Source organism: Taudactylus pleione, unplaced genomic scaffold (genome assembly GCF_031769625.1).
Source record: "Taudactylus pleione unplaced genomic scaffold, aTauple2 ptg000093l, whole genome shotgun sequence".
NCBI lineage: Eukaryota > Metazoa > Chordata > Amphibia > Anura > Myobatrachidae > Taudactylus > Taudactylus pleione.
This window is the reverse complement of record NW_028284495.1, coordinates 17,888,877-17,960,965: the sequence shown is the minus strand read 5'-3', so window position 1 is coordinate 17,960,965 and position 72,089 is coordinate 17,888,877.

The window sequence follows — 72,089 nt, the reverse complement described above, 5'->3', positions numbered from 1 at the left end:
CTTCCCTTCCCTGCTCCAAACTATACATATTAAGATATTTTAATCTTTCCTGGTAAGTTTTGTGATGTAGCCCATGTACAATTTTATTGCCCTTCTTTATACAGTCTTTAATGTATTTAAATCATTCTGGAGATGTGGCCTCCAGAACTAAACACAGTATTCTAGATGAGGTCGTACCAATGACCTATTACTTCAATCTTCCTGCTACTGATTCCTCTCCCTATGCAACCAATCACCTGACTTGCCTTACTAATTACTTTGTTACAATGCTTATCTGCATTTAAGTAACCTGAAATAGTGACTCCTAGATCCCTTTCCTCCTCTGTAGTTTCCATTAGAGTGTCCTTAATGCTATATTTAGCTTTTGGGTTCTTGAGACTCAAGAGCATTATTTTGCATTTTTAGCATTAAACTGCAGTTGACATGTTCTTGACCATTCCTCTAGTCTACCTAGATCCTCCATCATTTGTCTTACTTCTCCTGATGTGTCTACACCATTGCATATTTTTGTGTCATCTGCAAAAAGGCATACTTTCCCTTTAATACCATTTGCAATGTCATATATAATACTTATTTAAAAGCACAGCCTTGACAGAGACTATCAAAATAAAATGTCATCAATATGTATTTGATACAGTACACAGTGTGTACTTCTCTTTCAGAAATGTAGTGGTTTTACCTGATTTCCATTACAAAATTAACAAAGGTAGGGGCAAAAATGGTTCCCATAGCTGTTCTAAAAATTTGTAGATAAAAGATGTCAATGCATTTGAAATATCTGTAAGTTTAAAAACTATAATATCATACATAAAATTATCATGTTCCTTTTAAGATATTATATATTATTATCTCTAGTTAAAAACTGTTTCTAAGCAGGTATTTCCTGGTTAATGATAAAAATACTGTACCAATGGTTGATCATTTGTCCCTTAGAAGGTCAGTATATTTTGGCCATATATAATATGCCACATGGACAATTTTTAAAAAAAAATAAGTAACTGAAAAGCTGGTACAAGTTGTACACTGTTTTAATAGTTTTCTTTTCACCAGTCATTGGATGGTTAAAATATAGTATTTCCCTACACTGATATATTATAGGTGTTCTTTAACCACTTGCCTGGTGTGGTCACATCAGATGTGACCACATAAGGCTGCACTTTCCCTAACAATGTCGCATCTGACGCAAATAGTCAGAAATATTAATCTCAGAGGGAACTCCCAGTCCCTCTGCATCCCTGGATCCTCCCCCTGCCATATCACTGCTAGAAGCAGTGATCGGGCAGCCTGGTACTGGTGGCACCCCCACCCAGAGGATGTGGAGAAGAAGGAGCAGCCACCAGGTAAATAAAACTAAAAGCCTGCTATCCTCAACTCTCTTCCCCCTCCTCGCTGCTGCCACCTACCCCATCGCCACCTTGCTAGAGGCAACCCAGGTGGCACCCACACCTGGTAGCTGCAGAGAAGTAGACCAAAGCCTCCAACGGTCCTAGTCTCTCCCACTTGCTAGTGGAAGGAGCAGCTGCTGGGCATGTAGATAGAAGCAGCTCAGCCCACAAACTCCCCCTTCCATAGCTCACAGCATGTTCTCCTCCCATTCACCCACCAATGTATGCCTGGTGGCTGCAGAGTGGAAGGAGCAGCCACCAGGCAAATAGAGCCAAGCCAGCTGTTTCCTTCTCTCCCCCTCTTAGAGGCTGCCTGGCAGCTGCAGAGGGGATAGAGCAGCCACCAGGCACATAGACATCTGCAGTCCAGCCCTGAATCCCCCCCAATGAAGCCCGCAGCATGCAGTCCTCCCAACCACCCATGTATGCCTGGGGACATATACACAGCAGAGCCCTGGCCATGTGTGTATATATATATATATATACACACACACACTACCGTTCAAAAGTTTGGGGTCACCCAGACAATTTCGTGTTTTACATGAAAACTGACTTTTATTTATCAAATGAGTTGCAAAATGAATAGACCATATAGTCAAGACATTGACAAGGTTAGAAATAATGATTTTTATTTGAAATAATAATTTTGTCCTTCAAACTTTGCTTTTGTCAAAGAATGCTCCTTTTGCAGCAATTACATTATTGCAGACCTTTGGCATTCTAGCTGTTTATTTGTTCAGGTAATCTGAAAAAATTTCACCCCACACTTCCTGAAGCACCTCCCACAAGTTGGATTGGCTTGATGGGAACTTCTTGCATACCATACGGTCAAGCTGCTCCCACAACAGCTCAATGGGGTTGAGATCTGGTGACTGCGCTGGCCACTACATTACAGACAGAATACCAGCTGCCTGCTTCTTCCCTAAATAGTTCTTGAATAATTTGGAGGTGTGCTTTGGGTCATTGTCCTGTTGGAGGAGGAAATTGGCTCCAATCAAGCACTGTCCACAGGGTATGGTATGGCGTTGCAAAATGGAGTGATATCCTTCCTTATTCAAAATCCCTTTTACCTTGTACAAATCTCCCACTTTACCAGCACCAAAGCATCCCCAGACCATCACATTACCTCCACCATGCTTGACAGATGGCGTCAGGCACTCTTCTAGCATCTTTATACTTGTTCTGCATCTCACAAATGTTCTTCTGTATGATCCAAACACCTCAAACTTAGATTCATCTGTCCATAACCCTTTTTTTCAATCTTCCTTTGTCCAATGTCTGTGTTCTTTTGTCCATATTAATCTTTTCCTTTTATTGGTCAGTCTCAGATATTGCTTTTTCTTTGCCACTCTGCCAAGAAGGCCAGCATCCCGGAGTCGCCTCTTCACTGTAGACATTGACACTGGTGTTTTGCGGGTACCATTTAATGAAGCTGCCAGTTGAGTGCTTGTGAGGCATCTATTTCTCAAAGTAGAGACTCTAATGTACTTGTCTTCTTGCACAGTTGTGCACTGGGGCCTCACACTTCTCTTTCTACTCTGGTTAGAGGCTGTTTGTGCTGTTCTCTGAAGGGAGTAGTACACAACGTTGTAGGAAATGTTCAGTTTCTTGGCAATTTCTCGCATGGAATAGCCTTTATTTCTAAGAACAAGAATAGATTGTCGAGTTTCACATGAAAGTTCTCTTTTCATGGCCATTTGGAGAGTATAATCGAGCCCCGCAAATGAGATGCTCCAGATACTCACCTAGCTCAAAGGAAGGCCAGTTTTATAGCTTCTCTAACAAGCAAATCCATTTTCAGCTGTGCTAACATAATTGCACTAGGGTTTTCAAGGGTTTTCTAATCATCCATTAGTCTTCTAACGAACTTAGCAAACAAAATGTACCATTAGAACACTGGAGTGTGGGTTGCTGGAAATGGGCCTCTATACACCTATGTAGACATTCCTTTAAAAACCAGACATTTACAGCTAGTATGGTCATTTACCACATTAACAATGTATAGAGTGTATTTCTGATTAATTTAATGTTATCTTCATTGGAAAAAACAGGGCTTTTCTTTCAAAAATAAGGAAATTTCTAAGTGACCCCAAACTTTTGAACTGTAGTGTGTGTATATATATATATATATATATATATATAATGTGTAGAAAATACCACGGCACTCAGTAGTTTTGCAAAAGTTCAAAAATGTGTATTAAACTCCAACGTTTCAGAGCTAATCGGCCCTTTTCTCAAGGAATACAATCAAAAGAACCGCAGCTGAGGTGACATCATTGACATGGGATGCCCCGGCTGATGGTCCACGTGAGCCGTCGGATGTGACCTTGTACCAGGCCACCCTGGACTGCCAAAGAATGCTGCTGTACTTAAGGTAAGATGCTTCTAATGTTTTTTTTATTGTATTCCTTGAGAAAAGGGCCGATTGGCTCTGAAAACATTGGAGTTTAATACACGTTTTTGAACTTTTGCAAAACTCCTGAGTGCCGTGGTACTTTCTACACATGCATTGTCTTTTGACACCGGAGTGGATGATTTCAATAACAGAATGGCGGATTACTACAACTTTATATATATATATATATATATATATATATATATATATTAGGGATGAGCGGGTTCGGTTCCCTGAGAACCGAACCCACCCGAACTTCGGGGATCCGGGGCGATCCGAGCCCAAGCTCGGATCTCCCTGTCTGCCCCGGATCCCTCTCCCGAGGCAAAACCTCGAGATCTGCTGTCGGATCTCGAGGTTTTGCCTCGAGCGGCCATTTAAAAAAAAATGCCTTTGCCTTTAATGGGCAAAGTGCTGATTGGCTGACAGAGCCGTCTGTCACGGCTCTCAGCCAATCAGCATTATGGTGCTCATTTGCATGTAGCACGGACTCGTGAGATCCATGCTACATGCATCTGTGTGATTGACAGTGACACAGAGCACAGATGGGTCAGTGAGACCCGTCTGTGCTGCTGTGTATTTCAATGACACAGATGCATGCACGGACCAGGAGATCCGTGCTACTTGCATCTGTGTCATTGACACAGAGCACTAACGGGTCCGTGAGACCCGTCTGTGCTGCTGTGGTAAAAAAAAAAAAAAAAAACCTGTGTAAAAAGAGAAAAAAATGGCGTGCCCCCCCCAAAAAAAGAGCAACCAGCCCCGGGCATTAGTGACCCAGTGCTGGGTGTGCTTAAATACAGGGGACAAACGACATAGGGGTCCCCTGTACTTAAACACAACCGGCACTGGGCTAGTCAGAACCAGAGCTGGTTGCCAAAATACGGGGGACAAACGACGTAGGGGTCCCCCGTATTCTGCGCAACCAGCTCTGGGCTCTGATCCGGTCCTGGTTCTGGAAATACAGGGGAAAAAAATGAGTAGGGTTCCCCTGTATGTTCCAGAACCAGCACTGGACTTTTTCTAGCGGGGGGCTGATGCCACAGCCAGGGGAGCCCTTTCACCGGGCCCCCCAGCCGCAGCATCAGCCCTGACCGCTAGTCAGCCCAGGCCGGGGATCCCTGGAGAGCTGGGGACCCCCCCAATAAAGGGGTCACCCTCTCCAGGGCTCCCCAGGCCCATGCTGATAGCCCGGGGCTATCCCCGCCACCCCTGGTGGCGGTGGGTGGCGGGTTGATTGTGTGGTGTGGTGTAAATAAAGAATATCAAACATTGTCTTTACAAGTAGAACTGCAAGTCCCAGCAAGCCTGCCCCGCATGCTGGTACTTGGAGAACCACAAGTACCAGCATGCAGGGCATTAAGGGCCCACTAGTACCTGTAGTTCACCTGTAAAAAATGTTTAAAAAAAACACAGGACACACACACCGTGACAGTATAAGTTTATTAAACATACATACACACACACACACACACATGTACACATACTCACCTATGTAACCCTGTAGCATCGGTCCACTTGTCCGGTAAAGTATCCATAGGGGACCTGTGAAAAAAAACATACTCACCATCTCCTATGCGAGGTTCTGTCCTCTTCGTTCCAAAGTAGGCATCCCCGGACTTGGCAAAAAAAAAAAAAACGAAAACGCGATCCACGAACTTAGTACCGTTCTATAGAACGGTACTTCCCGAATGAGAGCTTAGCGGCGGGGTATCACCATGGAAACCCCACTGCTAAGCGTTCATTGGCTGAGAGAGGCCATCTCCTGTCTCTCTCAGCCAATGAACGGCTCCCTCCATTGTAGTCAATGGTGGGAGCCGCAAGGTTATTAAAGTTTACCCTGCGGTTCCCACCATTGACTACAATGGAGGGAGCCGTTCATTGGCTGAGAGACGGGAGATGACCTCTCTCAGCCAATGAACGCTTAGCAGCGGGGTTTCCATGGTGATACCCCGCCGCTAAGCTCTCATTCGGGAAGTACCGTTCTATAGAACGGTACTAAGTTCGTGGATCGCGTTTTCGTTTTTTTTTTTTGCCAAGTCCGGGGATGCCTACTTTGGAACGAAGAGGACAGAACCTCGCATAGGAGATGGTGAGTATGTTTTTTTTCACAGGTCCTCTAGGGATACTTTACCGGACAAGTGGACCGATGCTACAGGTTACATAGGTGAGTATGTGTACATGTGTGTGTGTGTATGTATGTTTAATAAACTTATACTGTCACGGTGTGTGTGTCCTGTGTTTTTTTAAACATTTTTTTTACAGGTGAACTACAGGTACTAGTGGGCCCTTAATGCCCTGCATGCTGGTACTTGTGGTTCTCCAAGTACCAGCATGCGGGGCAGGCTAGCTGGGACTTGCAGTTCTACTTGTAAAGACAATGTTTGATATTCTTTATTTACACCACACCACACAATCAACCCGCCACCCACCACCACCAGGGGTGGCGGGGATAGCCCCGGGCTATCAGCCTGGGCCTGGGATGCCCTGGAGAGGGTGACCCCTTTATTGGGGGGGTCCCCAGCTCTCCAGGGATCCCCGGCCTGGGCTGACTAGCGGTCAGGGTTGATGCTGCGGCTGGGGGGCCCGGTGAAAGGGCTCCCCTGGCTGTGGCATCAGCCCCCCGCTAGAAAAAGTCCAGTGCTGGTTCTGGAACATACAGGGGAACCCTACTCATTTTTTGTCCCCTATATTTCCAGAACCAGGACCGGATCAGAGCCCAGAGCTGGTTGCGGAGAATACAGGGGACCCCTACGTCGTTTGTCCCCCGTATTTTGGCAACCAGCGCTGGTTCTGACTAGCCCGGTGCTGGTTGTGCTTAAGTACAGGGGACCCCTACGTCGTTTGTCCCCTGTATTTAAGCACACCCAGCACTGGGTTACTAATGCCCGGGGCTGGTTGCTCTTTTTTGGGGGGGTGCACGCCATTTTTTTCTTTTTTTACACAGGTTTTTTTTTTTTTTTTTACCACAGCAGCACAGACGGGTCTCACGGACCTGTCATTGCTCTGTGCCAATCACACAGATGCATGTAGCATGGATCTCCCGGGTTCGTGCTACATGCAAATGGGCACCATAACGCTGATTGGCTTCCTGTCTGCCACTGCAGTGCCACTCCTAGATGGGCCACGTGTTTGTGCCGCCCCCTTGTGTCGCTTAGCATAGTCATCCAGCTTCCTCGGTACAACCTTTTGGCCTAAAAACAATATTGTGAGGTGTGAGGTGTTCAGAATAGAGTGGAAATGAGTGGAAATTAATGTTATTGGGGTTATTAATAGCGTAGGAACAAAAAAAGGCCCATTTATGTGATTTTAGAGTTTTTTTTTATTTTTTAAGAAAAAATCCAGATCCAAAACACAAAACCCAGAACCCAAAACACGGAAGGGTGGTTTTGGCAAAACCAATCCAGATCCAAAACACGAAGAAAGATCCAGATCCAAAACCAAAACACAAAACACGAAAAGTGTCCGGTGCACACCCCTAATATATATATACAGTATGTAGTTATGAGACCAGACCCTTAATCTTAAACAGACTCAGCAGTAAGGCACAACTTGTGACAAGAACCTCTATATACAATATCTGTGAATGGTGATGAGAACAAGCTTAGTAAATACACTTGATAAAATCCCTATGGACAATATTGAACACTTACATAAAGGGTGATAATTCTCACTTGGGGCATACTTATCACAAACCACATCTCAGATTTGGATTGACTGTGATAAATTTGGCCAATCCACTTCACACATTTATCAGTTTTGTAAAGCTCAGAGGTAAACTGCAAGCCTTAATATTCAAAAAACTAGAAAGGATAGCTCTAGTTATATGAAATAATTTATGAAAGCTCTTAACAAACAATAGTATAAAATGCATAGATAAATAAAAAAAGTTGATTATACATAGAAAAATAGTATAATATACTTATATGTTAGGAAATTTACATTGTGAGCTACAATGGGGCAGGGAGTGATATGAATGACATATTTGTTCTGTACAGCACTGCAGAAATTGGTGGCTATGTATACATAGATGATGATGATGATGATAATAATAATATGATAATACATAAAGATACTTGTCATTTCAAACAAATCGCTCAGGAACACATAGGTAGCTATTCTTTTGAAATTTACAAAAATGTAATCAAGCTTCTACTCTGCAGCTTAAATGAAACATCACAGAAGAAGATATTAATCATAAAACCAATTAAAGGCATTTGAGTCTGTGGGGAAAAAAAAAACATGTATTGGGTGCAAAATATAAGAAAACTAAATTTTTAAATAAAAAGTCCAAAATATATTGAGTATATTAAAATCATCCAGTGAATAAAAGCTGCAGAGACTTAGAGACCAAAGAATTCTTTTGCAAACAGGGACAAACAACAACAATTACCGGTGGTTTTAATTTACTATATGGATGTTAAGAATATCTCTCAGAGTGAATTCATTGTAATATTTGTTTAAAGGAAATGGTATTGCACACATAATATATACCAACAATATCATACTGTTCAAAGCATACAATAAAATAGAATTCTCTTTTAAAACATATACTTTAAAAACAATAAAACTCAGAAAGTCCGTAAATCCTATTATATGTCAAAGTACAGGAAAGAGGGGATCAGTGTAGCCAAGGGTTAAGGAATATCAATCCAATTGGCACAGGTGTCACACTTGCGGGACCAATTAGAGAATACAAATCCCCTTAAAGTTTAATTGCAGGTGTAACTGGCCATCAGATAATCCAAAAGCAGGCTTATATGGGTATCCTGTATGAATAGTCCTCAGTTCAAATGCTTTTCATTAAAGGTTCTGGGTCCATCTTTCTTTTCAATGGCTTACTACCAAACTTTCCCATTTAAAAATATGTTTTACAGGGAGGAAAATTTTACCTTGATATGACTCATTCTGGAAACGTAATAATAACTCTAAAACCTAATAAAAACATCACAAATTGTGATAACTGTTTGCCTATATCCCTACTGAATGCAGATAGGAAGCTATGGTATTTTATTACATTTTGGATTACAGACTTAATACACTTTTGACCTTTATTTTTTTACCAGGATCAAGTAGGATTTGTACCCACCAGAAAATCAGAAAATGTTGTATAACACTAGGGATGATATGTATCAAACCTTCAAGTGATATAAAGTGAATACATTGCCCATAGCAGCCAATTAGCTTATAGCTATCATTTTTCAATCACACTCTGTAAAATGACAATTAGAAGCTGATTGGTTGCTATGGGATATCTTCTCCACTTTATCTCTTTCAATAGATTGAAACATTCCCCTACATTTCTACTGCTGGGTACACACTGAACAGATATATCTGCAGATTCAGTGATTTGCAGATATATCAGTAGATATTTGTCATTCATACACACTGAATGGCCATCATCATATTTCAGGCAGCTGTGGTTCCCAATGGTTGGGGGGTGGGTTGGGGGCATATCCGCCCCCTCCCTGCAGCTGCCTCTGCTTGTGTATGGGCAATTATCTGATCACCCATACACACTTGCAGATGGACAGATATATCTGTCCATTGGCTGTGCAGCACAGCTGACGTGATATGTCTGTGAATGACGTCATTCACAGACATATTGCAGGTACACACTGGCAGATGGGCACCAGATATATTGGCCGATCAATATTTTCCAATCAAGTGATACCCAGCTTTAGTCTCATTCACCACATTAACAAAATGAATTTAAGCAATGGACACTGAGAAAGCTTTTGTGTATCTTTTATGTTTATATATTGAAAAAATATGTATTTCAGCTGAAGTTTTTACAAGTTATTTAATCATTGTAGTTTACATTAGTGGTCACAGCAAATGGTCCAAGCTCAGAACTGTTCAAGTTGGGTATTAGCAGTAGGCAATAGTGACCTTCACAAAATATAATAGTTGCACCCCCTGGCGCCCAGATACCTATAGAGCAGCAAAAAATCAAATCAAAAATGGTTCTACCCCTAGAACCGTAATAACATAGGGACTAAATAAAACTTGAAAGATCAATTGCGCTTGTATCTTTTTAAGATATTATGAGTACTTCCCTTTGTAGTATCCAAATTATTCCTTATGTTGTAAATCTTCTCTTACTCAATATTCATACCATGAAAAAACAGAAAAATTATACCACCATCATGGTGTAGTATTTTCTTAAAAATTTATAACATTTATTTTCATATTTTAAGACAAGTGCACACACCATCCAATGTGTAATAAACATATCCAACAATTAAAACAAGATGGGAAATTACCAGAAAACCCTATATATAGGGCATGTAGATGTTAATGATGGAGGTATTCCGGATTACCTCTAACTGCATCTATATTAGGATCCTCTGGAATCACCCACTACTCCAGTAGTTCTGTCACACTAGCAACGCGTTTCGGGAGCTCCTTCTCCCTTCCTCAAGGCAGTGTGACAGACAACATAAATATTCCTCTTTATATACCCTCTATTCTAATTACTTCCAGGTCAAAGGTTTAACTTCACATAAAAAACAATTCTCCTCTTAATTGGATACAATTCACTCTTTATTCTGATTGAATCCACTTAGCTGATATCACTTTCTTATTCATATTAAAATAACCAATAATACATAAACTTAAATGTAATCCCAGCAGAATATTATACACGCGCCTGACCGGAAGTATGTCACGTTCACTTCCGGTTCTCGGCGCGACTTCCCCGTGCTCTTTCTAAGAGATGGGGATATGATCCAGCTTATTTTAACAGTCCGCACAGTCCAAGGGATCATTCTAAAGCAGCGTCCTTATTGTAAATATATCAGCTATGTTCTTTCCCCCATGTACTTCCGGGGATTTGGAACGCAAGCCTCTTCTAATGCCACGCATACATCACTTCCGGTTTCGCTCTTTAAAGCGCAGAGTATTGCTTCTAACCATCTCCTATAGGGTAAATATGTCCACAGCTGCCATATTTGTGTAGTTTATATAGATTATTGATTTTCTTTCGATGTACGTCTTAAATAAACAAATAAAAGAGTGAATTCTAAGTATTAAAATCACATTATATGTATAAGTTAAAAAATAATTTTAAATATTCATAAGAACCATTTTAATTAAAAATCTAAGTTTAACCCAATAGGGGACAAGGTTTTTAATTTAAAAATCCACTTCATTTCTTTCTTAGCTAGCATTGCTTCCTCATTTCTATCTCTCCAAGAACTTCTAATATTGTCAATTGCCATAAACTGTATAATTTCATTAGTAGAGCAGTTATGTTTCTCTTTGAAATGGTTGGATAAGGAGTGTGTGGTAACTCCTTTTTTAATATTTCGAAGGTGTTCACCCAACCTTGTTTTCAAAGCTCTGCTTGTTCTTCCCACATAAAATAGATGACAACTACATTCAATAAAATAAATGATATTGGTAGTATGGCATGTCATAAAATGATTCAGCTTAAATGTTTGATCTCCCACGGTAAACTCTGTGTATTTATTCTCCATTGTTTTTATTTCCTTACATGCCACACAACTACCACATCTAAAAAAACCTTTACTTCTTATGGGGTAAAATATTTAAGTAGACTGTTTTTGATTTTAGCTGTCAGATCTCCCCGCAGTTTTTGATAGGTTACTCCGTCTGTAAGTTGTCTATTGATTTCATTTATATATTTCTCCTTATCCATAATTACGACCCCTCCTCCTTTATCACAGGGTTTAATTATTATTGAATCGTCTTTCTGTAATGCTTTTAATGCATTTTTTTCTTTTCTAGTTAGATTAGTTCATCTAGGATATAATTTTTCAGATTTCTCCAATTTTTCCATGTCTTCTAATACCAACTTTTGAAAACAGACCAATCAAAAACTGCGGGGAGATCCGACAGCTAAAATCAAAAACAGTCTACATAAATTGCTTGAAGAATCATTGAAGGAAAATATTATTACAAAGAAAGAATATGATTTTCTATTGATTGACCAATCCCACCATCCCGACCATTTACGTTCTTCCGAAAGTACATAAGGACATAAAAAATCCACCAGGGAGACCCATCGTATCGGGTGTTAATAGTTTAACAACCAACCTCTCTGAATTTGTAGATATACATCTACAACCATTAGTTAAAAACACCAAATCATATTTAAAGGACACCACTGATACTTTAAGGAAAATCAAAGAAATTAATTTGAAAGAGAATATGATCTTAGGGACAGCAGATGTAACTGCCCTGTATACTAACATACCTCATGAAAAAGGTCTAGAGGCTGTTAGATGGCACTTAGATAAAACGGAGATGGATGAAATTAAGAAAGAATTTTTAATTAAAAGTATCAATTTCATTCTTAAAAATAATTACTTTTACTTTAATGGTGATGACTACATTCAGTCTGTTGGAACGGCGATGGGTACGAAATTCGCTCCCAGTTACGCCAATTTATTTATGGCGTACTGGGAGGAGAACTACATTGAAAAAGAAAGGAATAAAAGTCTAATATTATGGTACCGTTACATAGACGACGTTTTATTAATTTGGGATGGTAAACAGGAGGATCTTACAGTGTACAGTGATAATTTAAATGTTAACGATTTTAATATACATTTTAGTTTCAATTTTAGTCAAACAGCTGTTAATTTTTTAGACCTTACAATATATGTGGAGAAGGATCGGATAGAAACCAAATGCTACAATAAACCCACGGACGCCAATAACTACATTTCAAATCAAAGTGAACATCACCAAAACTGGCTCAAAAGTATTCCAAAGAGCCAGTTTTTGAGGCTGAGGCGAAATTGTAGCAAAAAAGAGGAATATATTGACCAAACATCAAGAATGAAGAAAAGATTTCGCAATAAAGGCTATGATTGTAAGGTTCTAGATAAATTTGAACAAGAGGTTTCAGAGAAAGATCGAGATTCATTAATAAACGTCAATGGCAAAGTGAAATCAAGAAATGAAGATTTTAAATATGCTTTTATTACTGAATATACAGGAAATCATAAGAAAATAGAGACAATTTTTAAAAAACACTGGCATTTGTTGCAGAATGATCCTATTTTAAAGAAAGAAATCCCAAGAAAACCGAAATTTATATATAGAAAAGCATCTAATCTCAAAAACAAACTAACGAGAAGTGCTATAACGACTGAAATATTTCACCCCATAAGAAGTAAAGGACTTTTTAGATTTGGTAGTTGTGTGGCATGTAAGGAAATAAAAACAACGGAGAATAAATACACAGAGTTTACCGTGGGAGATCAAACATTTAAGCTGAATCATTTAATGACATGCCATACCTACCAATATAATTTATTTTATTGAATGTAGTTGTCATCTATTTTATGTGGGAAGAACAAGCAGAGCTTTGAAAACAAGGTTGGGTGAACACCTTCGAAATATTAAAAAAGGAGTTACCACACACTCCTTATCCAACCATTTCAAAGAGAAACATAACTGCTCTACTAATGAAATTATACAGTTTATGGCAATTGACAATATTAGAAGTTCTTGGAGAGATAGAAATGAGGAAGCAATGCTAGCTAAGAAAGAAATGAAGTGGATTTTTAAATTAAAAAACTTGGGCCTGATTCAGACCCACTCGTGAGCGGCTGTCCGCTCGCAAGTGGGTCAATGTTATGGACTGAGCATGTGCACGACGGAGGGAGCTCCGTCGTGCGCATGCGCCAGACGCGACGAGTGAAGGAAAGTCCTTCGCTCGTTGTGTCCGATCAAAGGGGGCGTGCTGTCAATGTTGATTGACAGCACGCCCCCTTTGGTGGGCGTGCCGGGGGCATGCCTCCCTGAAGGGGGCGTTCCCACGGGAACGCCTCCCGTCAGAAGCTGGCCCACTGACATCACTAGTGATGTCAGTGGGAGTGATTTTGGCTCTGATAGAGCCAAAATCACTCCGGAGCTTGCGGTTGAAAACCTCAACCGCAGGCTCCGGCTCGCAAATTCAATGGTCGCGATGGTCTCGATCATTGCGACCATCACAATGCACACTCGTATAGCCTGTGGGTGGTGACCCACAGCTATACGAGCGTCCAGGAGGACGCTCCATGAAAATGGAGCCCGGCCCTCATTCAGAGCGTGCGCTCTGCTCAGAGCGCACGGCTCTGAATGAGGGCCCTTGTCCCCTAATGGGTTAAACTTAGATTTTTAATTAAAATGGTTCTTATGAGTATTTAAAATTATTTTTTAACTTATACATATAATGTGATTTTAATACTTAGAATTCACTCTTTTATTTGTTTATTTTAAGATGTACATCGAAAGAAAATCAATAATCTATATAAACTACACAAATATGGCAGCTGTGGACATATTGACCCTATAGGAGATGGTTAGAAGCAATACTCTGTGCTTTAAAGAGCGAAACCGGAAGTGATGTATGCGTGGCATTAGAAGAGGCTTGCGTTCCAAATCCCCGGAAGTACATGGGGGAAAGAACATAGCTGATATATTTACAATAAGGACGCTGCTTTAGAATGATCCCTTGGACTGTGTGGACTGTTAAAATAAGCTGGATCATATCCCAATCTCTTAGAAAGAGCACGGGGAAATCGCGCAGAGAACCGGAAGTGAACGTGACGTACTTCCGGTCAGGCACGTGTATAATATTCTGCTGGGATTACATTTAAATTTATGTATTATTGGTTATTTTAATATGAATAAGAAAGTGATATCAGCTAAGTGGATTCAATTAGAATATAGAGTGAATTGTATCCAATTAAGAGGAGAATTGTTTTTTTATGTAAAGTTAAACCTTTGACCTGGAAGTAATTAGAATAGAGGGTATATAAAGAGGAATATTTATGTTGTCTGTCACACTGCCTTGAGGAAGGAAGAAGGAGCTCCCGAAACGCGTTGCTAGTGTGACAGAACTACTGGAGTAGTGGGTGATTCCAGAGGATCCTAATATAGATGCAGTTAGAGGTAATCCAGAATACCTCCATCATTAACATCTACATGCCCTATATATAGGGTTTTCTGGTAATTTCCCATCTTGTTTTAATTGTTGGATACGTTTATTACACATTGGATGGTGTGTGCACTTCTTTTAAAATATGAAAATAAATGTTATAAATTTTTAAGAAAATACTACACCATGATGGTGGTATAATTTTTCTGTTTTTTCATGGTATGAATATTGAGCAAGAGAAGATTTACAACATAAGGAAGAATTTAGATACTACAAAGGGAAGTACTCATAATATCTTAAAAAGATACAAGCGCAATTGATCTTTCAAGTTTTATTTAGTCAATAGTGACCTTCAGTCCAGCCTAGTATTGCAATATGTATTTAGCACATACAGTAGCAGCTAACATGAAAACTAAACAGGATATTGAAGTGATCTTCATTGACTCTCAGCAATATGAAATATTGTTTACCAATAACTACACCTTTCTAACTCACATATCTTACTTCCCAAGTGTTCCAGATGCTACCAACTTTAAATCAAATGTTTATCTCCTTAACAACAATATTTATCAAATTTATATTGAGGTTAGAACCTATATTGTCATTGACTGGCCTATGTGATGCCTGCAAATCAATATACACTTTCAATCTAGGACAAAACTAACAACTAACTGAAGCTTGCATATTACTCCCCATTTAGCTATTGAAATATCCGCTAGTTTCTTCGGGAAGTACTGCTAAATTTGCACAGCTGTGATCTAATAAATTAGTTGGAACATTACACACATCATTCAATTTCAATATTTGCAAAATTGGAGCTACATACAATCGCAGCAACACTTAGACACAGTTTTGTGATCCCATTTGAGCTCTCATTCAATTATGGTCAAGAAAGAACAACCTCACCCTCATTAGAACATCAGTAGCATAAATTTTGTACTCTGAGTGGTTTCCTCAGACTATCTGCTACTCCTATTGAAAGGTTGTGAACACTGACAAACAAACAAACATATATCCAAGTGATATTTAAAAACATTTAAATCACTTATTTCCCCTCCCACACCCAACCCACCAGCTACTATTAGTGCCCAAGATCTTGCTTCCTATTTCAAGGACACAATCTGAAACTAAATGTTATGCTTTTACTTAGCCAGCAACCTGCTCAATACCTTCCATGAACCCTCTGTCACATTCTCTTAATTTGATCCCACAAATGAAGAATGTACACTCTTCTCATCTTCCTACTCTGCTACCTTTCCTCTTGATTCTACATCCTCATAAATCAGTAGAGCTCCGTGTTCATCCCAACCTTAACTGAAATCTGTAATATCTCTCTCTACTGGTATCTTGCCATAATATTTCAGACATGCACTGATTACTCCTATTCTGACCCTAAACTCTCTCTCACATTACCATCCCATGTCTCAGCTCCCATGCCCCTGGGTGTAGGAAAAAGGAGTTAAAATATATGTGAAATATTACATGAAAAAAATACAAATATAATATGTAAAAAGCAACTATGTGTATTAAGTGGTGATGCCATGAGGGGGCCCAGCCAGACCAGCCCCGGGGGCCTTACGCCCGAATGCTCACCCCAAATGTAAAATATGCCAATTATAAGGCCTCATGATAAAGGCACATATAAATTTTGTCATATGTAAGGCCTCCTGATAAAGGCACATACATAAATGCATCCACATTATTATCATGGCTTATAATTGGCATATTTTACATTTGGGGTGAACGTTCGGGCGTAAGGCCCCCGGGGCTGGTCTGGCTGGGCCCCCTCATGGCATCACCACTTAATACACATAGTTGCTTTTTACATCACATATTATGTTTGTATTTTTTTCATGTAATATTTCACATATATTTTAACCCCTTTTTCCAACACTCATTAATTAACCTTACACTTCTATACTTTACACTGCACTGTCACTCTTTTTCCATTTTTCATGTGATGCCCTGGGGGGGTCCTGGGCTCGATGTTTTTTTGGGTGCACTGCGCCCCGGACGTGAACCCCCCAATGTTAGGGACTGCTAGTGACAGAGAAGCCGTGACGAGGCCTAGCAGCTTTCCATGTATTTGCAAATGCATGCAACTAATATCTCTGAATTTCTATGACCACATAGTCTTCATATATTGTTGCAAGTACTATTCAGTGTGCTGAGGAACAATAGGGGGTTAAATCCCCCTCCTTTTTCTACATAAGAGACTTGCTTACACCCGCCTCACACACTTTCTTGACATGCACAACTTATTGGACCCACTTTATTTATTTAGACTTTCATTCTCAACACTCCAGAGACATCACTGACCAAGGAAGTGAATAATTTCATCACTGCTAAGTCTAAAAGCAATTATTTATTTCTTATTATTCTGGATCTCTCTGCCATCATTACTCATTTCTTATTATTCTGAATCTCTCTTCTGCATTTGTCACTGATGAGAACTCTCTACTCGTAGAAACACTACAATCTATGGTTCTTCAGGACAAATTCCTCTCCTGGTTCACCTTCTACTTATCAAATCTCTATTTCAGTGTTTGTTTCTTTGGATTGACCTCCTCTTCACTTCCTCTCTCAGTTGAAATACTACAAGGTTCTTTGTTTTTCTCAAACTATACCACATCTCTTGGCAAAACTAATCATCTCTTTAAGATTTCAGTATCATCTGTATGTAGATGATACTCAAATCTACGTATGCTTTCCAGTTTTGTTACCTCTGTATTGGTCCGTGTTACTGAATGTCTCTCTTCTATTCTTTTTTTTATGTTATCTCAACATCAAAAGCCAAAAGCTTAATCTTTCCAAAACAGAATTAATAATATTTCCTTTGGCCAATATTACTTACCAACCTGATATCTTTATCACTATTGACAACAAGACAGTCAACCCTGCTGCACAAGCCAGCTATTTAAGTATCATCATTAGCTTTGAACTGTCTTTTGTTCTCCATATTCAATCTGTTTCCAAAATCATTTTACATACATCTAAAAAACAAATCCAGAATACACCCATATCTTAAAAATGACACTGCAAATAACTTGCACTCATTATCCTCGGCAGTGATTATTCCAATTGTCTCATTACTGGTGTTCCCCTAAACAGACTTTCACTCTTACCATCTGTTTTGAATGCATTTGCAAGGCTGATTTTTCTTTCAAAATGTTAATCTTCTGCTTTTATGCTCTGTCAGAACCTTCATTACTTGTATTTTACAGATTGCAATCTAAAATTCTTCTACAGTATTTACTAATAACCAAACTACTTCAACATATATCTCTTCACTTATCTCAAAATATATATCAGCTCAACACCTTAGCTCTATGCAAGATTTGTATCTCTCATCCACATGCATTAGCTGTTCCTATTTATAGTTATAGGACATTATTTGGACTGCACCTACTCTGTGAAATGCCCTCCCATTCACAACAAAACTTATTTCTAGTCTCCAAACCTTCAAGTGTTCACTGAAAACTTGCCTTTTCAGGCAAGATTGTTAAATTCCAGAACCACCACCCTAGTCTACCTACTGTAGTTATATCCCCTCTATTCATTCCACACATAGCTTTATATATTTTCTCTTTAAACACTTGCACATCCCACTTACCCCAGGCCAACATTTCTGTGTGATAGGATAATACAGTGCACAAAGAACCTCTCCAGTCTGGCTGGACCAAGATGCAATATGTAGCACTTATCCTTGTATATCGTTGCCTATTTCCCTATAGATTTGTAACTTGTGAGCTGGGCCAGCTTATTCCTTTGTCTGTTATTACCCAGTCTTGTTTTATTACTGATTGTTCTAAATTATAAAGTGCAATAGAATATTATGATGCTATATAAGTAAATGTTAATAAAATAATTACAATAATAGTTTTCAATTGTATTCATCAAATGCTCAAATTCATGAATCACATGAAGAGGCATGGGAGAGATATCTAGGGATAACCTTGAATGATAAAGAAAAGTTGATCATTATGCAAATAACTGAAAAAGAATCCTTCAATACTGTTATCTTTGAAAATGCTTTTAATATACAGGTATATTATAAGTGGAGTAAGGTTCTTCCTAGAAACCATAATATTTCCCCCAATCCACAAATCTGTTCTAGTGAAACTGTGGTGAACTTTTCTTCACCTCTGGTAGAATATAGCACACTTAATTAAACAAATGACTGAAATCTGGAGCCTTAGAGATCCCTGATCTTGTTAAATAAATCCTATAAATCTATTATTAAACCCCCTGATAAGAACGTTACATACATGCAGAGCAGCTAAATTTCAGATTGAAAGCACTGGCAAAAATCAGTCCTTCCAGATAGAAATGCAATATTAAATAGAATGTGTTCGGTTTTCAATTGTAATCTTTTATCTCTGTAAGTACAGTACTTCATGTTTGATGCTGAAATATCCAACCTATTTTCAACTTAAATTTCTTCAATAACTCTAATATTTTAGGTAGTGGGATTTGTAGACTATTTTAATATATTCTTTCTTCCACCAAGAAAATATTTCCTGTTCTACTGGCTGCTACACAACCTCAATTATTATAGTTTGTCATTGTCTGCCAGTACAGGAACTCCTGGGCCTAATACTAGGAAATATGATTCCCAGATATTCATTATACTATCATTACAGGCATAAGGAGGTACTACTATTATCCATAAGAAAGAAGAATGTATATGGATCACACAAGACTTGCTCTTGCTTTTTTATTTATATTGAGGAGTGTGAAGGTGTCTGTCAACCATAAAAGAAAGCCATTTATATCAGATTTTCTTTTAGAGGACTAAAGCATCACCTAATCCAATGTCAGATAAACCTTTTGGCAGGTAGGTTGCAGTGATAAGTGGTTTCAGTTTTGCATATCGTAACAGTTGACATACAGTTTTATGAGATTTTCTGGAACCTCAAGATCTTGTCTTGACTGTTTCCTCAACTCTTTCTGTATGATGTTTCTGACAGTAGAAATTCCAGTCTGAAAGCACTTAGATATCTTTTTTTAGCCTTCCCCTGCTTTGCAACAGTCAATTATATTTAATATCTATACTTTCCAGTGCTGATCAGAGGCACCTGTGATTGCTGAGAGTAGAGAGGTTAGAAAGAGGTTAGAAGGGTCAGAGTATTCAGCTCTGGAATTGTCTTCATCTAGCTTATTTTAAAGCTAAAAAAAATATAATTAATTTTTGAAATCTTAAAACAATTAATTAATCAACTCTACATACACCCAGACTTTTGCACATGCCACATTTACTGTTATTATTATCAACAATTTGATAAATTCAGATAATAAATATTAATTGATCAGAAATAACTCAGAAATGAAACCCATATGAAAAAACTATATTCATGCGTATGTTCCATCAGATGTGCTAGGAAATATCAGAACCCTTACTGTCTATGGGTTCCATATAGTCAATGCACAAATTAACAATGAGCACATTTAAACACACTTGTTTTCTTTGTACAGTATATTAAGACCTTATTGTATATTAATTGTGTACTGTGACTTGAGCAACATCTAAACTTTTTAAAATAAAGTTGTGACTTGATGAATACTAATGTATTTTAAGTTTAAATTGTGAACTATTTACTACTTGACATATGATCAAATACAGTATATATATATATATATATATATATATGAAGCCACAAAGAATAAAACAAGAATACAATTTTAAAAACAAATACATAAAAAAAATGTTGGAACCTATTTTAAAAAAACAGAAATAAAATCAGAAAATGTCTACAATAATTTCAACATAATTTTTGATTTGCTCTAGAGCATACTGTAGATGATGGGACCCACGTGAAGGTGTATACCTACAACATATCCCTTTCATATACAATGGCAACACTGGATCATGATTGTTATACCCCTTTCACACTGCCTCTAAACCAATGTTACTGCCAGGTCAACCCAGGTCGTTAGTAAATGGAAAGGCTCTTAGGACCAAATTTCAGGTCAACTGACCTGACGGTCGCAAGCAGGGTTTTACGTGGGTAAGACCTGGGTAAAGCTCAATGGAAACAGTTATCCTGGGTAATCTGACTGGGGATGTGTTTACAGCATACTGTAGGTAGAGGTGCATTTCCAGGCTCTTGGAGATGATGTAATACAGGTACAGTAAGCATCAGCAATAACCCAAGTGTAGCTTGCAGTGTAAATGGGGTTCAAGTAGCTGTGACATGGCTTGGAACCCATGTTCAGTATCCTGGGCTGGTCCCAGGATATTGGTGGAATAACAGTAAACAATACATGTGGCTTCCCATTAAAGCAGACAAGCTGAGAAGGGATCTACTTTCCAACTGCCTCTGTAGTAGGAAAAAATACATGAGAAACTAGTACAGCAATCAAGATAGTTGGCAGAAAAATGTCTAGTATTCAGGGCATCAAGTAGTGCCACTTCTGAAATGAACTGGTGACTGGTTTAATCCATATCAGTGCTCCTTACCTTGCTGACTTTTTGGAGTGATTTTCAGCTTCATTGGTTGGACTGTACCATGCAGATTCTCAGAGTGTCCTTTTTGTCTTGGGAGGTGGTTATTTTCACCTAGTACAGCCTATATGAACACCAAGCCTATTGGCACAAAGACTAAACAGAAGTGGTACTGCCTGTGAATGGCAAATCTCTCTACTGAATTTGCTTGCTGATTGTGAACTTGCAGATATTGAGCATGGTTCTATATGGTCCTACTTACCTAGCCTATGTCCCTTGGAACAGATCCTGCCATGTGGTGCCTGTTGTGGCATGAAGTTAGTCTTTTGTGCGTGAGCCTCTGTTGATGGAAGATCAGCTCCACATGGTTGTGCTTTAGCACCCCCTGTCCTGACTTTGCTGGCTTACCTAAGAGATAAGAAACCCTGAGAGAGGGTGGGGAAGCTTTCGTGAATCCTCTATTGGACATTTTCTTCAGCTCACCCTTAGGGCCTTTCTGGTCCAGTCCCCAGCCCATTGAGTGGCTGTGGCATTCTGGTAGTGGGCTCTGGCAATCGCTGTGCTTCATAGCAAAGGGTTCTATAACAAGACATGCAGGTATCTGTGGCTGTTGCAGGGCTATTGTTGGTGCAGATGACAATATTATCAGGAGGTCTCCAACCAAGTGGACTGCTGATGATCTCTGGGTGTCAGACCCTGCTTGACTAGCCATTACATATTCCCATGAAACATACAGACAACCTCTTTGTCAACTTCCTGCTAACACTGTTTGTTGTCTCTATCTTTTTTCTATTTAACATTTCTGCATCCTTTTTTTTGGACCCCTTTCTTTATCCTGTCATTCTTTTGTGGTATCTTCAAACCTCAGCTTTCCTTGCCCTCATCCATTCCCAGGACCTTTTTACTCTGCCCCTCCCATCTCATTATTCTTTTCTATCTAGCATCCAGTCCTGACCAGCTTCCCCTGTAGCAGTATGAGTGATATGACTTGTCTTCTCATGTTGGTCTACAAGACTGGATACCTGTTTATATTGTTATCCATACCTCTGTGAAAGATTCAAGCCTGGACTGTGTAGAAGACTCATTGTGGACTTTATCCTGGATGGTTAGGTTACCAGTTTGTCATTTAAGTGATACCTGTTGTTTCTTTCATAGTCTGGAGTCCCTAAATGCACCAGTATAACATTTATTAGGATTGGTAGTGTATGGCTAACAGGGGTGTATGTTACCTAATTGTTTGACTCATGTTGTACTGTATACTGCTTCCATTTATCAGGCTGACAGGCTCTTATGCAAATTTACCCCCCTTGTTTTGAGTTTCTATGTTTGAATTTATTTTTGTCAATGTAAGAATATAATTGAGGAGGAATAAGGCTCATAATTCTGCTTTTCACTGCCGCGATATGTTTTACACTTTATAGTGTGGCATTTTCACCCCACATCTGTGGTCTGGGGTATGGATAAATATATCTACAAGTCTGCCTCTTCTAAACTTAATCACACATCACATACTACCAAAGTATGAGGAAAACAGACATATGGCAAGTCTAATCCCCCTTCTCCACCTCCTAATGATAGCCTTGACACTGGCTGTGAGGGCATACATTCTTCTGAGTCTGTAGTGAGGGGGCCTACCTCTGTAATGGAGAAAGCACAGGAGTTATAAAAAATTTTAATGCCCCTTATAGATAAGAAGCTAGACACCCGTTAGACAAATTTTCATGCTGTACTTGCCAAAATAAAGTCAAGGGTGTCAGTTTTAGAGTAGAACACAATTGATGTCGAAGATCAAACCCAAGTCTTGCAAAACACTAAGGGCCTGATTCAGACCCGGTCGCGAATGCTGAGCGCTCGCAAGTGGGTTGATGGTGCCCTAGTGCACATGCGCACGATGGAGGGAGCTCCGTCGTGCGCATGCACGAGACCCGCATAGCGATGGCCAAGCTGTCGCTATGGGTCTCGCACCAAAGGGGGCGTGCTGCCGATGGTGAGTGACAGCACGGCCCCTTTGGTGGGCGTGCCGGGGGGCGTTGCTGCCCAGACGGAGGTGTTCCCATGGGAATGCCTACCATCTGGGGCCGGCCCCACTGACATTACTAGTGATGTCAGTGGGAGTGCTTTGGCTCTGATAGAGCCAAAAGCACTCCTGGGCTTGCAGCAGCGAGACCCTACCGCAGGATCTCGTCGCAAGCCCGATGGTCACGATGGTCTTGACCATCTTTTTGGTCGCTCGCATAAGCTGTGGTCACCCACAGCTATGCGAGCGGCCAGGAGGCTGCTCCAATTTTAGGTAGGAGGGCCCTGATTCAGAGCGAGCGTCTGGCTCTGAATCAGGCCCTAAGTTCTCACACTGATACGGTCCAATTTTTGTTTGCAAAAATAATTACATAAAATCATCATAGCAGGAATAACCTTTACTTCATAGGGGTTCCTGAAAAGATCCTGGTTAAAAGTTGTAAGACTTATTACACTAGAGCGTCCTAGAGTGTTAGACATACCTGTTTGCTCTCTATTACTCTTTGTGGATAGAGTACATCACATTGACAATTATAGACCCACCTCTAACACAAGACCTTGGCTGGATCTTGAAAATTACCTGGATTACCAGGATTGCCAGAACTAGTTGTAGAAGTTACTAAGGTCCTTATCTTTCAAGACTTCTCCTCTTTCATTATACGGAAAAGGAGAGAGCTCTCTGAGGTATGTGAAAAATGTTGTATGAGTGCAATACATGGCTTGCTCTTTTGTATCCTGCAAAACTGTAGTTGCAGGAGAATGACCAAACTCTGTTTTCTACTGACCCTTGGGTGTGAAATAGCATTTTAGCTCAGGTGAGGGGGTCAGCCAATCCCTTAATAGATGATTACTGTGAGCTACTGTAGTGGTACCTATATACTGCTGTAACAATCTTAGGGTGTTGATTTCCTCCTGTCCTTCTGTTCTATTGTGCTTTTGTTTTTTCTTTTTCTCTCTTTTATTTTTTAAGTTACCATATATTCAAGTTTTGTGTGCACTTAACTGAGTTCTTAGTGTCTGCTTTAATGTCTGTAGGTTTTTGATTATTTAAGAAAATGGAGTTTGAAGTATGATGTGTTATTGTTTAGTAAATGTGTACTTAACCACCTATAGAAATTCCACCCAGATTTCACTTTGCTACAGAAATTATGGTATACATAGTGCATCATGGGTAGCAGGTTGCTTAGTAGCGAACTTCCATAAAAATACAAAGAAAAAACCTAGAGCGCTAGTCCAAATAAACTCAATTTATAGCTGCTGTCTCAATAAATCTGTGTATTATACAATTAAACAAGTTTGAAACAAAGTAACAGACAGTGCCTTAATTACTAATGAGTAGGTACAATAAAGATTAGTAATTGACTGATGCACAAGCTTGAATAAGACAACATATACAATGCATGTTATAAAAACATTTGAAACCACAATAAGAGAGCAAGTTTAAAAATAAATATAAAACAGTGCACAAACATTGTAACAATCATACACTCAGAATTAAAGTGTCAGGCTATAGAGGAAATGTCACCAGTTCCTAATTTGGACAGTAAGAGTGTAAATTCTCCATTGTATGCAATGATAAAACAGCTTTACCAGAGTATTTATAATCTTATTAACCCATAATTTGACCATGTGGGTTGTCTTAAGAGCCATCAAAGCAGGGTAGAGGTGATCCAAATGATGTACAGCAAACTGGTAGGTGTCAATTTCAAATGAACCAAGAGTTCATTTGGGACTGACACCTACCAGTTTGCTGTATTAGTTGCTACAATTAAGGTGAAGATGGATCTCCAATCCAGAAGCCGCTGACGGGGTGTAATCAGTTTATTAAATATAAATGTCAAACTACTGGCAAAGATTATGGCAGAGAGGCTCCAGGGTATATTGCCAGATTTGTTGATCCAGCACAGATTAGATTTTGTGCATGACCACCATTTAGTAAGCGCCATAAGAGCCATAACAGAAGTGGTGGTCACTTCTTCTGCAATGTAATGAATGATGTGCTGAGCATATATGCTAGTGTAGGGACCTGCAGAAAAATGGGGTCCCTTGATGCTGGGCTGCAGGCTTAAATGCTTTGATCAAATCATGACAAAATCCCCTTTGTTTTATTTGCTGCACACACATAAATCTGCAGTATTTTATTGTTAGTGCCGATAGCAAAAGTTTTTCTGTTTTGTATGCCTTTATGGCATTAATATTGCCATGCTGCTGGTACCATGTATGACATGGTTAAAACCGAGCGCGGGCATATTTCTTTTCTGCTTTGTTTCAAAATTTTGCCTTGTGCTGTCATGGCAGCTTTCAATAAAGGCTATAAAAGGCCTAGTTGGCTGTGGCTAAAAGCCAGCCTCTGTATAGATGTGTCCTTCTGTATCTAGGAGGTGAGTACATTTAACTGCAATGTAATGATGTGCTGGCCATCTACAGTATGCTAGTGTAGGGACCTGCAGAAAAATGGGGTCCCTTGATGCTGGGCTGCAGCCTTAAATGCTTTGATCAAATCATGACAAAATCCCCTTTGTTTTATTTGCTGCACACACATAAATGTGCAGTATATTATTGTTAGCACCGATAGCAAAAGTGTTTCTTCTGGAATAACTGAAATGCACATTACACCCCACTGCCTGGATACTACCAGGGCATTTGATACCCTGGGTATGTACTCAGGATCCCAGTGGTCTGGGTCCCGACAGTCACAATACTGGCTCTGGAATGCTGACTGTCATCAGAATACCAGTTCCGGAATCCTGATGGTCAGAATCCCGATGTTGTGTATTAGGGTTAGGGACTAGGTTTAGAAGCACAGGGTGGGTTAGGGTTAGGCTGCAGGAGGGGATGATTAGGATTAGGTTGCCAAAGGGGGTGGTTATGGTTAGGCTGCAGGAGGGATGGGTTAGGGTTAGGGGGAGAATTAGGGTAAGAATACTATCAAACATGCGCTGGGATTTTCAGAGTTGGGAACCTGACAGCCGGGATACTGTAAAAAGGGGATTATTGGTAGAGTACGCACTAGTCAATCAGTTATATTATGTTATGGTGATTATCAAATTAATTACAAAAAACCAACATACCGGTCTTAACTAAAATAAATTAAAGTAAGACTTATGCTATAGTTGGTGGTGCTGCCAGATAACATTTGTGAAAGTCACAAATTAAACTGTTTTTGCAAAAGAGCAGAAGAATAAATATAGTCTTACTGGTGCACTCTTGATGAAAAATAAAAAAAAATGGATATGAATATTGAGTATGTAAAATTTAACCTTTAATAAATATCTTTAAAAAGGAATGTATTAACAGATACACTTCTAAATACCCGGGATTACAGGCAAAAAAACTGGTGGTCATACAAATACACACCACAAAAAATTACAGCACAAAATTGATCCATGTTGCGAAAATATTCCAATTTCCCTGTATATGCATAATCAGACAATATATTGTTAAATAGTGAGAAAAATGGATCAAATAAATACCAAGAAAAACTGCACTGTACATATACTGTACCCAATCCCATACTCTGGCTGCACTTTTTAACAAATCTACAGACTCAAACCTTATGATATGTCTCTGGTAATCAATGATTGTGGACCCCTTTAGATATTACATGGAACCTGACAGGGTTGCCGTCTTTCTCCACATTTATTTAATTTGGCAATAGACCCATTGTTCTGAATTTTGCATAATTTATTGCAGTTTTAAGGCGTTTTAAGGCATTCAAATGGGTTAAAAATAAAAAAATGAAACTGGTGGCTTTTGCAGATGACATTCTGTTATAAATAGTGAATCCAAGCAAATTATGCACAATCTTCTATATACTTCACAAACTTGAGGAGGTATTTGGAGCCAGAAAATCACTGGCCATTCTATTGGAAGCTGCTAATTCACCACTTGTAGAGGTTAGAGATATACAGTACCCATCACGTGGGTTTCCAACCACTGTACCTACTTATAGGGGTATTCAATATGGGAGCGAAAACATCGTTTTTGCGTTAATATGCACCTATGACGTCATTATCGCAGGTTTTAGTTTTACACCGTATTCAATTTCAAAGTCTTTTCGCAGGTTCGAAAAGTCTTTGATAAAAAACGGGGATAACTTTTCACCATTGAATAGGTGTCGAAAAAAAGTGCAGAATTGGGGTTTAGGGGTGCAGGCTTAAAAAAAATAGCCTGCACCCCTGGGAATGACATTTAAAAAAGAACTGTGTCAAAAAAAGTAAAAAAAAAAAAAATAGGGACACCCCAAAAAATGTATTTAGAAATTGGGGTAAAAAAAAGGGAAAAAATTGTTTAACAATAGGGAAATAGGTTCAGGGCTATTCTGTAAGTATGCGGCAGGTGTTTTCTAGAATAGATTTATAGCGGCAGGTGCACAATTGCAGAATTTTTAAAAACTTACTTTAGGGACATCAAAATATGCTATTACCCATTTTCATGTAACCCCAAATTTGATGGGACCACTTAAAAAAATGAAAAAAATAACGGAAGTGCTCTTCTGCATCACTTCTTCAATGTCGGGAAAAAACACCTGCTGCAGCTATTTAAATCCCGACTTTCAATTACAGGCTAAAACGGGGGTACCCATAGTGATCCCCCATGTTTTTACAACTTTAGGGGGGTCCTACAATTTTTTAAAGGAAAATTTCATAACTTTACGCAAATCCCACTTCACAGGCTCCCGTTTTCGTTAGTTTCATATTGAATACGGGTATAAGCTGGAGTGCGCCCGATACTTTAACGCAGGTAAAAGCTCCGATATGAAACGTAAACTTCGACAGCGTATATTGAATAGCCCTCTTAGATATCCATAATCACCACTGCCTAGACAGCTTGTATTCTTTAAATTATGTGCATGCTTTTAATGCATTTCTGATGAGCTGGAGGGTTAGAAAAATATGCCACTTTCCTATCTAGGGTGATAAAATTTAATTAAAATGTTCTAATTTCAGAGACTTATGTATCTGCTCCAGGTATTTCTCCCCTTTGTCACTCAACAAGACATACAAACTTATGATGGCATGCTTCAAAAATGTATATGCTGTGGGAAGTGGCCTAAAATCAGTCTTAAAATATTACAGCAGCCAAGATTGAATGGTGAGATTGGTTTTCCTGATATACAGTTGTATAACCATGCTGCCATATTCTGCTATTTATCTGATTAGATTAATGATAGAGACATTTACACAAATTCCTCCCTTGAAAGAGACTTTTTGGACCATGGCAGGCTGATTACATTTATCCACTTGCATGATTAGGAAATATCATCCTTTGTTATGGAGCGCTAGAAAGATTTGGCACATAGTTAGACATAAAATAGGCTGAACTCACATAGGTTGTTGTTTCTTCCCCTTTTAAAAATATCCTGATTTCCAGAATGGATCCACCACTTACTCATTTACATTATTGAGGAAGGGGAAAGTCACATCTATTAGGTATTTGGTAGACAGGCAATCACAAGAACCTTTTACAAATATGGAAGCCACTGCAAAGTATGAAACTTTAAAAGGATATACCATGCCCTACCTCCAAGCCCAACCTTATGTAAGTTCCACCATTAGAGTGTTTTCTGATAATGACTGTCCCAGTCCTTTAGACCATCTTTTGATGATCCCTCCTTTAGTCCTGGTGATCTCCTATTATATCATCTTTTTTGGGATACAGTAGACCACTTTACATCTCACACAGGACTATCTTTATGGTTAATGCAGTTCCTCATACTGCAAGTGAAGAACATACTCCAAATGCTTAGCACATCATGTAGATTATTGCCATCATCTGTGTAGTGTACATGGAAATATTCTTAATGATTTTCCATTATGACTACCTTTCCCCACACAGAAGCTTCTTGATTGGGTGCTCCCCATCACATAAATGCAAGGGAAAAAATCCTGATGTATTTAATTGTTTTTGAATTCATAACTTTAGGTTTCAAGTTAAGAGATATGCTGAACAACATTTAGTCTACTACCTCCCATTCACAGTAGAATTGACATTTTTTGGCAAGATACAGATGTGTCCTGCTACATCTCTATTTCATACTCCATGTAGCATGCTCTGCTAGTCGCGCTATGCTGTGGCATATGGAGTCGCATCGTAATGTACTGAAGCGCTGGGAAGGGTGGAGAGTGTAGTACAAATTTCTGTCCTCCAGATGTCACTTTTCCTAAACTGAACTGCGCATGCATAAAAAAAGACAATGAAATGTCTATATTACCGCCCATTCATTGGCTGGCTGAACCTGTCATTCGGTACGCTGTAGTTGTCATCGATCGAGAGCTGTAATTGAGTTTGTAATAAAGGATTAAATCATTTGGTGTGCGAGTCCTGAGTCCACTTTTGAAAAACAGTTTATAGCCATAAGTGCTTGTCGCTGCAGCACTGCAGAAAGTGGTGTGTGGCACTCACATACTGTTGTGATTTCATGTCTTAGAAACTAGTAACGGGGGTCTAAGTGAAAGAGGTGTTTCTGGATTACAAACTGACTGTGTGTTTTGTGCTGTACACTTGTGGCACTGTTGATGCTGTCCCTGCTGTGATAGCTGCTGTCTACGAGGGCTGCACATGGGATCTTGCGATGCTTGTGAGATCCCGTGCATGCCCAGTTGAGCTGCCTGGGAGTGAGACACTGCATCAGCACTAGTGGTGTGTGGAGCATACATAGCAATGGCATGTTTTAGGAACTAGTAGTGTTGTCTGAACAATGGTGCATTATACCATCTCTAAACTCCAAATCTCAATCCAGAAAGATGTGTCTTTGGATTACAAACTGACTGTGCATTTTAAGATGCACACTTGCGGCTGCACTGTTGGCGCTATCAGCAGTGTCCATGCTGTGGTGGCTGCCGACTTCAGGGCTGCACATGAGATCTTGCGATACTTACAAGATCCTGCGCATGGCCAGTGAAGCTGGCCAAGAGTGAGACACAGTGCATCAGGTCTCTTTTCCCAAAGCAAGCAAAAGCCCTTCATTAACATAATAAAGGATGCTTTGTTAACCATTTAAGCAGTCAGCTCGAAGGTCTGCCCTTGCAATTACAGAACTTGTGTCCTGAAAAGGTGAGGAATAGTGACCATTGCTAGGATACCATCCTCCTTCTGCTAGGCGGCTAGAACTGCTGTACCTCTAGGAAAGTGTTGGTCACAATGGCATTGTAAAAAAGTGGTGTGTGGTGCTCACTTAGCAATGGCATGTCTTAGGAACTAGTAGCGTTGTTTGAACAGTAGTGCATAAAACCATCACTGAATTACAAATCTCAACCCAAAAAAACATGTCCCTGGATTACAAACTGACTGTGTGTTTTATGCTACACACTTGCAGCACTGTTGGCGCTGTGCCTGCTGCTGCCAGATATGGGGGCTGCACATAGGATCTTGGGCATGCTCAGTGGAGCCAGCCAGGAGTGGGAAACAGTGCATCAGGTCCCTTCCCCAAAGCAAGCAATTCACAGAAGAGAAAGTTCAATATGCCTTTAATGGTAAAGACACCTGAGCTGTCTACATCATCAAAAGAAGCTTCTGACTACATCATCAAAAGAAGATGATGATTTCATATTGTAGCTGACATTGGCAGAAAAAAATTGACATAGGGTTACACCCTTAAGCATAACCAGCACCAGCTCCTGAGCCAGTCCTGGTTCTAAAAATACAGGGGACAAAACATATAGCAGTCACCTGTATTTTATGAACCAGCACTGGGATCTGTGAGCCAGTCCTAGGGCTGATGCACTGTGTCTCACTCCCAGTCAGCTCCACTGGTCATGCGAATATCTCACAAGCATCAAGAGATCCCATGTGCAGGCCCCAGAGCTGGCAGTCACCACAGCAGGGACAGCACTGACAGTGCCACAAGTGTGCAGCACAAATGCACTGTTTTTACTCCAGAGACACCTTTTTCACTGAGACCCCACTACTATTTTCTAAGACATTAAATTACTACAATGTGTGAGTGCTGCACACCACTGCAGTGCCACCGAGACCAGCACTTATGGCTATGTGTCGAGTTGTGACATGTTGTACAAGCTCCTTGTGGTACAGCAGTGCCGACATTGCCACAAGTGTGTGACATAAAACACATAATCAGTTTTTAGTCCAGAGACTCATCTTTCTGGGTTGAGACTTATAGTTCAGTGATGGTTTTATGCACCGCTACCCAGACACTACTACTAGTATCTCTGCAATACTCAACAGTATGTGATTGGCCCACCTGTCAGGGCTTACTGTTCTATTGTACTGTATTCTGTAGTACCATACTGTATCCATCCACTGCTGTACTATCCACTGCTGTATTATCCACCACTGTATTTTTAATCAGTCGAGCACTGGCCACCCAGTGATGAAGTTGTGTATTGCATGCCGTGGATGTTGTCAAGTCTCACTGCCCCTTACCATGCCATACTGCGCTAATCTCGAACAGCAACTTAGATGCCTGTATGGCGGGCTATGAGCAAAGATGTAGCTGGACACATCTGTACCTAATATTTTACTAAATTTGGAAGGGGGGTAGGGAGATTGTTATTAAAGCAGCTGCCCACTGAAAAATTTTGCAGGAATGGCTATCACCTTCTCCCTCTTCATTATAATTGTATCAATACAAGATTTTCTATCTTTTTCCAGATGGATTGGGTGAAGGTATTGTATCCCTGGAGAAGGAGTCTAGGAAGGAATTTTTTTTATACTGTGTGTAGGAGAGTTATATCTACTCACTGCCCATTGAAATGAGCCTGTAGCTTCATAATTGTTTAAAACACACCACTTGGTATTTATTTACACCATGGGTTAGTTAGTTGCCCACCTATTGATTTTAACCCCACTTCACTATGAAAGAGTAAGAAGTTTTTGATGCTCCGGTGTTCAGCAAAGATTTAATGGGGAATAGGGAGAGGGGGTTCAGAGAAAGAGGGAGAGTTTCCATTTTTTTAATTTATCTTTGATGTTCATTTATTTTAATTATGTATTATTTGATAGTTATCATGTGTCACAGGGTGTCTTACAAGACCACTATGCTCGAAACAAAGTCATCCATGATTTTGCATGTTTTTTTTATATGTTATGGATACCTGATTTTATGCCTTTTTGTCTGTGTTGCATGATTTTTCAATAGAAAATTATTTGGGGAAAGAAAAGGTTGCAGATATTTTTTTTGCTACTTGTTCTTCAAGCTTTCACTACCTGCTGGTGTCTTAAACTGAGTGACTGTTTGTGTAGATGCTGAAGCAATGATTCCTATTTATAATTTAGATACTATTCATATTCTGACAAGCAGAGCAATTAAAAACTCTAGTTCTTCCACCCACATCCAACATTAAATCAACAGCATTTGCATTGAACACATTGGATTATTTCCCATGATGACATCTGACATTACATTTTAACATTTCTACTATATCAATAAATGTCCATCAGGCATACACAATACCAATGCCCCACACATACTAATGCAAAACCCCTCTACATAAGGACATTGAAGCAATCAAACAATACTCTCTTCATTACTGCAAGCAGCAATACTGATAACAATATAGCTATCAGCTGTACACGTAATGTTTCACATTACTGCAAACAAATATACACCCACCCCTTCACATTGTATAAAAAAGCAAGCCCCTTCCCACATAATGCAGTGATTGCCCACTCCAGATTACAAACAGACCACCACCCCACTTTACAAAAGTGTCCCACATTAGAGCAAACAGTTATATTAAACTCACACTATGACATGATAATTATAATTTGTTATCACTGCTTTTCATGGCAATAAGAAAATAGTTTCCACTCCAAATATATTAAAAAAACACATGCAGGGACAGAGGCTCCAAAAATAGTCTGTCCCTGTGATCAGTTAGAAGTGAAGTGATTGCTAATTTTACAACTTTACTTCTCCTTCAAGATCCACCAGTGCCAATGTGCATATGCAGTCTGCTGACCATGCATGTGTTGACAGCCATTGCTGGGGAGCATTCCTTCAAATCTTCTCCAGATAATTTTTTGGAAAGTGTAGCCCATAGACCGAAAATAGCACTAGCTGCCAGTGCCAAGCTCTGGAATCCTTCACATTCCAGAGCTTGGTAAATCCAATAGTCTAACACAGGCATGTCAAGTGCAAAATTCTAATCGGTCTGATTATTCAAGGTCTTAAGAGTGTGTGGGTTGCAATGAAATAAAAAGTCTTATATGCAATTTTGAAAGTTTTGTTATTAATAAAAACCAATGCAGTGCCCCTGTAGTAGTGCCCCTTAGCCCCATATACAATGACCCCTGAATTTGTACCCCTTATGCAGTGCCCTAGTAATGCCCATTTTGAAGTGCCCCAGTAATGTTCCTAGTAGTGCCCCTTACGCAGTGCCCCCAGTAATGCCCCTTACGCAGTGCCCCCAGTAATGTCCTTACCAGTGCCCTTTATGCAGAGCCCCCAGTAATGCCCATTTTGAAGTGCCCGAGTAATGTCCCTAGTAGTGCCCCTTATGCAGTGCCCCCAGTAATGCCCCTTACGCAGTGCCCCCAGTAATGTCCTTACCAGTGCCCTTTATGCAGAGCCCCCAGTAATGCCCCTTAGCCCCCAGTAATGTTCTTAGTAGTGCCCCTTATGCAGAGCCCCCAGTAATGCCCCTTATATTGTGCCCCCTTTAATGCCCCTTATGCTGTGTCTACTCCCAGTATAGAACAGGCCCCTATCATCTGTGCTATCCTGCATACACGCTGCTGCTGACTGGATCTAATTAGATTCAGAGTAGCAGGTGCAGGATCTTCTCATCGCGGGGGATGTCATGATGTCACCCACGTGCTGCGTCACTGGGAAGAAGCTTCTGATCACTCCTGAGACCAGCATTGCCAGCTTTAACTAAAGTAAACACTGCCTGATTGGAGCTGAGCTCCAATCATGGCAGGGGTGTGGGCCAAATATTATATATATGTGGGACCATATTGTTGGACTTCATAAAAGATTTATTTGGGCCTCATGTTTGACATGCCTGGTCTAGCAGGCCCCATAGAAACCTATGTGAGCTGCTACTGATGGGTGAAATAGAGGAACAGTGCCAGATATCAGAGATATCTGCTGTACCTCTACATGTTACATTCAGGAGATACTTAATATTTGTGGCTACAATCGGGAAAAATTATGTTCTTGATGGAATACATACAAATATTATTTGATAAACATGCCCTGACAAGTGCACACACTGCTGGTGGAAAGGAGTGAGAGGGCAAAAGGGAAAATGAAGGAGAGGGATAAATCAGCCCAGGTGGTAAATGTAACAGCTTGTGATTTTAACAAAGAGGTGAGAGTTTGGCATCTTTCCATCAAGTTTTAAGTCATATGTAATGGAATGTGTCTTCACCCAAACTTGCCAGAATCTCTGCACAAACATTCCCACATAAAACTTGTCTGAAGTAATAGTCTGCTAGAAGCTCTTCAGAAGATCTTGCCAAACAATAAACTGGCCTAAGGGCAGTGAGATTTTTGAAAGCAGACATTTCTATTATCTTAAATCACATAGATGACCTATCTAAACCCATGAACATACTATAAAAACTAGATGTGTGTGGACCCCCATGTTTTGGTTTTAGTTTTTATTCATCATCTTGTTTTGGCAAAACCACCCTGTGTTTTGGTTCGCATTTGGTTTTGGTTCGGTTTTGGATTCCTTAAATATCAATAAAAATTTATGAAATAGCTTTGTTCCTACACTTTAACCTTTGTGTTGAACAAAGTATGTTAAAATAAACATATGTAAAAAGAAAAAGGTTCTTTTATCAAAAACTTTTTTTACTTCTCAAATAAAGAACACAAATGTGCAATATATATATATATATATATATATATATATATATATATATATATATATACGTTTTTTAAATAATGAGGACATCAGCCCAATCTGTTTCAACGTTTCGGTATATTTCAACCGTCATCAGGAATACAGAACATATCAAAATATCTTACCTTAAATAGAAACTTCTAAAACACCCATATGTGCATGCTGTATCCAGGACAACGCTGACATCAACCACGCGCACATCTCAACGGAAGTGACGCAGCAGTCCAAGACCCGTTGCTATAGTGACAAAAATAATCAAACCATCACCCATTGATTAAAAAGGAATACAGGATAACTATTGTATACAAGTACATTCAGATGCCTACAAACCATCAGATGATGGTAATGGATAAATTACATGATCACATCACTTTAGCAATATCAAGCAATGAACAAACAATGGAATGCGCTACATATTCATGACAATGTTGTAGAGATTTTACATTTCGAGCTTTTTGCTCCTGAAAGATAAGGCACCCCTTGTCAGTCTGTGGACGGTATTAGTAAGTTCTTTCTTTTTTTACACTATTGCACAAGGTGTTTTGTGATCTTGGGATTACTACCACACAAGATCATATAGCGATTACAGGATTTTCTATTGTTGATTTACCGTTAGGTGAGACATTGACTTTCTCTGATGCAGATGCTGAAAGTGTGCTGTTTACTGAGAAAATAAGTTCTGCAGCAAACATTAAAACAACTGAGACAATTTACCAACAATTGCTCAAATTAAAAAAACGGGAAATTGATTTCCTATTACATGGCATTACCTTGTCTGATTATTACAGGGACAAAAAAATCCCAAGAGGGTTTAGAATAAACAATACACCAACAATCGGCAGGTTTAACCCTGATTTTTGTCGAAGGTGGGTTGCCGTGTTAAATAAAGCTTCTTTTGATTTACTTTTATTGGTTGTAGAAGAGTCTGGAAAAGAATTGAAAAGTACCGGAGAAAAAATTGCTGCTTTTGAGACTGTACACTTACCAGAATTAACAACAGATCCATCAGGGGATTGGATTACCAAATTAACAAATCAAGTTGATAAATACAAACAAGATTTGATAAAATTCAAGCAGAACAAAAGAACAACAATGGATCGTGACTATGAGGAAAGGAGAGTGTACACTTGGGTATCTAATATATCACAAAGGTTTCCACAGTCACAGAATTTTTATAATAGAAACCCTAAACGTTTCAATCTTGAAACTGATACCTCCAGTGGGGGCATTTCAAATAGTGATTCAGAATGTGCTGGCACCTCTGGAAACACCTCTACTCGCAGACCCCCTTTAGGGGTAACTACACGAGCTAAGAAGGAACGCATCAAAGATCATATACCAGAAGAGGACAACAGTGCCAAAGGCAAAGGAAAACAAACCTTGAGAAAGAAGAAATAGTATACAATCTGTCTTCACGTACATTTACAGAGGATGAACTTAATGTTCTAAATAAAGGTCTTAATTTCGTTCCTACAGCTACACACTATGGCTTAGATAGTAAAATTGACATTTGTAAATTAAATCGACAACTGAGATTAAAGGAGTACTTTGGTACCCAAACGGAAACTATTAAGAACATCAAGGAGGACTGTCCCATTAAGGTCAAATCAACTTTTGAACCAATCTCGTCAAATGCCTCCATCAAAAGTTTTACGAGATTGATGAACACTTGTATTGATTCACAAAATATTGTGAAAGACCATACTTATTTTAATTTAACCCCTGGTGAGAAAATTGCTTTAAGAAACCTCAGTTCATATGATGATATAGTGTTTCATTCCGCCGACAAGGGTGGAGGGATTGTTGTGCAAGACTTGACACAGTATAAATCTGAAGCATTTAGACAACTTAATGACGCCAAGGTATATAAAATATTGCAACAAGATCCAACATCGATGTTTCTCAAAGAACTAGATACAACTTTAATGACGGCTGTTGAAGCGAATATTATCAATTCATATACAGCAAAAGCCTTACTTTGTGATCATCCACGTATTCCAATTTTCTATACACTGCCGAAATTACATAAAGACCCTATCCGACCACCAGGGAGACCTATCATATCGGCTCGAGGTTCCATTTTTTATGATGTTTCCAAATATTTGGACTTTTTTCTGCAACCAGTTGTACAAGCAGAAAGTACTTATTTAAAGGATACATTTACATTTTTGCAGAAATTAAGGAACTTACATAATTTGCCATCTCCGTGTTGGATGTGTACAATAGATATTGTGAGCTTGTACACTAATATACCACATAGTCGGGGACTTGAGGCAGTGAGACGATTAATTACCAATAACCCACATTATGCAGGACCAGATGTCTCTTTTTTCCTGGATCTACTTAAATTAACATTAACTCGGAATTATTTTATGTTTGACAAATGCTTCTATATTCAGCTCCAAGGCTGTGCGATGGGTTCATGTGTCGCACCTACATACGCGAATGCTTTCATGTTCGATGTTGAAAGAGATATTTTCTTGGGCCAACGTCATTTTGCTTCTAATATTGTCTTTTTTACTCGATACATCGATGATGTCTTTTTACTATGGTCAGGCACCAAAGAGTACTTTGAGGAAATGATGCAAAGGGTGAACTCACAGGATGAGAACATTAAGTTCACTTATTCCATAAATAATGAAGCTATTAATTATCTTGATGTATTAGTTAAGATAAAAGATGGTAAATTATCTACTTCTATATATCACAAGCCCACAGAGTGCAACATTTTGTTGCACTTTCAAAGTCACCATCCTCCACCCCTTAAATGTTGTTTACCGTTTTCTCAATTTTTACGGATACATAGAATTTGTAGTGACTCTAGGGATGAGTTAGCACAAATGGATGCTGTAACTGATAAATTCCTGAAAAGGGGATATTTATTAAATTTACTTAAAATGGCCCAAAATAGAGCTTTGGCAACCCCTAAAGAAAATTACACATCTTCCAAAAAATCTCTCGACAATTCGATTGTTTGGGTTAATAAATATACGACAGCTAGTAAGAACATTACCAACTCTGCCAAAAAATTTTGGCCATTGGTAAATTCTGACAAGGATTTACCCTTATTATGTGATGCCAAACTACTTCCATGTTACAGATGCGGCCACAATCTGAAAGATTGTTTGGTACGCATGGATATTTCTCAATATCAGGCAGTGAAAAAATCCAACTTTCTCACAAGAAAGGTTGGGAATTATAAATGCTTAGGCTGCATCACTTGCAGCTTCTTAGAAACGGGGGACCAGTTTGTGCAACCACATTCGGGGAAAAAATTCTTTATAAAACATACCCTTAAATGCTGCAGTAAGTTTGTAGTCTACTACATAAGGTGTCCTTGCAGACTCCTTTATGTAGGGAAGACTGTACGTCAATTTAAAGAGCGAATGGCACTTCATCGGTCGGCCATTTGTCAGGCATTGGAAGGCAAAGAAAATGACCAGCCTGTAGCTATACACTTTCGTGACTACAAACACACACTAGCTTCTATTCGCTATAAAATGATTGACACTATATTAGAAAATCCTAGGGGTGGATATAGGGCACAATCATTATTAAAGGCTGAAGCACGATGGATCTACAAATTGAATACCGTACATCCATACGGGCTGAACGAACAACTTCCCCTAACATGTTTCCTATAATTTACTGCAGTTTAATCTCTACAACATTGTCATGAATATGTAGCGCATTCCATTGTTTGTTCGTTGCTTGATATTGCTAAAGTGATGTGATCATGTAATTCATCCATTACCATCATCTGGTGGTTTGTAGGCATCTGAATGTACTTGTATACAATAGTTATCCTGTTTTCCTTTTTAATCAATGGGTGATGGTTTGATTATTTTTGTCACTATAGCAACGGGTCTTGGACTGCTGCGTCACTTCCGCTGAGATGTGCGCGTGGTTGACGTCAGCGTTGTCCTGGATCAAGCATGCACAGACGGGTGTTTTAGAAGTTTCTATTTAAGGTAAGATATTTTGATATGTTCTGTATTCCTGACGACGGTTGAAATATACCGAAACGTTGAAACAGATTGGACTGTTGTCCTCATTATTTAAAAACCGTGAGTGCCGACGATGCTTGGGTTTATTTCGAATATATACAGAGGGCACCCGGTAAACTGTAACTTAACAACGGAGAGTGCCGATCACTGCTTGGATTATATATATATATATATATATATTTTTTTTTTTTCAAGATGTGCAGGTTCGGATCTCAGAGATCTGTACCCACCCGAATTTAGCGGATCCAAGTCGGATCCAAACAGGCTCGGGGATTCCCGCCTGACTCAGATCTCAAAACCATAGAGTTGGAAATGTCGTGGTTCACGAGCTTATGTCTCTATGATCAATGTAGTATAAAGGGACCATGTGTCGGTCGCCATTTCACTCCAGCTGTGGAGAGTGAACAGGGAGGGTGGGTAGTGTAGGGCTGGGAGAGGTGCTGGTGCTCAAGCACCTGCTCATGTGCTGTGCTGTCTGCTGTGTCCTGGGCAGGTGCGCTGATCCATTCTGGGCTGGTGCTGTGCTGTCTGCTGTGTCCATCTGGGCTGGTGCAGATACATATGGGCTGGTGCTGTGTCCATCCGGGCCCAAGTTCTGGACTAGAAAAATATATATATATTGTAAAAAAAAACCAATAAAAGTGTATTTTTGTGTAATGTTTTTCTGTGTGTGTGTGTATTAGGCTTAACTGCACAAGATCCAGCCAGCAATGCAAGTTGCAACCTAGTGCTGCCCGACTCCAGTCATCATCAATCAGTGCTCTAGGTCCAAGGTCTGGACCTGTAAAAAAAAATACTAAAAGTGTATTTTTTTGTGTAATATTTTTCTGTGTGTGCATATTAGGTTTAACTGCACAAGATCCAGCCAGCAATGCAAGTTGCAACCTAGTGCTGCCCGACTCCAGTCGTCATCAATCAGTGCTCTGGGCCCAATTTCTGGAGCTGAAAAAAATGTAAAATATATTGTCCTTTTTTTTATCTTCGTCTGTGTGTGTGTTAGGCTTAACCGCACAAGATCCAGCCAGCAATGCAAGTTGCAACCTAGTGCTGCCCAACTCAAGTCGTCATCAACCGGTGCTCTGGGCCAAAGTTCTGGAGCTGAATTTTTTTTAAAATAAATTGTCTTTTTTTGAATCTTTGTGTGTGTGTGTGTGTGTGCGTGTTAGGCTTAACTGCACAAAATCCAGCCAGCAACGCAGGTTGCAACCTAGTGCTGCCTGACTCCAGTCATCATCAATCAGTGCTCTGGGCCCAAGTTCTGGAGCTGAAAAAAAATAAAAAGATGTATTTTTTGTTTAATATTTGTCTGTGTGCGCACGACTGCACGTGTGTGAATTTTGTAACCGCACCTTGGCTACACTATTGGTGCTTGTGACACTGCTTCAAGACTGCAGACAATATGGAGGGCTGTCACATGACAGGAGAGCCAGTTCAAGAACCACATTGTGTAGCTGTCACCAGCAGTGCAAGGCCATCAACTTCCTCGTCCTCTATGAAGGCCTATGCCCCAGGGCTTGTCACGCCATCGATATGGTCTTAAGTCATGCCATCATTATGGTAAAGCAAGTTTTACTGAAGTTAAGCAAAAAAAATTGAAAGGAAATGTGCCTTTAGATAAACAAAAACTTGGCAATATGCCATTCTCTACACTAAGTGACAAGGAAAGGATGAGGCCTTGGGCTTTCTTTATGAAGACTGCTGATTCTGATAGCCCTTCTGCTTGTAGTAGTAGTGGTGATGGTCCAATTAAAAATTTGAAGGTTGTGAAGACAGCTCTGGAAAAACCAACTGTGTGTCCTGAGAAATCGATATCACAAATCCCCGAGGAGAGTGCAAGTGTTTTTGCAGTTGCCCGGTGTGAGCCAGACCTAAATACTAGTGTACGAGGCAATCCTCCAAGTTCCAACATTTGTGTGCCCTCTGTAAATGTGGGGAAGGGCAGTCAACATCTTGCAGACATAGTCATTGAGGATGCTTCTGTGGAATTGCACATGGAGGAGGATATTTTGGTAGTAGAAGGTGCTAAGGATGATGATGATGATGATGAAGATGTTGGTGATGAGGATGGTGATGAGGATGTTGATGCCGAGGATGTCCTTTGTGCAAGTAAGGCAACAGTTGTTGCCCATTGATTGAAAAAGCCAAAGCCCATTGTTGTCATACTGAGGCAAAAGACAAAAAATCCACTTCTCATGTGTGGAATTATTTCCACCCCAATCCGCACAAATCCACCGCCAAGTTCCAAAACTCAAAATGTAACAAGTCCAGTGTCACCTACCTGCTCCTTCTCTGTGAGATCCAAGCACCTTCTATCTCCAACACCAACACCTGCATCATCAACATCCTCATTCATCCTCGGAAGTTGACCTGCTGCATCTAATGTTGGTATTTGAAGCATGATTGACTCCTCTCCTATCTGTGATTCCTCAGAAGGATCCTTGTTGACTACGCCTGTTGCTGCTGCTGTTGCTGTCAGTGGATCTTTATCCCAGAAGGGGATCAGGAAGAAGACTACTTGTAGCGTATCCTCCAAAAAACAATTAACTGTCAAACAATCATTTGCAAGGGCAAACAAGTATGACAGCAAACACTCATTTGCACAGCAGATTACTGACGCCATAACAGCTATGCTGGTATTAGATGTGCATCCAGTATCTACCATTACTGCAGTGAGTTTTCAACAGTTAATTAAGGTCCTGTGTCCTCACTACCAATCCCTTCTAGATTCTACTTCGCTAGAATAGCAATTCCAAGTCTGTACAAGGACATTAAAAAAAATCTTATTAATGTCCTCAGTAATGCTATTGTACCCACTGTCCACTTGACCACTGATATGTGGACAAGTGGGACAGGGCAAACTAAGGATTACATGACTGTGACAGCCCACTGGGAAGGTGTATTGCCTGCAACAGTAGCAGCAACATCTACCAAAACACAGCTGATACAGAGGAAGGCTACTCTTTGTATAACTGGTTCACTAAGAGGCATACCACTGAGAACCTTTCAGAAAAACTCAGGGAAATCATTGCTAAATAGCTTACCCCACTTGGACTCTCCTTGTGATTTTGGACAATGCCACCAATATTGTGAGAGCACTACATGTGGGCAAATTCCAACACATCCTATGTTTTGCTCACACAACTAATTTGGTGGTGCAACATTTTTAAAAAAATGACAGGGTGGTGCAGGAGATGCTCACTGTGGCCCGTAAAATATCCAGACATTTTAGACATTTGGCAAATGCTTGTCGAAGATTGCATGACCAGCAGGTACTGTTAAATTTGCTCTGCCATCAGCTGAAGCAAGAGGTAGTGACTAAGTGGAATTCTACCCTCTATATGCTTCAGCAGATGGAGGAACAGCAAAAGGCCATCCAGGGCTATACAACGGCCTATGACATAGGCCATGGAGGGGGAATGCACCTTACTCAAGTGCAGTGGAGAATAATTTCCATGTTGTGCATGGTTCTCAAACCCTTTGAACTTGCCACATGTGAAGTTAGTTCAGACACTGCCAGCTTGAGTCAGGTCATTCCCCTCATCAGACTTTTGCAAAAACAGCTGGAGAAACTGAAGGAGGAGGTGAAATAGAGTGATTGCGCAAAGTATGCTGGACTGGTGGATCAAGCCCTTGATTCACTTCACCAGGATCCAATAGTCGTCAATCTATTGAAATATGAAAAATATGTTTTAGTGACCATTCTGGATCCTAGGTTTAAGCCATACCTTGTGAGTTTTTTTCCAACAGACCGAAATCTAAAACTGTGCAAAGTGATGTTGGTAAAAAAATTGTCAGCTGCAGCTGCACATGAAATTCCATCATCTCCTCGTTTAGTTTCTGCAGCTGCCAAGAAAAGACTCAATTTTACTTACAGAATGCCTGCTGGTCATGCAAATCGTTCACCTAAAAATTACATCTGGTTGGGCCTGAGAGAACTGCCTACTAGTGACATGTCTTCTACCGTGACTATGTGTGATACAGTCTTCATTCACAGAATGGTGGAGGACTATTTCAGAGATAACATCCTAATAGGCATGTCAGATAGTCCCTTTCAGTACTGGCAGGAAAAAGAGGCAATTTGGAGTCCCATACACAAACTGGCTTTGAATTACTTAAGTTGCCCACCCTCCAGTGTGTACTCCGAAAGAGTTTTCAGTGCAGCTGGCAAGCTTGTCAGTGATCGGTGTAGGAGGTTACTTCCTCAAAATGTGGAAAAGATGATGTTCATTAAAATGAATTACAAATTCCACTAGGAAGACCTCTACCAACAATTACATCAAACAATTACAGAGGCACGTATGGTGGATTCCAGTGGGGACAATTTAATATTTTGTGAAGAAGAGGATCTACACACTGATGGGGATGATGAAGACAACAACAACTAGTAATGTAAAGCCAGTTTGTGTATGGGATCATTTTCATTTCCATGTCCATATCACTTTGGCAGCTTGTTTTATGGGTGTCCAAACAAACCAATAATTTCAGCCACAATTGGCAGTCCTTGTCGCTGAAATGATTGGTTTGTTAAACTGTCCTGTTGTGTATACAACATAAGGGTGGGTGGGAGGGCCCCAGGGCTATTCCATCTTGCACCTTTTTCCATTCCATTATGTGCTGGTTGGGGCATTGCTGCCTGACATTTTGAATTAATGTTATAGTTGGTTTAGGAACCAATGATTTGTTTTTAAATCAATGTATTATCAATGTTACAGCCAAGGGCTGTACCAATGATTTTCTTTTGATTAATTTTATAGCCATATGCTGCACCAATGAATTGTTTTTTAATTAATTTATTAGCAAATTTACAGCCAGGGGCTGCACCAACTATCAACTATCATTTCTTCAATCCTCAAGGGTATCCCAACCATCATCTTTGCACAGTCCTCAACTCTATTAATAATTATATCAATCAGTTTTGAGCAATCAAGCTGGATGCAACCTTTTGTCCCTATAACTAGATGAAAAAAATCAATATTGTGAGCTGTGAGGTGGTCAAAATTGACTGGAAACGAGTGGAAATAAATGTTATTGAGTTTATTAATACTGAAGGAATAAAAAAGGCCCATTTGATGTGATTTTAGCAGTTTTTTTTTATTTTTTAAGAAAAAATCCAGATCCAAAACCAAAACACGAAAACAAAACACGGAGGTCCAATCAGATCCAAAACCAGGGGAGATCCAGATCCAAAACCAAAACCCTGGAGTCAGCACACATGTCTAATAAATATATATATATATATATATATATATATATAGTCCATATTAGACAAGCGCACACCTTTTAGATAAAAATCAGGAGTGCAAAGCGCATAAAGGTATAAACATGTAGAAAAAGAGCCAGCACATCCAATTAATCAATCCATAAAAAGGTTTATCCATAAAAAGTGCATCAATACATTTTCAGTTCATCCATATTAAAGTGCATATTCAAAGAGAAGGGGATGGGATAACCGGGTATATATAATAACATGCATCAGCATCATGCATCAGCAGCATGTACTCGGGTCCCTCCGACCAGTGACACCCAACAGCAGCCATTTTGGTGTTATCCAAACACCTTAGTCATGAGCATACTGTTGCCTGCCCTCACACCAGACTATATACCCACATGTCCTAATCACACAACAAGACTCACCTTTACCAGCACCTGTCATGTGTCACACATCACCATGTAAGGGCAGAAGTGACCTCACCAGGTGGGGCGGAAGTGAGCTCCACACAGAGCATCCTCTGTTGGCTGTGAACAGAGCATAGATGAAGACGGAAGTGACGTTCTGTTACATAGGGTACTGCTTGTCTAAAACTACAATACCCAGAATACATTGTATGCGGAAATGACATTCTGCTCCACAACACAACAGGTATTCTGGCAACCATAAAATACATAATCAAATGGAATGTGAGCGTAGCATTTTCCTTCATCAAAACAGCACTATATTAGCCACAAATGTGGCAATCTTGTATAACTGACACAAAAGGATATTGTAGTTTATGTATTAGTAATCAAGTTAAAATGAGACTGCCCCCAAATACAATAACATTATTCAGACAGATATTATAACCTAGCCAGGTGATCTGTGGTATGATGGACATACAGTATGGGCATACTGTTGTTCATAAATATAAGAACCAGATGAATGGAACAAGAGACAGACACATGCATGCATAGAAATATACAAACAAATATATTAATGCAAAGGTCTAAGGGATCACTGTCAATCTTTACAGAAAGCAACTAAGAAATACTGCTTTATTAAGCCCGTTTGGTGCTACTGTGTTTAGACAATTGATCCAAAAACATTCCCTTTGTAGTAATAGTTTATTATGATATGATTAATATGATATGATATGATTAATATGATATGATTAATAGGGAAAAAACAAAATTCTCTCAAAGTATGTTTTCATGTGGCAAAGTGCTCTGCTACTGGAGGCATATTAGAATCAATCGTATGTGCTGCTTTTTTGATAGAAGATCAATGTATTGCGATCCTTTCTTTTAATAACCTAATGGTTTTGCCCACATACAACAGTTGACATGGACATTTGATAAGGTAAATGACATAACGGCTGTCACAATTCATATGATTCTTGATCTCATATTTGTCATTGTTCACTGGATTTACAAAATGCGTACCCACAAGCAAAATTTGGACATAACACAGCCATGACACTTATAAGCTCCATTCCTGCAATGTAACTACATATTGGGCTTGGTGTTTCGAATATCAGATTTAGCTATAATGTCTTTAACATTGCTGCTTCTCTTATAGCAGAATAACAGCTTATCTGTGCACATCTGTGCAATGGTCTCATCAGACTGGATAATGTGCCAGTGCTTTAAAATGCTGACTCGAATATGCTTAGATGCATTAGAATACGTGGATACAAAAACCATACGATTCATTGAAATATCAATGTTCTTATTGACTAAAGCTTGCTCCTGTGTCATCATTAAACACTGTGCAATTACATCAAGAATTTCTTGTGTAGGATAGCCTCTGTCAATAAATTTGTTGCCCATGTCTTGCAGCCCATCAGGCAATTCAAACCCATCAGAAGTATTGCATACTACCCTCAAAATTTGTGACAATGGTAAACCACGTTTAAGTGGAGCATGATGGAAACTGTCAGCCATCAGCAATGTATTTTTGTCAGTCATCTTTCTATAGAGTCTGTTAGATAACGCATCACCTGATCTTTACACACAAATGTCTAAATAATTGACGGTGATCTCACTAAACGATACATTAAATCTGATCATGGTTTCAAGTGCATTAAGGTAATCAATATACTCAGGCAGGAGTCTCTCCCCACCAGTCCAAATCATAAAGATCTCGTCTTTGTAACGAACATAAAAATGTATGTAACGAGAAAAGGAATGAGCCATAATATGTTGTTTTTCGTACACGTGCATAAATATGTTAGCATACGATGGGACCATATTAGACCCCATTGCAGTACTCCTAAATAGTAAGTAAAACAAATTCTCAAAAAGAAAATAAATTTTGCGCTAAACAATCTATCAAAAGAAGCAAAAATTCAACATTAGGCCCAATATAATCTGGATTGGAGGAGATCAGACTCCTAACAGCATCTAAGCCATCACAATGGCCGATGTTTTTATACAGGCTTGTAATATCAAGCGTCACTAATAGAACATTATCAGGGAGTGGTTCAAGCAATTTAAGCCTCTGAAGTCACTAGTATCTCTTAAATAAGTGCTAGTGTGTTGTACAACTGGATGTAACCAGTAATCTATGTATTGGGAAAGTGGTTGGCACAATGAGCCACATGAAGAAATTATAGGTCTCCTAGGGGGCCTATCAAGTATTTTATGTACATTTGGTAATACATAGATTGCAGGAGCCCCAGGGTGCATCTGTGTGAGAAAGTAAGAGGTCTGTTCATCGATCCAGTTATTTGAAAGGCCTAGTTGTATCACTGCATTAATTTCCTTCTTATAATTATAAGTGGGTTCATAGGTCAAGATCTTATAACAATCTGTGTCAGAGAGTTGTCTCATAATCTCGGCCACATAGTCACTTTTATCAAACAACACTATGCTGCCCCCTTTATAAGAGGGGTGCACAACAATTGACTTATTATCTTTCAATGAATTAATAGCCTTATTTTCATCTTTGGACAAATTAGAAAAAGTGATTTTCTGACTATCCATAAAACCTAAAGTATCCCACTTAACCAGTTTAATAAAGGTTTCAATAGAGTGATTACTACATAGTGGATCAAATACACTTTTAGGTTTGAATTTTGAAGAACCATCTGACGCTAAAAAAAACTTTGAGTTTCAATGACCGATGAAATCTATATAAGTCAACACTGACGTCAAAAAAGCTTTGTCTAAAGGTCCATACAAACTACAAACCCCTATACAAAACAGATAATTCAGAGGCAGTTGTAACATAAGTCTGTCATACTGCAGATCACCTGGCTAGGTTGTGATATCTGTTTGAATAATGTTATTGTATTTGGGAACAGTCTCATTTTAACTTGTTTGCTAATACATAAACTACAATATCCTTTTGCATCAGTTATACAAGATTGCCACATTTGTGGCTAATATAGTGCTGTTTTGATGAAGGGAAATGCTATGTTCACTTTCTATTTGATTATGTAGTTTATGGTTGTCAGGACACCTGTTGTGTTGTGGAGCAGAACGTCATTTCTGCATACAATGTATTCTGGGTATTGTAGTCTTTGATGAGCAGTATCCTATGTGACGGAACATCACTTCCGTCTTTATCTATGCTCTATTCACAGCCAATGGAGGATGCTCTGTGCAGAACATCACTTCCACCCCACCTGGGGAGGTGACTTCCACCCTTACACGGCGATGTGTGACACACAACAGGTGCTTGTACAGGTGAGTCTTGTTGTGTGATTAGGATATGTGGGTATATAGTCTGGTGTGAGGGCAGGCAACAGTATGCTCATGACTAAGGTGTTTGGATAACACTGAAATGGCTGCTGTTGGGCGTCACTGGTCTGAGGGACCCAGGTACATGCTGCTATGATGAGTACCTTCCAGCCTGATGCATGTTATTATATATACCCGGTTATCCCATCCCCTTCTTTTTGAATATGCACTTTAATATGGATGCACTGAAAATGTATTGATGCACTTTTTATGGATAAATCCATTGATTAATTGGATATGCTGGCTCTTTTTCTACATATATATATATATATATATATATATATATGCAAAACAAAAAAGGGTAGAGAAACGAGCGCCTCCTAGTGCATTAAATATGTAAATGATGTAACCATCACCAAAGATAATCACCCTCTGTGTAGATGGGGGTGTACCTTATATAGTGGAATTCACCACTTATTCAACAGCAAGAACAATCACAATGATTCCTTTTTTGTCCAACTTCTGGAAACCCTCAGGCTTCTCCCTCCATATAGACCAAAGTGAATAATTCAGCTGGCCTCTATATGAATGTAAAGGTTTCTTTATCCACCATACTCTTATCCTTTTTCATAGGTTCTACATCCCCTCATATATGTATAGGATCTTCATGTTTCCATACAATGTATGAGGGATTGATCTGGGTCTGTAACTTTCTCTGCTGCAGCCACTTTCTAGGTGAGAAGATGCTGTTGGTGCTGCCACTGGGGGTGAGAGCCGGGGGGCTGCAAGCCAGGAAGGGCAGGTTCAATGCAACTAGTTGGAAAATGAACATACCATATTCACAATTTTGCCGCATAAGAAGTAATTGTAGTTCTGATGACATATGTAAAGAACAAATTTATACATATGTCAAAAGAATTAGGGAAAGGAAATATCCGGAGGATATAATCACAAAAGCAAAAATGAAACACAAAATGAAAAAAATTAAAAGAATAATAAAATACACAAAATATAAATAATAAATAAATACAGGAATAAATACACGGATGGATAGGGTATTAAAAATCTATCCAAACACATAGATACACCCATTTGTATACCTCAGAGTATCCAAAACATGTTCATCCCAAGGCAGCTGTGCTGGACTAAACCTAGTAGTGGATTATTAGACAAAAAGTTACCCATATAGGATATCATGCTCTTGTAGGTGCCACATGCAAAAGAAGAAAATACTAATCGATTAAAGACACAGACTGAATGTGGTTCAAACAGAAAGAGAGTTGAATAGATGACATAGACAACCCGAACATAAGTCAAGAAACCACCAGAACTTAAGAGAAAGATGGTGTATTCCATCCATCACCATAGGAGACATTTCAAAAGAAAAGACCAAACTACCAAATAAAGATCACCCCACATCCATGCAGAAGTTTAAAGAAACACATTAAGAGGGTTGTTCTCATTAAGTCCTCGTGGGGCTACTGTATCCAACGTGTGGATCCAAAAACTTTCTCTCTTCTTAAGGGCTAAGATTCTGTCGCCCCAAGAGTAGATGGTGGTATCCAATCAATTAACCGACACTTGAAGCTTGCCACTTGATGACCTTGCAATAAAAAGTGTCTGGCTACAGGTTTATCCGTATGTCCAGTGGAAAGGGCTGAGCGGATGGATGCCCTGTGATTGGCCATTCTATCTCGAAATTTTCTTGATGTTAAACCCACGTAATATAATCCACAAGGACATATAAGGTAATAAATTATAAAGTCCATCATACAATGCAATTTATATTTAATATAGATCTTTTTGCCCGTATGGGGATGGGGAAAAAACGGTCCAGTTAGCATAGACGCACACGCAATACAACTTCCGCAGGAGTAACAGCCAGGTTTCTGTTTCATAAGCTCAGGTATAGTTTTGTCTTCTCTAGGATACACAGTGGGTCTCATTAGCAATTGTTTGAGGTTTGGTCCACGTTTATAAGCCATCATAGGTGGATCATAGTTCTTAAATGGAAGCGAATTATCAGATGTAACAATGTGCCAGTGATCTTTTAAATCCCATATTAACTGGAACTGCAATGGGTTCGAACCTCGCACCAGCATACGCCAATTTATATATGGCTAGATATGAAGAAACGTATATCTTTCCCAACTATAGTCAATGGATTGTCTTTTATCGACGCCTTATAGATGACATCTTCCTGTTGTGGAATGGGACCTCAGAGACGTTTGAGGATATGGTGATCCAACTGAATGCACTCCAGAGTCCAATCAGATTCACCCATCAGGTCAATAATAGAGTTATAAATTTCCTTGATGTAAGAATAACTAATACTGAGGGGACTATTAATACATCATTGTATCGTAAAGATACTGATCAGAATATGGCCCTATTGACGACCAGCCATCATCCACCAGCACTCAAGGACAATTTACCTATTTCACAATTTTTACGTGTCCTGCGGATAAACTCTAACCCAAGCATCAGGGAAGACCAACTGGATGAAATGTCTGCCAGATTTCTTGAAAGGGGCTATGGTCGGATGAAGTTGAACAAATGCCTTGCTAAAGCACGGAGAATTTATCAAAAGCAAATGGATAATGAGCATTTGCCATGTACGAATAAACAACGTCTTATTTTTACAACAAAATTTGACAAGAATGCTTATAAAACGTCAAAAATTTTAAAAGATCACTGGCACATTGTTACATCTGATAATTCACTTCCATTTAAGAACTATGATCCACCTATGATGGCTTATAAACGTGGACCAAACCTCAAACAACTGCTAATGAGACCCACTGTGTATCCTAGAGAAGACAAAACTATACCTGAGCTTATGAAACAGAAACCTGGCTGTTACTCCTGCGGAAGTTGTATTGCGTGTGTGTCTATGCTAACTGGACCGTTTTTTCTCCATCCCCATACGGGCAAAAAGATCTATATTAAATATAAATTGCATTGTATGATGGACTTTATAATTTATTACCTTACATGTCCTTGTGGATTATATTACGTGGGTTTAACATCAAGAAAGTTTCGAGATAGAATGGCCAATCACAGGGCATCCATCCGCTCAGCCCTTTCCACTGGACATACGGATAAACCTGTAGCCAGACACTTTTTATTGCAAGGTCATCAAGGGGCGAACCTCAAGTGTCGGTTAATTGATTGGATACCACCATCTACTCTTGGGGCGACAGGATCTTAGCCCTTAAGAAGAGAGAAAGTTTTTGGATCCACACGTTGGATACAGTAGCCCCACGAGGACTTAATGAGAACAACCCTCTTAATGTGTTTCTTTAAACTTCTGCATGGATGTGGGGTGATCTTTATTTGGTAGTTTGGTCTTTTCTTTTGAAATGTCTCCTATGGTGATGGATGGAATACACCATCTTTCTCTTAAGTTCTGGTGGTTTCTTGAATTATGTTCGGGTTGTCTATGTCATCTATTCAACTCTCTTTCTGTTTGAACCACATTCAGTCTGTGTCTTTAATCGATTAGTATTTTCTTCTTTTGCATGTGGCACCTACAAGAGCATGATATCCTATATGGGTAACTTTTTGTCTAATAATCCACTACTAGGTTTAGTCCAGCACAGCTGCCTTGGGATGAACATGTTTTGGATACACTGAGGTATACAAATGGGTGTATCTTTGTGTTTGGATAGATTTTTAATACCCTATCTATCTGTGTATTTATTCCTGTATTTATTTATAATTTATATTTTGTGTATTTTATTATTCTTTTTATTTTTTTCATTTTGATCCTAATACTCATTCTTTATCTTGCTTTTTATGTATTTTCATTTACTATTTAGATCTATTTCTCAAATTTTTTTATTCCCTCCTTTTTTATATGTATGTGTATTTTGATCAAAAAATTTTTGTATACTAGTGTTTGGACTTTAAAATATGTTATTCCTTGGTTTTTTTGTGTTGTAATGTAGTTCTGTACTGTTCTCTGCATCCTTCCAGGCTCCCAATTTCCTATTTTCCCACTAACAATATTGCATATGATTGATCTATATGGTATTATTTGTATAGAGCCTTACTCCCTACGTGTTCCGCTTGTGTGTACATTCCGTTTATTAACAGATACTATTGAATTAGAATGCTCCCATTGTGTACTATGTTCTCATGGTAACCGGCCGAATGCCGCAAATCTGACGGGGTTGTTTATATTAGGCGTCCCACCTGTGGGTTGATTTTATTACGTAGAGCGCTTCCTTTTGTTTATTATGTCCCCATGGTAACCGGACGAATGTAGCAAACTCGATTGGGTGGTTTATGCTACGGCTCGGCAGAGACCATGTGACTTGGTGGAGAGCGGCGACCACTTTCGGGATGACGGGTATTTGAGCAGCTGGCTGGAGAGGCAGCACGTGTACCTCCCGCTGTCCGGGAATCAAGCCACAGTATGGAGGAAGCTTGGTCTAGCGAGGTTATGTCATGGATCCGGTAAGCACTGCTTTGTTACCTAGTGACCATGTTATGTTATATAGGAACATGGTTATAGTACTGGCATTGTGTCTAGTATGTTTATACTACGGATTTCTTTATTACATAGGCACCCATGAGGTACACCTGCTGGGACTTATGTGGGGTATAGCTTTATTCAGACACGAGGCTTTGATACATGATTCTGTTTGTTATACTTTCCTGGTAAGTGTTTTTTCCTATACACTCTCAGTAAGAGATGTGGATATGAAGTTGATAACGAATTCAGTGCAGGCTTTGGTATTGGAATGTCTACTTGACCCATAAGACACATATATTTATTTATATATGTATTTATTTATATATATTTTTAAACAATTCTCATTTATTGGAGAGTGCTCATGCTTATATTGTCATATAGGAATCTGTGGTACATACTGAGACCATTGTGGAGTATAGCCGTGGTATACAGGCGATTGAAACCTCTATAGCCTCCATTTTTGAACTATGATTAGGTATGTATAGTATATGCGCTCAACACTCTTAGAAACTATCTGTTTTTTATGGATTAAATATGGAGCCTGGGAGACTGTTTTGCTGTATATATAGAATATTTTCTGTTGTATTGGTATTATGACACTTTGCAGTACGTGCACTGATTATGCTTTGTTTGTTTTTTGTATCTATTTTTTAGATAAAAATTGAACTTTGCACATAGGATGCATTTTTGTATGTTTTGCCGGTCTTGAAATAGGTTCCCAGTGGAATCGAAACGTCAACAAATATATATGTGTCAATCTATTTTTCGATTAAACTTGAATTCAAATTAAGACTCTTATTGATGTTTTGGAGAGTGCTCTTATCCAGGCGACTGGGCTTTGTGTTGATATTTATGGATCAGTTTTTCTGATATATCTGATCTTGGAGGCACCCCATTGAGGAACGTCTTTTGATGTGAGTGCAGGATCTACACCGATATATATATATATATATATATATATATATATATAAATATGTTTCTTCATGACATTGTACTATTATTAACATAGGCCTGCGCAAATAAGAAAATGTGTAAATAATCATAATTGACTGTTTCTAGCTAAAAACACAAAAAATCCTGGCTACTATGCCATTACAAAGATCTTGTCAATTGTTATTGGATTTGTCCATTTATGTTTTAATTTGGTTTCATTAGCAAAATATTCAATTCTTTTTTTTATTTTGTTAGGGTGATCACCCACTCTCTCTGCCTTGAGGCATGGCAATATTATGGGACATGTCAACTGGTGTACAATATTTCCTTCTCATAAGAAGTATAATTAACATGCAGTGGTCCAAAAACCACTTTTGACAATTTGGCACTTCACAGCATTTACACATCACACCATGCGTGCCACATCTGTTTTTTTATGGGGCATAGATGTGCAGTGTCTCTGAGTGCCCAAATGCTTATCTTACACTAGTACAAGTGCATATACTTGTGCACAACTTGTAGAGTGATTTTTCCACCCAGTTTTAGTCTTCCCAGGGGCAGACTGTTCAGGCATTTCCTCAGCCTAAAAATCCTCCTCCTCCACACTCTCCTTCACTAATTCTTAGGGTACCCCTCCTATCTCCTCTTCCTCTTCCTCCTCCCTATCCTGTGCCTGATTCCTCCTAGTCATCATTCTGCACAATACACCAAATGACCAAGTTAACACTAAGAAAAAAAACCAGAACAAATAGACACTATCACACTCAAATAATACTGGAAATACAAGCAAACATAAATGACAAAGACTAAAAATGCAAAAAAAATATATAATAAACAATATAGACAAATTCATAAAGACAATTGACTCAGTAGTCAAATATAACACACACTAAATGATAAAAATCTATCTCTTCTATCCTGTCTGCTAGCCACTCACTTCTAGTTCCTACTCAAACTCTCAAAGGCAAATCAGCACAAAGAAGTCATATATTGGTCTTATGAGATCAGACTCCTGTGACTTTGTATGACATATACCAACAAGGGTTTAAAAATTAACACGCAGAATGTTATGAAACTTGTCATTGGATTGGCGAGATTTTGGTGGGTTGATGCAGCCAACTCAAACAACATTTGCCATTTTACATCCAGATAGTTGCTATGCCAATGAGATTAATCTAGCCAGAATTACATTTACCCACAGGGCTGATCGGTATGGCACATACAATAAGGTGGCTGGTCCCTCGGGATGGGCCATTAATCAAGATGCTGATCATACCTGGGAACATGGTAAAAAAAATAAAGGCATTGGGTCAATTCTTCCTTTTAGAGACTTATTCAAGACACCTTAAAATTAGTTTTTGTCTAGTTTGCAATGCATTTTTTTAATGATTCACTCCTTTTTTTCTAAAATCCAACAACAATTGCTATAAGCACCTTTTACAGTATAAACAATTTTCTAAACATGTATTTTTGTAGAATTGCCTGGTTTCCACATTATTATATTAATTTGTTGTTTTTAAGTATTATTTCTACATGTCTAAATCATTCTGCAATTATGAGAGAGATCATACAACCTGCTCATTAGTCTCTAAAATGACATATTTAAAACCTGATTTGTAGTTAGTACAAATACAGCTAAAGGTTTCCAATTTCTAAATGTCCCAACCATTTTGCTGATGCATTGTGTGTAAACATAACTTATATCAGCACACAATGAAAACACTGCAGATTTTTGTATGTAGCACACAAATAATGGGTAGCTTTGTATTAACACAGAAATGTACAGTTCAACGAACATTTGCCATCTCCAAGTTGTAAACCTGTCTGCACATTTTACATGTGCCATCCTAGTTTTGCAAAGGTGTAATGTTGTATCTTCTAGCTGGATTTACTAATAACACTTTATAAAGGCTGTAATCCATGTCTAAATCCTATTTCATCAAAACATTATTTTCATTGTTTATATTGAGAATATCTCTTCAACCACATGGTGTATACATTCACATGGCTATCTTCTCTGCTCTAAAAATAAACTATTGTTAATTTAAGTAGCCATTTGATTCTGGTCAATATGTTGTGGTAGATTTTTTAGAATCAACTATTCCTTCATTAACTTAATTTAAGTGTCTTGCTAAATTATATGTGTAACTGATTTAAATAATTGAAAAACACATATTTTAAGCAAACCATAAAATATTATAAAAATAATGACAGGTAATCTGGTTGCAAAGTATCGTCAATATGTTTAGTGAGGAGCACAAGCTTTTGTTTAGAAAAGATGGTCACTTGCATGCTTGCAACAAAATGAGGATTTACAGAAAAAAAAATACACCAACACATTGATTGACTGACTCGTGTCCTAAGAGTATTTGGTGGCACAGCACAAACAAGCCACATAAACTGTACATTAATTACAAAACATGGTTGTCTGGTGTTCGAAGGCCATTAAACCACCAATTTTATTTTTTAAACATAAATATCAAGCAGAACCATAGACTTGTCCTCCAACTGGAAATAGAATTATGGGGTAATGTCAACAATCAGAATTCCTACAAGCATCATATGGACCCCGGAAGGCAGGTACTTGGAGATTGACAGCATTTAACTCATGCCGACAGTACAATTATAGTATTTTATGATCTACCGATGCCTAAGTTATGCGGTCCACATAGTGTTTGTCAATATTATGGCTGTCCCCAAGCCAACTGCATACCAAATATGACAAGGGTCAACATACAATTCTTATGAGAAAAGACCTGAAACAACTTCAGAAATATGTATGTGAATTGTGGTACAGTAATTACAGTAATTTGTATTAGAAATAAATAATTCAGGTCATTTAAGTATACAGGGTCCACAGTTCAATTTTTCCTCACTAGTTTTTGATTTTTTATATAAGCAAAAGAATGTAAACAGTTGATTGATATACTATATATGAACGTTATTTATGTTGCTACACTGCATCTGTGCGGCACAGGTATAGACAGTTCAAATTCAGATTTTCTTTTGTAGTTTATCAGTTCCTCAGGAGCATGAAAATCAAAAAAAGAAAGAAAATGGTCATAGTGCAACTCAGCTGAGCTACTATTTGTCACCAGGTGAAGCATCACACACTGAAATCCACAGAAAGGTAGATGGATGGGATGTAGCTTCAATACCAGCTGTTGAGATGCTGGCCCTAGAATGCTGGTGCCGGAATTCCAACACCAGTCAAAATCCTGGCACCAGCATTCCGACTGCCAGTATCCTGATGGTAAGTAGTGGGGTTATGGGGAGGGTTAGGGTTAGGGGTTAAAATTAGGCATTAGGGGGAGGGTTAGGGTTAGGCACTAGGGAGGGAGGTTAGGTTTAGGCTGCAGGGCAAAGGTTAGGTTTAGGCTGGGGTGGAGGCCTAGGTTTAGACAGTGGGCAGAGAGGGTTAAGTTTAAAGGTAGGGGTAGGGTTAGGATACTTACTGACATTCAATGATATCACTTTGTATAGATCCATTGAACACTCTCATATATTATTCATACAATATACTGATTTGAAAGAAAGAAAAATATGCATATCAAGTACATTACCTCTCTTTTATATAAAACATACTAATAAAACACACTCACAAACATACAAATAGTAATAGGCACCATATAATTAACATTGAAGTACAAAATCGCAAATAGGGAACTTGTGGGGTGCATTACCTCCTACCGGATGGAAAACATTTTTGATCTTTTGAGAAAATAGAAGAGTCAAAGTTGTCTCCAGAAATTCTTGGTGATCAGAAATGAACAACTATCCACAAAAGCATTTTCACTATTCAATAGTTGTTTCAATGTGTATGTGTCATAACTCAAGTCATATTTTTGTGTATACACTGTATATACACAAAAATAATGAAAAATCAACCTTTAGTTGTCTTGATGACACCAGCCTTTTCTTCATGCATGAATAGAAAGCATATCTTGCATTCCATGAGAGCCAAAATCAGAAATTGTATAATTAGCCTGTATGCATTCCACTTACAAAATAGAATGCACAGTAGAAGGCATAGAAGTCTTCCTTTTTGCTTTTTAAATAATTAAATATTATAGTGTTGTGTGTTGTATCTGAAGATAATCCAGGATTTTTATAGATTTTTAAAGAAATTAAAAATGAGAACTGGAATACAAAAAAACCCAAAATGCCAATTTGAGCTTGTACTCGCACTTGCGAAGTCCAAAATTGAAATAGGTATAAAATGCATTGAGACTTATCTGTTGGTTCCTCTTCCTGTGGACCCTCTTCCAAGACTCTTTAATAATACATTCGAATAATCCTTTATATCCTATATTCAATTGAGAGGCAATACCTTGTGTGTATCCATTTCATGTTAATAAAGTATTAAAAAGATGCTACACTATATAGTTTTTGTATCTTGTTTTCTTTATCTTTGGAGTTTTAGAAAAAAAAAAAAAAAAAACCCCAAAACTGGTATATCCTGAGATATAATCAGAGATTAAACTGGTAGGAGCCATATGATGACTGATTTAAATAATTATTTGGAGTGTTTGGAAACACATTGCAGTATGGTCTTTTGCACTTGCTTATACATGAGCTGTAGTAGAGAAGTCATTAAGGGACAGTTCACTTTTGGTACGTAGACACCTCTGGCCTGATTCAGAGGTATATGGAGTTTGCACAGAATGCCGATGTTCATGTAGTTGATTACTTGCAACTGTGCATCCATGAAAAAGTCCTAATAACCCTTAGCACACGATTTACACAGAGTATATGTTCAAAGATTCTGTTGCGATCAGGACAGACATTATCAGAAATGGAGAGCCAAAGTTATTTGCATTCCTGGGTGGTGAATGGGAGGTGACCTGAAGTGAAAGCAAAAAAGTCTGTCTCATCGGCGTGTTATAGGAGTGTCACAGGGACATCAGTGAAAGTGACTTTCATTCAGATGCAGAATCACCAGCAGTGTTACAGTGTGCAGACATGCTGAAAGTGGGTATTTCAGTTGTGTTGGTGGTTGCTCATTCAGATGCTGAAAAGAGAGATCTGGAACTAGCATTTGCATATTATCACAACAGATGCAAGAGCAGATGCAGCAGCATCCACCTCTGAATCAGGTCCCTTATATCACTTCTGCAGTTTTTATGAACAATCTTACACTGTTGTTTTTAAAAAAAATTATGTATCTTTTGCTATTGGGCTCTGAAGCAATGATACCAATAGGTAAGCTTTTATTTTTATATATCTTGAACACTTACACTTTATTGGGATTTTTTGAGCACTGATTAATATTTGTAAATACTACACTAGATGGCACCTGTTTCACCTATTACTGTAATACCTCTTTTCCACCAAAAACCTGGGTCAGACCTGGGTTTTCAGACATGGATCCAACCCAGGTCAGACACCGTTTATACAGCACCATCAATCTGGGTTATTCTCATTTGAACCGCATTCACACTGAACCTGGGCCTGCCCTGCTAAACATGTGAGGTCATAAAAAGTGGGAGGTGACTGATCCACAATCACCAATTACCTCTGGTCAGATAACCCGGGTAGCACAGTTTACACTGCACCATTACCCAGGTCCATCCAGGGTCTGACCCTGGTAGCTACCTGGGTTAGATTGCCAAGTCACTGGACAGTTTATTTTTTAGGGACATTTTTACACTGAGCTGCGACCTGGGTAGACCCAGCAAAAATACTGGTATTTTCTCTAGTGTAAAAGGGGTATAAGATAGATAGATACTGTACACTTTAAGTTTATGAACTAATGTTAGACTTATAAATCAAATATATAAAGTCAGTTCTTCAAAAGGAAGATAATAAAACAAGGTCCTATTGGAGACCAAGGACTGCTCCCCTAGGTGAAGGGTTAAAACCAATCTTCAGAACCAGCCATACTCCAGGTGTAAGGTATAATAAACTGTGAAAGTGGAAAGTAGGAATCTACTAGGTATATATATATATATATATATATATATATATATATTATATATATATATAATAACATGTAGATGGGCACTCTAGGCAGGCAGTCAATTAATTTGCCGTGGTGCCTTCCTATAAGGGGTATTCACCAAACAATTCTTCCCAGAAAAGAAGTGAGGACCTGAATCCAGGTATCCACATGTCACACAAGATGCACATCTATAACATACCGTTTTTTTATATTAGTTCCTGTTTGTTGTTGGAGTGGTGGAAACAAAAGAATGAACAAGTGCACCTTATCCTTATTGATAGCTTATATAAGGTAAGCACCTTTCACTGTATGTTTTTGCATTTCACACCCTGATGACAAAGCCGCCTCCTTCTTATATAGATAATGTCTCTCCTTATTAAGTTCTCTTCCACTTCAAAGGCAAATCCAAATGTGCACAGAGATACAAAAAGAGAGAGCCTCCAATAGTGTAATAAGTTTAAATAAATATATACTTTAATTAAATAAAAAATAAAGACTCGTACAATATAACAATAAACAGAGAGCTTATCTGTCCAGTAATATGGAGGTCTTCACAGGAGGTCCATCTCAATGCATTTCGCCCCGCTGTGGTACGAAACGCAAGGCTCTCTCATTTTGTATCTCCATGCACATTTGGATTTGCCTTTGAAGTGGAAGAAAACTTAATAAGGAGAGACCTTATCTATATTAACCTATGACAGTTTACAGCTGGTACGAGGCTTATACATTCCGGGTGCTGGATTTTATGGTTTTAACATGAGTGGAGTGTTTCAAACACATTTTTTTGTTTGTGTATGATCACATCATTTTTGCATGTAAGCACTTTTATATTTACATATTTTTTTATCAGATTACGCTATGATTGTGTTTGTTTCATTCTGGGTTTTTTTAGATTTATATCGTGGGTTTGTAACATGAAGACACTGCAAGAACGTTGTTTCAAGAGCTCATGGACTCTTTCTTAACATTATTGTTCTAGGAACTTTAATATTAAGACTGGTACACTAAAGGCGCCGTTCCTTCACTACTTGTAATAATATATATTTATATGTAGTTATTTAGGAATTCACATTTCCATATGCAATTTGCTGACATCTAATTATATCCATTCCAGTATGACTGCATTAATCATCCTATGACCTTCTATACTTATTTTCAGATACTTATTTATATACACAAAGATGGCTGCTTGACCTATTGTCTTCAATACATGTGCTCTCTACTTCATTTTATGTATACATGTTTGCCAGATCTTTCTGTGATCACTATTCATCTTTCTATGTATATTTAGCTGCCAGACCATTCCAAAATGTCAGTGGGGCATGTGCATCTAACAGGGCTTTTATAAGCCATCTACAGTATTAGTTTGCCCAATTCACTTCAGTCTCCTGGTGTTTTTGAGACTTTTATACACACATCTCCCTTCCCAACAGCAACTAATATCTTATACTTGTTATCAGGTAACATTATTAACAGTCACTTCCAGTTTCTTGCAAAGTAAGTTGTGTGCACACTGCTGTTTTCTAGATTATGCTTGTGTTTCTGATTTATATTATCATTATCAAATTGATCCATCTGTTTTAGTATATAAACCTCTAATAACCCTGACAAAGTCCCTTTGAGAAGAAATTAATTGGGGTGCCACCAGATGTCTTCTGCCTTGTTGGTTCCTAAAGATACCCCATTGAGGTAATTTTAAATAAGCTTGATTTTATTATCTTTAGTGGAGACATTTTCAATGTTTCATGCTAGGAACCATCGGGAAAAATTGCACAGGTTCGTCTAAAGTCTTTAGACAAAGTTTTCTATATATCTATATATTGTTCCCCACTGTCAACAAATGGCACTTATCATTTTATAAACATATTAAAAAATGATAAAAAAAATGGTAACAATATTGGTCACTACACATGTGTATTATAATAAAGACAGAAGAAAATACAAAATGCTGAAGCTCATAAGTTACGTTACAAAACCTTTTCATTAAATTTATAGCCTGCAGCAAAATAACACAAAACAGGATATTTTAAGAAATCAACCCTTGTAATTTGTTGTAAAACCATTTGCTGATACTAGAGCTTGGTATCAAAGGGACATAGATTCAATAAGATTGAGTAAACTTTCATATGTAATATTTGTCCATTCCCTTTGGTTAAAGCATGGAAGAAAGTGTCTTGGATTGAGTACTGTTCTGTCCTTCAACACCTGTCTAGCTCTTCCCATTCCCACCAGTGCTCATTGCTTGGGACTTTGACTTGGCCACTCCACTACATTTACTTTATTTCTTGAAGGAATACAGAAGTTGTGCCAAATAGCCCCTCTCCATGTGCCATGTCTCAGGCAACTCCGCCATGCTGTCTTTCTCACTCAAAATGTGCATCTTATTTGCATAGATAACACAACTGGGAGTGACAAAAGTACTTTTCTAGATTGTACTTACCAATTTGTTGTGCAACATTTGTATATCTGTGTGTGATTGAGTCTGAATAATGATATGGTGTGATGCAGCGGCCACGGCTTTTACTCACGCCAAGTTCCATTGTACTTCATCTGCGACTTTGTATGTGTTTAAAACTAATTCCTGTGCAGTTAAAGTTGCATTCCAGCATCTATAATACACATTTAGTGGTGTTTCACTGTGTCTGTGATGAGAATAAGATGGAATAAACTTAAGGTACGATGCTACTCTCTAAGAGTCTCAGTTGCGCTGGGCATTTTGCACCATATGACATATAGATGAAAGGTGTATGAGGACACAACTGTAGCTCTAAAGTAATCCTCTTTGAAATTGTGTTTGGAATCATATTTGGTATAATTTTTGGAAGATCCATATTCAGGGCATGTTCTTTTTCGCAAATGGTAGCATTTGTTTATCTAAGATTTCTCGTAAACAAACCAATCCATGTCACCCTTTACATGGTGTAGAGGACCAAAGCCCTTGCTAGAAAATCACACCAAAACATGATGTGTCACCCACTATGTTTCACAGATGGTACTTGGTACCTTGCATTGTGTCTTTAGGGAAATGGACAAAGTGAGGACAACAGATTAAATTTGCTGTTGTCACTCCAAAATACCTTGAACCAATCAGTGGCCATCCAGTTGACAGTCTATTCTTGCTATGATGAAGGGCTTCTTGCTTCAATGTTGACCCAGTAAGAAGTGATCCTTCACTCCATGCTTTACAGTTGAAATGTGGACATTTACTTTATAGTTTTCCCCTAAATCTAGGGCTATTTGCAGCACATACTTGTAGGAAACTGCTATAAACTTAATTCTAATCATTCTGTCCACCCTGATGTGGATTTCCTGAGGTAGCTTTGTAGCGGATTGTTGTTGACATGGCCCTAGACCCCCCGTAGATATTTCCAAACATTGACTATTTGACATTAGATGCCAAAATCACATGAAATGCTTGCTTGATGTCATCACTGCTTTTGAGCACATATGACAGCCTCCCCCACATTTGGCGAGTACCGCTCACATTTCCAGAGTATACCTAAGGAATATTTCGGCAAAACTAAAAACTATCCTACCAATATCTTCTGAAGTCCCTGTACTGAGGTGAAATGTGTGTAATTCTGATATGCTATATGCTTTTGTGTGTCAACTCAGATTAGATCACAATATTAGACTAGAAGCTAATATTGTTATTGTTACTTTTACTCTTTGAGATTGACTCTATAGGAGCTGCACAATATTAACAATGCTGAATATTACAAAGTTCAAGTAAATTGATTTTCCATGCCAGCTGTCCAATCCTTGCCATTTAATTTTTAAATTATTCTGGGGTACAATTTATCACTGATCACACCTGTTAATTACTAATCCCATAGCTTTCAAGTTTTTAGCAGACTACATGTATATTTACTAAAGGTTGATCACTGACCAAATCTCCCATTTACTAACATTCAATTTTCAAATTGATTTTAATATTGAATGCGATTTCAAGAGTGTAAAAATTTTATGTGCACTTCCAAATCACCTACAAAATCAACAAACACATCCTTATGTACTCCTATAGGGAAAAACATACCACATACACTGTAAGCCACATAAACTAATTATAAAAAGGCTGGCACACACCCAAGCAAATTGAAAGGGAGTTTTGTTGAAAGAGAGGAGGGAGGCGTGGTAATAGTTGCTTAAAAAGTTATTTCTGAGAGTTTTGTCCTGTCAATATCTGTATTGTTATTGTTATTTTGACATTTATCTTACCTTTTATCTTGTCTAATTTTTTTATTTAGTATTTGTCAGTGTTTCTGTGTGTATGCCTGGGGAGTGTGTATGTTTAAGTTTTGTGTTAGTCTTTAATTGTAGTTTGTGTATTTATTTTTCTATTTGTTATGGAGGCTACCAGGAGTAAGGCAAGGGAGGATAGGGAGGTGGAGGAGAGGGATCTGGTTGGTGAGGATAGTGTGATGAGGAGGCAGGGGGCCAAGACTCCAATTTGGGGAGGAGCCTCAACTTGGCAAAAATAAATCTGGCTGCAATGTCAGGTTTAACTTTGAGGAGAATTGTGTGTTGGTAAACTCCTTGTTGTCTAACTTTGAGGAGTTATATAGTCGCTGGGCCCAATGCACATCTGCAAGAAGAAAGTGGGCCATGTGCCAGGCAGCAGTTTATACAGTGAATTCTAGTGCCCATTTAAAACACAACAAGCTCCAGTGTGTGAAGCATTTTTCAGACAAATCCAAGATGGCACTGGAAAGGTGCTCTTCACGCATTACTGGGAGAGGGTCACCTATGGAGGTGGATTTTAATGAATATGAGGAATGGGTCAAAGGAATTATGCTGCAGGAACTGGTGTCAGGAGTTAATGTGCATGCCAGTGTGCACCACATACTTCTGTCTTGTTTAATAGGCATCATAATTAAGTTCCTACTAATAATATGGTGTTTAGAAGCTATAAATCATCTGTTTTTATAATAGTCTATTTGGGCAATTTTCTGTTGATTTTGTAGTCAATTTTAAGTTGCTTTTCAATCTGACTGTTAGTAGATGAGAGAATCCTGTTGTGGTCTAAGTGAAAGTATCAATGTTTGGTCGATGGTCGATTTTGGTCGGGATTCAGTTTTATAGTCGATTTTGCCTTTAGTAAATCCACAATTTGCAAATCACACAGAAAATCATCTATAAATGCACCAACAAGGAAAATCTACCAATGTCAACATATAATAAATATACTCCTACCACTGATAAGCAGTGAACAGGAGCTAACTGCCACAGAAGTTGAATCTGGGGGCACTTTCTGATAGAACTGTTCAAATAAATGAATTTAACATGGTATTCACATCTTCTTTTTACATAAGTTCAATTCTTATAACTAGTTCCATAAACAGATTGAAATCAGTGAAATAATTTCAAAATTTAATGCAATACGTGTATGAAGACTTGTCTAGAGATTGGAACCTACTATAAATTTGATGTAAATTATTCTGCAATTCCATCAACATCCCCTCCTTGAACTTTACCTACATGAGAACATGCTCCACTGGCAAGTGTAGATTCTATAGCAGGGCCATAGCAGGGTGATAATCTGCCCTGTACCACCCCTGCCCCCCAAACATGTAGCCACACTATTGTCACAATGACGTAATGGGGCCACCTGGACCAGGAAAGAGCTGAGTGCCATGAGTGTTCTAAGAAAGGTGGTGACTCTCTAGGCTACAGTGTGCTGTTCCTGGCACCCTGTAAGCCAAATACTGGAGCTACAGGAAAGCGATGGTACAGCTACCAAGGTCATACACCCTGGTAGGCAGCAAAACTTGCCCACCACTGTGATATCGAAATATTTATGACTCTTCGTTGCATGTACATACTTACATATGTTTGGTTCTGGAACATGTGCAGTGTAAAAACATTCAAATAACAAACAGGCTAAATGTTCAGCTCTGAATCGTGTTATATACCTTTCACAGTTTTAAAACTAGCTTCATTTTGGAACTATTTCATTTACTGTTGTAAATTTCCTATGAATTTTTTCTGAGACAAATAGAGCTTATCTAGTTTGCATTTTCATATAAATATCTTTTTATTTTTAGTTCATTATACAGACAAAACAGCAAAACACAATGTACTTTATACTGATTCTTCCCTAAGATAGTGACCTAATTAGTGTAACTAGTCCAGACACATACTGTACCACCAAAATTAATCTTTTAGTTCTTCCAATTAAGGTGATACCAAATATATGTACTTTATGTATAGTATAAAATAGTTATATAAAACAAAGTCTGACATTTTTTTCACCATTTTAAAAATATTGTAAATTGCTTTTTTTCCTGTTATATACTGTGGATCCTATATTAGCTGACATGTCTGCTTTTGCATTGACCTGTATATACCATTTACAGTACTATGAAAGTTGTGCACAGCGAGTGGAAGGGCAATAACTAAAAGTAATGGTTCCAGTCCATCTAGTGGGAACCAGAGACTGCCACTAATAATGAGTACACTGATATGGACCTGTACACTGGTGCTGTGTTACCATAGTGAGCCACTTTTTTTAAACAATTATTCAGCATAAAGCATTCACATATACTATATATATATATATATATATATATATATATATATATATTGACATTGGTTACGTAAAGGAGGGGATGAGAGTAATTTAATGAGAAGTTATTGCTGAAGAGTTTTGAGGATGTGCTTCTCAGTGTAACAGTCATATTGTAACTGTGCATACCAAAGGGATGGGATGTTCTACTAGTACAGTAACTTAAGGTCCCCTTATGCATCACTCATGTTTTATTGTGTCCACAGTTTGTTTTTAAGCTTCATAAACTAATCAAGGTGAATTTATTACCATGATTCAGCACAAACACAATATGAAAGCAATGATCTAGCGAGAAATACACAAAACATAAATGCAATATGATAAATATATTCACAGTTCCTTTTACATATTTAGTACAACCTCAGCATGTAAACACTATCATGTAATTGACTTGTTCCCATGAACAAAGAAAAACCAATACACTATTACACTATGTGTAGTTTAGGCTAAGTTTGATATAGTTATGGCACCATGAAACACTGTTTGTTCTTCATTTTCTTTGGAAACGTTTTTGTTTTTCAAAATCATTATTTTTATGTCACATGATTTGGTCTGCTGATTACAGATACACATGCTGCACTTCTGAATAAGCACACCATGTTGTAGGTGCAATAATTGGATTTCCAGGAACAGAACAAAGTGCTCTTCGACTGAACATGTGATTTCTAATGTTACTGGTAACTGGATTTCAGCAGTCTAAGTACAGAGCACATGTTGTTAAAGGTATATTTTAGCATAGACAACATAAATGAAGATTCTATAGTTTCTAAAATATGGACTAAGGATGTGGTAAAGTGTGCACATCACTTCAAATGGCAGAATAGTTAGTAGTTAAGAGAATGTACGGGATATGGGAAATATTTATTTGTACAGTATTATAATTAAACAAAATAAGAATTAAACAGGACACAAACTGTATTACTTTTATTTGTTTTTAATAACTTGCTTCTGTTCTATCTATCTACAGTATATTTGCTCACTTTTTTACCTAAGCAACAAGTCTTTGGCCAAATTTTTTACATGCAGAGTTTCCCAAACTCTGTCATTACAGTCCAAGGTTTAAGAATATCTATGCTTGAGCACAGGTGACATAATTAGTACCTCTGTCAATTTGATTTAACGATCTGGACTCAAGAATGGATACCCTTAAAACCTGTACTGTAATGGGGGAGTTTACGAAACGCTGCATTACAGACTTTAAAAGAGAGTATATTTCAGTGGTTCTCAGCTCCAGTCCACAAGTGCCAGGTCATATTTTGTGGATTCAGGTGAGTTAATCTATTTTGATTGGTCAGTAATTAGCTCACCTGGTTCCACAGACAGAAATGTTCAAAACAGGATGTGTCGGGAAAAATTGTATGAGGTTGAGAACCACTAGTGTATTGTGATTTAACTATTTGGTAAAGTAAGACTTGTTTTTTTGTTCCCTGGAGTTAATGGAGGAGAGAAGGTAAGCCACCAATCCATGTCTTCTGGACTCCCAGCCATACTGATTAGCAGCTGCACCTACAAATCCTAATTAAGAGTGACAATCTCCTTGGGGAAAGAGTCAGGAAGCCTAAGGAAACAGACTTCAGCTGGTTAGCTTCAAACTGACACCAACTTGCCTACAATCATGACCTGTACAAGCCCCACTAAATGTATTTATTTTTTTATTTAGTTTCTTGACTAAATAAAACTGTGGTTCGTAGCACCAGGCTAATAAACTCTTTAAAATCTACCAAACCCATATATTAAATACTGCTAGAAAGCCACTTTACTCCCGTAATAATGCACTACAATATTAGCATATTTACAGCTTTCAATACATAATATGAATACCAGAAGACAAATAATAAAACAGAGAGTAAATCATTAAACATCTTCATTAGTATATTGTGGAGCTGTTTAGGAGTAAAATAACATAAGAAAAAAGGGCACAAGTAAATATAGGCAATACAGAATCATACGCATTGTGATTGCATCTACCCTTATGATGTGAGAGATGGTACAGTGGAGTGAAGAGGTATTCACATTTGTACTCAGTTTCATTGCCAAATCTATATCTGAAAAAAGGAAAAATTAAATTTCCCCAAATTTTCGATTTTGCACATTTTGGATCGCATATAAACCACTCCTCCTCAGTTGTCCTTTTGCAATGGAAAGTGTGTGTGGTTGTTGCTACTAGGTGGTAAATTTACTAAGATGAGAGTTTTTAGAATTGGAGATGTTGCCCATAGCAACCAATCAGATTCTACTCCACCTTCCAGATGATAATAGCTAGAATCTAATTGGTTGCTATGGGCACCATCTCCATTTCTAAAAAAGTCTCATCTTAGTAAATTTACCCCTAGGTGTGTTGAGGTTGATGCTACTGTAGGTGTAATTTTCAGATGTGGGAGAGGATTGGAGAGCCTAAAGATAGTCTGTTTTTATTTTTACTGGACTAGATGTATACTTGAAAGCCTGTGGACAGGTATATGTTTGAATGATAAATATATGTTGGTAAGAAAAGTTTGGTCAGAAGCTAAAGGCAATCAAAGTGTACTTAAATACAGGATGCTGTTGCAGGGCCCTCTTCCTTTTTGTGCTTTTCCTTCCCTCACTTATATCATCATCTTCTCACTGCCACAAATGGAATCAAACCTTTTGGTTCAGTTGTTCTTCAATGTTTTGTGTTTATACTGTTCTTTTTTAAGTGCGTTAGAATGCACTGCAGACCCTTTGTGGCATAATAATAATAATAATAATAATAATAATAATAATAATAATAATAATAATAATAGCAGCAGAAGTTAAGACATGAGATGGGATTATTCATTTGTAGAGCCACATGGAGAGAAACACTGGAACTACATTCAGGTGAAAATCTCATAGATTGGACACACAGAACAAATGGAGACATACTCCTGTAGGTTGGCTTAAATCAACTGTAGACAGATTCAACATAAAGTATGTGGGGTTAAAATAAATTTTCCTCTGCAGTATAAAAGAAAAAAAATAATCATATTTCATCGGCCTCCCTAAACACAAAAATCCCATAGTATCATACAATACAGAGAGAGAGAGAGAAACATTTTGACTGCAAAATTATATAAAGAGCATGCCATTGGTTACCATAAAATTTGGATGACATCTCAGTCACCATCATACAATACAGAGAGCCATCCCAGTGATCAATAGAATTTACAGAGTGGCCACTATGCAGTACAGAGATCATTCCAGTGATTGCTAAACAATACAGAGAGCTGACTAGTGACCATTACACAATATAGAGAGCATACTAGTGAACATCCTAATGGCCACCATTCTGCCCCCCAACCTTGCTTACTTGCTTCTGATGCAGTGTGACTTTTCCTAACAGAGAGAAGTGCACCGGAGGATGTATGTGACCTGAGTGAGAAAAGATGTAAGTAGAATAAAAAACTTGTTGGGCTATTATAAAAGCTAGTTCCAAAAATACCATTTAATGCCCAGGGAGATACACAAACAATGTATAGAAGAGCAATGTAGAGTGTTCAGTAGGTAAAACTTTATTATGAGCGGGTAAGTCTACAAGATTCTGGAGAGACACTGTCTGACTCAATAGTGGTGGAATGAAATGTTATAGATATTGGTAAAAATGGTTGAAAAAGATTAAGGTACAAAGGTGGTCTAGCTACCCCAAACTTAGAAATCTACAAACAGACATGCCTCTTGACTCAATTACAGAATTGGCTCTCCCCCTCCTTTCCTTAACTTTGGGTGAATATTGAGAGTTCCATTTGTAATAATTGAGAGTTCCATTTGTAATAATTCCCCTTGCAGGGTCTCTTATGGTTAGACCCAGCACATACACCCCCTTGTCCCTTAGTTTACGTAGTAGTGTGGGATAAATTAATTAAGTTATTAGGTTATTTTACTCTTCCATCAATGACACCCCTTTTCAACCCAGTTTTGCCCATTCAGCTGCAATTAGAGAAGCAACTATATTGCACACAAATATACAGTACATCAACCAGAGCCGTAACTAGACTTTTTGGTGCCCTGTGCCAGAAAGAGCATTGGAGCCCCCCTCATTTTTCAAAGGGAAATAATGCACCCAAAAAAGGGCCATGGCTTCATGGGGAAGGGCCAGTGAAGAGATAGAAGTGGCCAGGAGATGCTGGGAATAAAATAAGAGGAAGCTACAAGCAAGCATGATAATAAACAGACATTTGATAGGCCCAAACAGCGCCCTCTGACCTGTGGTGCCCTGTGCAATGGCACCTGCATCACTTCCCTAGCTACGGCCCTGACATCAGCCATAGATACATATACTCAGCTCCAGAGCATGTGCAGTGTAAAAATACAGAAGAACCATTTCCAAAATGATTTGTGTTAAACTCAGCCACTTTATCTCCAGTTGCTGGAGGGATGATTTAAACTTTATTACTAATATATTCACCATGTTAAACACATAGTTCCACTGCATTTATAACAGCCCATATGGTGTGATGGAATCTGATCAACCACTCTATTTTGTATAGTACATGTACAGGATCCCAAAAACTCATATAATATATATAGATTTATTACATTTTGTAATAAAGGTCCAATTAGACAGTTAACCAGATGTACTACTAGATCTATTTAGGTTTCAAATATTGAATCAATCTTAATTGCAGTTTGGCCTCATAACTAGTAATGATTCTCTTTCTATTTGAATCAATTTGCCCAAAACTTTTTAAAGAATTTGAGAGGATAGAGCCTTTCCAAAAGGTAACTAACATTTCTTTCAGTTGATTAAAAAAGTCTATTGGATGAACAATGTTGTTATTTTCACAATAATTGCTCTTTTGGTATATTACCCCTCCAGGTTTTATAATGGGCACTGCTATAATGAAAATATGTACTTATATCAATTGGATTCCTAAACATACTGTACAGTACAAGTATGATTATAAGATCTCAAAATTTACAGGATCAGATTAATAATGGTCTTGCGACATTTGTGCATCAATTTTAAATGATAATTATTGGTGTCAATAATTTTAACAAATTCAAGTGCTCTACTTTTTTCCTACCCAACTAATAAGAAGGTAATCTGTATAACATATGTAGATGAGCAGGTCTGCCTTGATACTGCCAGCCACCCGTATAAACCTCCTAGTTAGAGACTAGCATAGATGGGGGTAAGTAACCCAGGTCCCCATGGCCATCTTCATTAGCTGTAAATAGACCATGTCATCAAATAAAACTAGTTGTATATAATAAAACAATTACTTGATTCAGTGAGAAATCTCTGATTCCCCTCTGAGATAAGAATATCACCATTAAGATTTTATTTTCTAGAAGTTCCACACCTTTAACATGTGAAATGTTATATATAGAAAACTATTGTGTTATTACTGTATCATGCTACAGATTTAAATAAATTCAATATATGGGTTGCATGGCATATATATATATATATATATATATATATATATACATATATATATATATATATATATATGATCTAAGAGAGGTCACTGTAATCTGTAAATAAGAATCTGAATACAGGTTGAGTCTCCCATATCCAAATATTCTGAAATACGGAATATTCCGAAATATGGAATATTTTTGGCATGACTGAGATTATGAAACCTTTGATTTTTGATGGTTCAATGTACACAAACTTTGTCTAAGGCACAAATTATTACAAATATTGTATAACAAACATTACCTTAAGGCTTTGTGTATAAGGTGTATATGAAACATAAATTAATTTCATTTCTGTACACAAACTTTGTTTGAGCCACACAATTATTGAATATATTGTATAAAATGAACTGCAGGCTGTGTGTATAAGGTGTATATAATACATAAACACATTCTGTGTGTATATTTGGGTCCTATTCCCAAGATATTTAATTATGATATGCAATTATTCCAAAATATGGACTATTCTGTTATCCAAAATACCCCTGGTCCCAAGCATTTTGGATATGGGAGACTCAACCTGTACTATTACACAACAGATTAGAAGTTAGGGAAACCAAGGCAGAAATATTTAATAACTTGACCTGTGGTTATATTTACTTTTTTGTGTACCTTCAGCAAGTGACACTAAGTTAATAAAATAGAATGATAGGATGGATATGACTCTGTCTATTAATGCATCATTTAAGATGACCTTAAGTTCCTCCTTATACAGCAAAGTGGGATTGCTTTTAAGAACTCAATAAAACTCCTTATTGCACAGCTGTCTGTGATTTGTTTTCTATAATCAATATAATTCTAAAAGACAACCCTACCTTCTTTTCAGCAGCCTTAATAATAAATGAGGTATCAGACTTAAGTTTTCTCTGTGCTTACAATTCGGGATATGTTAAATTAGCATATTTGTTTTG